Below are 57,115 nucleotides of genomic sequence, written 5' to 3'. Positions count from 1 at the left end.
TAAAAATAAGCTAAATGGTAAAATAAGCTAGGAAAATTAATCATGCTAAACAAACACTTGATTTGAATTTTTATTTTTATTTTTTTAAAGACGTGGAAGTGAGATTTTCATTTGTGTTTGTTGGTGTGTTTTGTTTTTTGTTTTTTGTTTTTTTTTTTTTTTGAGAATGTGTTTGTTGGTGTGTTAGTTTTTAAGAAAGTGAGAGAGAAAATACATTTTTATTTATATTTTATTTTTGGATTTTTGAATTTTTATTTAAAAGCTTACGTGGCATCTTTTAGATGTTTATTAAATTTAATTATTATTATTTTATTCGCCACGTAAGTTTTGTGAGTGTTAATGGTCTGTATTGTTTGCCACATGGTTAATTTTTGATAGCCAGTTAATAGCAGAGACCAAATTGACTATAAATTGAAAATATTTGGAATCAAATTGAATGTTACCAAAATGTAGGGAGTGTTTTCACTTAAATTTTTTTTTTTTGAATGTATACAGTTTAAAATTACTTTTTGCAAATATATAAAATCATTATTTAATAAATAATAATAAAGTATTAAATGCATTTTAATTTTTAAGCATTGGCTTGATAATTCGTGAAAAAAAAATCCAAACTTTAAGAGGCTGTTTGGTAGATTTGTTTAAACACATGTTTTCAGTTTTTAAATAACATTACACGTATTTTTACATATTTTTTTACCTACTCATATTTCCCCACATGTTTTCAAACAGAGAGATGCTACGTTTATAACATTTTTACAACAAATCATAGGTGGTTAGTTGTTATTGATTCAAATTTGAAACTAACACTAAAATTACTTTTTTACTCTAACAATAACAACCAGTAACAACTTGCCACTTAGGATTTGTTGTAAAAATGTTGTAGACATATCATTTCTCTTTCAAACAACAAAATACATGTACCAAACACTAGCATCTCCAACCGGTTTTGCCATCCTATCCTAATTTATCATCCCAAAAAACTACTTTATCAATTATACCATATCATTTTACAACACACCTAACATTCCAAAATTCTATTTTTTCCCCATTTTATTTAAATATTCTATTTTATTCATTTTTTTTACTATTTTTCTTTTTCTATTCCTTTTCCTCTCTTTCTCCCTCAACGTCTAGCATTGGTTTCAACACAGAACCATACACACACACATAGAAACCCATGATACACCGATCCACCTATCCAAACCCATCACCACACACACACACAAACACAGGTAATCACTCTTTTGAAACAAACTGTTTCATTCTTGAAAAACCACGACAAAAAAGATTAAGAATCAAGATTTATAAGTTTCATTTTCTCTCTGTTCTTCCTCAACTTTCTAGGAAACCAAACAGTTCACAAACAACAACAAAACCCAGAACCTTCTCTTATTTTCTTTCATCTTCACACCAAACAAAAACATAACACAATCCAAGAGTTTCAAACCCAAAAAAAGAAAAGAAAAAAGAAGACTAATCAAACATGCAAAAGAAACCCACTACCAATGCCTCGTCAGAATCACAATCAAAGCCATCGGAGCTCCGATTCAAACTCATTCAAACCCATTGGAGCCCTTACGCCGATCCAAACCCATCCCACCGACCCACTGTCATCAAAACCCACGATCTCCACTATTGTGAAAACCCACACCTCCAAAGAAATCCACCACCGATGCCTCGTCAGAATCATTATCGGAGCCATTGAAGCTCTGATTCAAACCCATTGGAGCCATCGAAGCCCTCACGTCGACCCATCTGATTCCACCGTTGAGGAAGCCACGGGGTCTTGGGTCTGAAGAGAGTAGAGAGCAGATGAGAAAGAGAGAAGGAAGAGAGAGAAAAGAAGAGAAATAATGAGAAAGGAGAGAGAAATTTCCGGGTTAAAAAGGGGAAAGAGAGTGTATTAAAAAATTATTATTATTTTATCCAATTCAACTACAGTACCATTTTACATTTAAGATGGTACTGTAGCACTATATCAAAAAAATTTAGACTTTTCCGAAGTTTAGCCATCCAGTTGCTAAGCTTTTTTTGGGCCTGAATGCCAAATGCCAAATGTACCTTACATTTGGCATATGGCAGGGCCACTGGTGATGCTCTCACAGTTGGGTGAGCTGAAGTTGAGTTTACACCATGAATCACGATGGAACTTGTCCAAATCGTAAATGCCAAAAACGGGGAGTAGGACGAGTACGAGAGAAGTAGAAGTAGAAGTAGAAGTAGGAGTGTGAAAGTGGTAGTGAACCACTCATTCAAAATGCCACGTGTTCCTCCAACGGCCAAGCCTTGCTCATTCATTCCCACTAATACAAAGTACAAACTAATAAGAAGATGATGTAAAAGTAAAACTAAAAAGAAAACAGGAGAAACTCTTACAACTTGTTATTATTGAGGCACCAAAACCAAATTGTTCATCCATCTAATCTTAAATCTACCTGTCAAAAAAAGAGAAGAGACTCTGTGCTCTGTTCCACTATGGTTGCTACAGCAACAACACAGCTCGGCTGTTGTGGAACAGAGCCTCTCAGTCTCAGTCTCAGTTTCAGGTGCACCTACTTTCCGGCCCGTTTTTCACTCCCAAACAGATGGACCAGGTCCAACCGGGTTTTCGCCGTCGCCACCGATCCCAAACCCTCCTCCACGTCACCACCAAGCTCCGTCAAATCGAAGTCCGTCAACGGAGCTTCCACGGTAATTTTTTACTCCTTCGATTTTTTGATTTTTAATTTATTTATTACTTAATAAGTTAATTAATGGAATGGCAGAGAATTGGAGAAGTATCAAAGGAGATAAAAAGAGTGAGGGCACAGATGGAAGAAAATGAAGAGTTAGCGATACTGATGAGAGGTCTTCGGGGTCAGAATCTAAGGGATTCACAGTTTGCTGCGGATGATGTTCAGCTTCGCCTTGTTGAGGTATATGATTGTATATATTGCTTCAATTCTATTTGTCTGTCTTATTTAAATCAAACGGTTTGCTCCTATTCTATTCTCAGACTCTTCAGACAGAGTATGTTTTTAATGTTTATGAAGAAATCGTAGCAGGCCTAAAATAGTGTACCAAGTAGGAACTGAAGTTGCGAACATGTATATATCACTGAATTGGATTGTAGTTAGAACTTACTTTGAAGCAATGAAAGCTTTATAATAATAATAATAGTAGGAGAAAGGAACAACACACCATTCATGGAGTCCGCGATCTTCCAATTTTTATTTGTGTATTTTTTTTTCCCCTAATAAAATGCTTGATATGTAAAAAAAGGTTGGACCGAGTGGACAAAACTCCCTCTTTTGCAAGGTGATTGGTAACCAACGTTCTTGCTTTTTGGTCGAATGCACCTGCCATTGCAACTTAACCTCTAAGCTGAAAGTTAGTTAGGAACTACAGGTATGAGATGCCTGCCTTTTGAGATTGCTTTTATGATGCCAAATACTCCTGAGTTCATCATGTTACATACAGATCTATTTGGTGCTAATCATTTGCCTTTGGGCCTTGGTTCAGGTGTAAAGGATCGAGATTGGAGTAGGTAGGGCTTAGGCTCAAACTTGAATTGTTAGAGATATATTAGCCCAATAGCATAGGCCTAACATGAACTAATTAAAATGAAAAAAAGAAAAAGAAAAACAATTTCTGGAAGTATATGAATGTGACCTTGTAAGATGGAATACAATTACTTATCACTGTTCCATATACAAATTGTATATATAATTTTAAGTCTTGCACATGATTAGTCAGCTTTTAGAGTGGATGGTGTTTCTAAAATGACCTGGGCAACATATAAAATGGTAACTGTTGGAGGCTACATTCTTTCGTGAGAGGTTAAGAAATGATAGTTTGATATCAATGGATGAGATCTTCTCGCGATCCATCATGTTTTCTTTTGCGAGGCCTTTAAACTGAAGCTTTCTAGTTGGTATGACTATTTGCCTCTCGTAATGTTCTTTTTGGTGCTTCCGTAGGTAGATGAAAGCAGTGAGTTTTTGCCGTTGGTGTATGACCCTGTTAGCATTTCAGCATATTGGGGAAAACGACCACGTGCTGTTGCAACACGTATTGTCCAGTTGCTATCTGTTGCTGGGGGTTTTCTTTCACGCCTTGCTTTGGATGTGATAAACAAGAAGGTCAAAGAGGTACATATTTGTTTCCCTTTTTACGTTTTTTGAGATGATGGTATTTTCACATATTCAATTAACTCATTAAACAATTTGTAGAACATCAGTTTGTTTTTCATGATTGGGAAAATATTTTCGAGTTCATGTACCATCTATAATCTCTATGATGTTTTATTTTTTCTTCATTTGAACCAACTTCCATTATGGTTTTTACTTTTTGTATATCTATATACTGAATTTGTTTCTTAGACCTAATGCAATGGTTTTTGAAAAGCCTTTGCTGTTATGGTTTTGTGAGTTTGTGCACTCTTGAAGGAAAGGAAGCCTGTTTAATACTGTATGTGTTGGGAATGACCATATATTCTTAAGAAAGGGATATGAATCCAAAACTATACATACAAGTATGGGTTGTGTGTGTGTGTGTGTGTTTGTGTGTACATATGTGGTGTTGTTGTTGTTGTTGTTTTAAAAAAAAAAAATTATATTTGTGAAGCTATCTATCTTTTAGTTGTCGAATGACTGCATTTTTTGTTGTTGTTCCTTGATCTCAAGATATGAAGAAACCAAACCTTTTTAGAAGGGAACTGCTCTCCCTCTCTCTCTCTTGTGCGTGTGTAGATATGGAATATTTACATTTTTGCAGATACCTTTTTTATTTATAGATGTGCTGTAAAGTTGGTGTCATCTGGACTGACTGCTTTCAGATGATAATTTAGTCTCTATCATATTCTTAGGTGACTGTGTCTAGGTAGACTGATATTGTGAGATGCTTGTGCTGACTTTTAAGTTGTTATTTTCATTTGTCTTTCAGCTTGCTATTCTGCTTCTTTATTTTTGCCAATTTGGATTTAGGAAAACCCTTTAACCCCTCACCCCCCTCCCTAATCCAAGTTACAAAAAAGAGACCAAATAAAAGAAAGAGGCATCAATGTTTGGATGTGTGGAATGCTATCTCTTTGTGCTTGATGTGTGCATTTGGAGGGATAGAAATGCTAGGACCTTTGTTGGAACTGAAGTTTCATTACTTAAACTGAGATGTTCTGAGATCACTCTTCAATTGGATGAGAGCCATAGTAGGTTTTAGTTTTACCTCTTCTTTTTTGGATTTCTTAGATCTTTGTTTTTTCTTGTGAATCTCATGTACTTCCCATGTAGTAGGGCTGCATCCTTTTATTTTTATTTTTTTTTCTTTTTAAATTCTTGTGATGGATGTAAGATCTTTCAGGTTTAAACTGCATTGATTAATGACAATAACTTTCACCTTGAAGCTCTTTTTCCTGCTATGGGATTCCTCCTTTAATTGATGTCATGCATTGCAAATTATAAGGCAGATATGCTTTCAAAAAACTTGCATGTAGTTGTAGTGTTCCTTAATTGGTCTTAATGTAGCTACAGGTTTGAAATGAGCCCTTTTTCATGTCCAATCTCTCTTTTTTTGGATAAGTTTGTTTATGTCCAATCTTTAAAAGCAAATTCTCATTTAATGTATGCTTTTTCTCTCTAATTGCTTTTCCATAATCAGAATGAAGTCGCTAGAGCAATCGAGTTAAGGGAAATTGTTACCTCTTTGGGTCCGGCATATATCAAACTTGGTCAAGCATTGAGCATTCGACCAGATATACTGTCACCTTCTGCAATGATTGAGCTGCAAAAACTTTGTGATAAGGTAAAGTGCTTGTGCTTTTTTATCTATTTATTATTATTAGTTTTCTTTTCCATTAGTGACATGATTGCATTTGATCAAATGTACTATCCCTATGCTGAGATATTCTAAAGACAAAAGTGGGGATTTTTTTTTTTTTTTTTTTGGATGACAAAGAACCTCTTCAAGTCAGAGCCACTTAGATTTCGTGTACCCACCCAATCGAGTAAATCTCAAATACACGACCCCGCCCACAAGAACCGTGTCCATAGGATATCCATAATATTCAGTTATGTTAGAATAAAGATGGGTACATTACAAGAATATTCAGTTGCATTATGTTGCCTAAATATATATTTATCTGCTAGAATTTACACATGTTTGACATAATTTCAGCTAATACCTTTGATCGGTCAATGAGGCTTTTTGACTGAAACAAATCGGGGGTAAGGCTGCCTACCATAACCTCACAAAAGTGGGAGCTTTATACACTGGATACAACCTTTGATCAGTCAGTGAGGCTTTTTTAAATGGGCAGTAAATTATGGGTGTAAAAACAACAAAAAACAATCTGGGCTTGTGGATTAAGATAATTTCCAGCACTGTTTGAATTGTGAGGTATGAGTCTTATTAGAAGATCTATAAAGGAAAGTGTCCAAGGTGGTTCACAAGCTTTGGATCATGGTGCTCTTAATAAATCAGGATGAGGCAAGCTTGTGGAGAAGGCCTGTCGACTTCATGTTTTACTTAGGCAGACATTGGGAAGGCTTGTCCTGTCCCTGTTGTCAGTTGCCGTTAATGCAATTGAATATGAACTTGAATATCCAGTTTTCATATTTTAAACTCTATAAATATTATATAAACCCCTCCCCCCCCCTCTCCCCTTTTCTTATTTTTTGGTAAGTGAAACTACAATACATAACATTACAGTCCCAATCTTGTAACATCTCCAATCCATCCTCAGATCTCCACTTGTCAAATGAGGAGAGATGCCACATAGCTTGATTTCTTCTTAATATTGTATGAATTTATATATATTAGGTACCCCTCTTCATAGCTGATATTCTGTTTAATGATACGTGAAGGTTCCTTCATTTCCAGATGATGTAGCTATGGCTCTTATTGAGGAGGAACTTGGTCAGCCATGGAATAATGTCTATTCTGAGCTATCATCTTCACCAATTGCTGCTGGTAGCCTCCCAGATAACCTTTTATATACTAGAATTCTAAAGTTCACTTAGTTCCAAAGTATTTATTCTTTATTCTGCAATGGCAGCATCTCTTGGACAGGTGTATAAGGGCCGTTTGAAGGAAAATGGGGATCTGGTGGCTGTCAAAGTGCAAAGGCCATTTGTTCTTGAGACGGTCACAGTCGATTTGTATGTCATACGGAACTTGGGTTTGGTTCTACGGAAGTTTCCACAGGTAGTGTAAACCAGATCTGATTTGTAGTCACTTATCTCTTTCTTAAGAACAATTCCCCTTTTTTGAAGGAGTAACTATAGTTAGCAATAATGGCTTATTATCCACACCCCATCCCTTGGCTTTCTGCTTATATTTTTCAGATCTCGGTAGATGTAGTTGGATTGGTTGATGAATGGGCTGCTCGTTTTTTCGAAGAGTTAGATTATGTTAATGAAGGGGAAAATGGAAAAATCTTTGCTGAAATGATGAAGAAGGACCTTCCTCAGGTTTTTCTAAAAACTCTGAATGTATACTTTATTATGTTTCAAGAAGTTTCTGTTGATTTTTGCTGTCAAGCTTAGTTAGAAACTTCTATTTTGTTTACATATCATGAAGTAATGCTAAAAGGTGTAAATTAGGCAATGAAGGGTCCGTTTGGATACAGTTGAAAACTGAAAGCTGAAAACTCTGTAGCTGAAAGGTGTAAATAGTACCGTGGGACCCATTTTTAATGAAAAAGTTGCTGAAAAGTGATGTTTGTGGGTCCCATGAACAGTGCATGGGTGCGTTCACACTGAAAAGTCAACAAAATCGGCTAAAAAAAAAAAAAAAAAAACTGAAAATGCAAAACGCAGGAAACGCAATCCAAACCGCACCGAAATAACTAAAACGGTCAAGTTAAAATAAAGCATGGGCAAGATGTTCTAAATTCGGTTAAGCTCTGTGTAGGACTAGTCTATTGACCATTGTCAAATGAGCATGCTGTTTAACAATAGCTGTCATGGTCCCATTGCAATGTTTAACAGTCAATATAGTGAATTTAGACTCAGGTGCCTTTTCTAGTATGACATTCTTCTGTAAAGGAATGAAGTTTTTGTCTCCAGGATAATGTCCCTCAACTGCCATTTTGCCATGTTTACATTTAACAATGATAGATATGCTTGAAGCGAAAGGGTCTGTTCCTTGGATTTACTTTCATGCCAATCTTGGGTATGAAAATGATATGGTTATTTTGGATATCAAACCTGCAATAACATGATGCAAATTCTTCAAATGAGCTGTGAGCCTGTGATGCCGGCTGACTGTGAAAACCTTGGCATGTGAAGTATATGTTTATTAATGCCCGGGAATAGGTCTAGACTAGATTTTCTGCTGACATAATTAATAATAGACTGCAATTAATCAGTTCCTTACTCTTATAACATCATGTATGTGCCTTTTCAAATTTGCAGTTCATGTACTCTGGTAAGTGACGATAGTATGTTATTTATCTATTGCTTTTTATTTTCTATTTCATCTTTTTGTTTGTATAAAAATCTCATTTGTTGGGAATTTTTATCTTAATCTGTGGGAGATTATGTCTAATACTACTTAAAAAGCTTTTGTGTTTCAGGTTGTTGTACCCAAAACCTACCAGAAATATACTTCAAGAAAGGTTCTTACCACAGGATGGGTAGAAGGAGAGAAGCTGTCACAAAGTAAAGAAAGTGATGTAGGAGAGCTGGTTAATGTTGGAGTCATATGCTACCTAAAGCAGGTATGCTTTTCTCTAGTTTTCACTCTGTTTTTCAGGATTCAATTTGGAACATGACTAACATACATCTCCTAAAATTTGATTCCTTTATTTTTTTAAACTTCTCTCTCTCTCTCTCTCTCTCTCGCTCTCTCGCTCTCTCTCTCTCTGTATATATATATATATATATATATATATATTTGGCAACAGTTTATTTTCTGAACCTAAACAATTAACTGTCTTTATTGGTTAATGTGTGATTGTTTGATGTGCTCTCTCACTTTTCACTTTGGGTTTTCAGGTAAGTGCTGATAGATGCCTAAATTAGGCCTTATTAAATTCAAGAAGAAATTCAAAACAATTCTTGTTTGCCCCTTTTTACTTGGTCTATTTTTAATCAATAAATTTATTTTATTAAATTTAAAATAAATAAATTGTTGTTTTCGGTGAAGTTGTTTAGGGTTTGATAAGTCAACCCTAACACATAAAATGTTATTTATATATAAAGTACATGATATTACTGTTTTGCCCCTATTACTCATAACACTCCCCCTCAAGCTAGAGAGTATGTATCATACAATCCTAGCTTGTTACATAATGAATCCAAACGAGTCTTACATAAAGCTTTGGTAAACATATTAGCAATCTGCACTCTTGTAGAAACATATGGAGTAGCAATTACACCATCTTCTACTTTCTCCTGAGTAATATGACAATTTACTTCAATATGCTTGGTTCGCTCATGGAACACAAGATTGGAGGCAATGTAAATTGCTGCTTGATTATCACAATGCATAGTCATAGGCAGCTTCACAACAAATCCTAATTCCTCAAGTAAATGCTTAATCCACATAAGCTCATATGATGTGTGTGCCATGGCTCTCTATACTCAGCCTTTGCACTAGACCTGGTAACAACAGTTTGTTTCTTACTTCTCCAAGTAATCAGATTTCCTCCCAGAAAAGTGCAATACCTAGTAGTGGATTTTCTATCTGACGGTGATCTAGCCTAATCAGCATCAGTGTAGGCTTCTACTCGTAACTGACCATTAGCTTTATACAAAAGACCACGGCCTGGATGTGCTTTAAGATACCTCACAATCCGAATATCTGCCTCCCAATGTGGAAGGCAAGGATCCTTCATAAACTGGCTCAAAACACTAACTACAAATGATATATCTGGGTGAGTAATTGTGAGATAATTTAGTTTACCAACTAGATGACGATTTCTCTCAGGATTAGATAACAGCTCCCCTTAATATTCATACGATTTGACATTAGGATCCATAGGAGTCTCCACTGGTTTAGATCCTAACAAGCCAGTTTCTTTCAAAATATCCAACACATACTTCATTTGTGATAAACTAATGCCTTCTTTAGATCGTTCTACCTCAATACCCAAGAAATAATGAAGTTTACCTAGATCCTTAGTTCGAAAGGAGTTTTGAAGGTATCTTTTCAAATCATCAATACCCTGCTTGTCATCTAGTGATTATAATATCATCAACATGTACTATCAAAAAAATCTTTCCTCTATCAAAGGTATGAGAAAACATAGAGTGATCAGAGTGGCAACGTCTCAATCCAAACTTTAACACTATTTTACTGAATTTACCAAACCAAGCTCTGGGAGATTGTTTAAGACCATAGACCATATACACCTCTTCCTTCAAATCACCATTCAAGAAGGCATTTTTAACATCTAACTAGAATAATGGCTAGCCCAAATTAGCAGCCAAGGAGATCAAAATCTGGACAGAAGAAATTTTAGCAATAGGTGAGAATGTCTTGGCATAGTCAACACCGTATGTCTGGGTATGCCCTTTGGCAACCAAGCGAGCCTTCAAACGCTCAATAGAACTATCAGGCAAATACTTCACAGTATACACCCAACGACAACCAATAGTAGTTTTCCCTAGAGGACGAGTAACTAAAGATCAAGTATCATTTTCAGACAGGGCAGACATTTCTACCTCCATAGCAGACTTCCAACCAGAGATGGACATAGCCTCCTGGACAGACTTAGGAACAACAATAGAATTCAAGGATGTGGTAAAGGCATGAAGAGATGAAGACAAGTGACCATAAGAGACAAACTGAGAGATAGGGTGAGAGGTACAAGAATGCTTACCATTGCGCAAAGCAATTGGAAGAGAGGTAGGATCAGGAGTCAGAACACCAGGCGGGGTAGAAGTCTCTGTTGGAGGTTTTTGCCAATAACAATATACCTGGAGTGGTTTCTGAGGAGATTCAATAGGAGACACAGGTGGTAGGAGAGAAATAGGATTGAGATTCATCAAATGTGACATCAGCACTAATGAAACGATGCTGAAGAGTAGGTGAGTAACATCGGTATCCCTTTTAAGTACAAGAATACTCAAGAAAAACACATTTAATGGATCTAGGATCAAGTTTGTCACTCCTTGGACCTAAGATATGAACATAGCGCACACAACCAAAGATCTTAGGAGGTAGATGAAACAAAGGTGCATCAGGAGAGAGCACAGTATAAGGGATCTGACCACCTAGAACAGTGGAAGGCATACTATTAATTAGGTGACAGGTAGTGAGAATAGCATCACTCCAATATGATTTGGGAACACGCATATGAAACTTTAAGGCACGAGTGATCTCTAACAAATGACGCATTTTGTGTTCAGCAATTTTGTTGTGGAGTATGGGGGCATGAAGATTGGTGAATTATACCATGATCATCAAAAAATTGAGAAAAAAATGTATGAAATATTCACGCATTATCTAACCGAAAAATACAAAGTGAAGCATTAAACTGAGTCTTTATTTCCATATCTTTCATAATACAAAAATAGGTGACTCTAGAATAATAATCAACAAAAAAGACAAAAATATCTAAATCCCAACAATGAGGGAGTGTTTATTGGACCCCAAATATCAGAATGAACTAAATGAAAAGGACTACTAACACGACTCTCACGCCTAGAGGCAAAAGGCACCCTATGGTGTTTATCCAACTAACATGCTTCACATTGTAAAGACTCAATTTGACGACACGACAGAACTAATGACTTCAAATTCTTGAGAGATGGATGACCAAGGCGACAATGATGCTGAAGAGGCGAGATAGACAAATGAGAAGCCACTAAACAGGAAGAACCACACCGATCCAGGCAAGGTTGTCAAAATCAGGATCCTACGTAGGATCGTGGGAGGTAGGTAGGATCGTGGATCGTAGGATCGAATCGTGGATCGTAAGATCCTACCTATTTTCAGATTTTAAGCAAAAATCCTATTGATAGTGACTTTGTATGTTATATAATCACTTAAAATATGAATCCATCCATTAAAAAAAAAAAAAATTGCATCATAAAATGTAATTTGCACGCACTACATTGTTCTTATGTTATTCTAACGAAACAAAATATATTTAACTTTTGACATAATGTATCTAAAAAGTTCAGTACATGTTTAATTAGCAACTAAGTACCAAAATATTATCTACACATATGGAAAATGTTTTCCAAATTCTAAGTTCCAAATCCAAAATAAGTTAGGCTAGTTAGCATATAAAAACTAGCTAACTACAAATTTACAATATGTAATTCAAAAAGAGAATTCTCAGTCTAAGGTAAATTAGCTAATTACAAATATGAAATCCAAAAGAGAATTCCCATTCTAAAGTTCTTCTAACCTAGTCACTATCATTGTCATATCTCATTTCATCATCTATATCCTTCCTAGTATCAACATCCATGGCGTAATCATCTAAATACTTAAGAAAGCTTGAAAGCAGCGATGGCTCACCATTGAGAGGGTTGAGAGGTGCTGGGTTATTGACAGGGGACTGTGGAGGCACGGGACAGAGCTGCTGCGTGCTGGAGCTTTTGACAGAGGATTGAGGAGGTGCGGGACTGAGGTGCTGGCACTGAATGTTTCTAAATGTTTCTAAATACTTAAGAAAGCTTGAAAGCAGCGATGGCTCATCATTGAGAGGGCTGAGAGGTGCTGGGTTTTTGATAGGGGACTGTGGAGGCGCGAACAGAGCTGCTGCGTGCTGGAGCTTAGTGTTTCTAAAATATTTAGGTTTTGTTTTTGAAAACCTAACTTAAGTAGTATAGGTTTTTTTGAGATTTTATTTTGAGAGAGGGGTAAATTTGGGACTTCAATTCATTGGGCTTATGGGTTTTGGACCTTTAGGTGGACCGGGGATTATTTTACTGGACTTACCCAAATGACCCAAATGAATCCCACTTAAAAAAAAAAAAAAAAAAAAAAGCCAAATGGTAGGATCGGTAGGATCCCATACGATCTTACGATCCTATACAATCCTACACGATCCTACAAACGATCCTAACATTTTTGCGATCCTGCTATGATTTTAATCTTTTTGGTGAGGTGGCGATTTTGACAACCTTGGATCCAGGTAATAAAGTCCACCGGCTTCATGCCCTCCACCAATAATCTTCCTTGTCTTGAGATCCTGAAAGATACAATGAGTGGATAAAAAAATGGTAGTACAATTCAAAATTTTAGTAAGCTTACTAATTGACAAAAGGTTAAAAGGAAATCAGGAATAAATAAGACAGAAGAGAGAGAAAGATTAGGACTAAGATTGGTAGTGCCCAAACCAAAAACTGTAGTGGCTGAGCTATTTGCCAATGTAACATTGGGAAGACTACTAGATCGCTCAAGGTCAGAGAGTAAACCTGAGGTACTTGTCATATGATCGGTAGCACCTAAGTCAATGACCTAAGGGTCCTGAGTGGCAAGACAAGCAGCGGAAGTACCTTGTTGAGCCAAAGTAGCTGTAGAATCAGACCTAACAAAGTTGGAATGCAGAGACAAGAGGCGATTGTACTCTTCCTCAAGAATAGAGACTACTCTGGATGTTGGTGGAAGTGACTCTGAAGGCGGTTTTTGAACTTGAAAGCTAGCTTGGTGAGCCAAGGGTTTACCATACAACTCCTAACAAAAGTCTACTGTAAGATTCTCACCATGACAATACGTGCACTTACGAAGACCACGTCCTCTACCATGACCCCCTTATTCACTACCATGGCCCCCTTGGTCATGACCTCCACAGCCTTGGCCCCCACGACCTCGACCTCCACGACCACCTCTATTACTCCCCATATAAGTGGTAAAGGTAGATTTATCACTAGAGGGTAATGCATTAGTATTGGAGGAAGAGAAAGGGGTAGTACTCGAATCAGATAATGTGGCCTGTCGAAGTCTACCAAAAACTTCACTCAATGAAGGGAGGTATGGACTAGCTAAAATTTGTAATTTAACTGGATTCAAACTTTTAGGCAACCAGAGAGGAAGCGAGCAACATGCATAGAATCTCGTTGTTTCTTCATAATTTTAACATCAGAGAAGATGGGCTGATAAATTTGAGTTCTTCACACACACCCTTAAATTTGTTATAATAGTCCTCCAAAGAAAAATCACTCAAACTCAAGGAGAAATAATTTTGATGAAGATCATAAATCCGCTTCAAATTCATAACACTAGAGTAAAGTTCCTTGGCTTGTTCCCAAACAAGTTTAGCAGTTGGTAAGAAAACCAAATTACAACTGATCTTAGACTCCTTGCTATTCCACAAACAACTCCTAATTTGTGCATCTTCGGCTCTCCAATCAGCAAATTTAGGGTCTATAGGTACAAGGGGTTCATTAATCACGTAATCAAACTTCTTTCTACCAAGAAGAAAGACTTCAACTGCTTGTGCCCATTGAGCATAATTACTTCCATTTAGACGAATGGAAGTAATTGATAACATATTAGGAGATAAGAAAGTAATTGATAACATATTAGGAGATAAGAAATAATTAGGGGGTTGAGCACTGTCTTTGGACTCCATAATAGCAATCTGAAGAACAAACTAACAGTAAATAAATATGCTGGACTAAATTAAAACAAACTCCAACCAGCAACCAATGTACTTCAACCAATTAGCAACTCCAACAGCAACTCATCTATCAAAGAATCAACACCAAACTATTCCAAAAACAAGGCAGCAACAAATCCATACCAACACCAAAAAAAAAGAAAAAAGAAGCCCAATCCACCACTAAACATCAATCAACAAAGTCTAGTCCAACAAATCAACCCAAGGTTGCCTGAACAGATAATCAGAGAACGTATTGAAGAAGAGAAGAAAATCAGACCATGGTTGAAAGTTGAAACCCACAGTTGAAAAACTCTGGCGGCGGCGCTAGGGTGCGGGAGTGACAGTGCGAGGACTAGTGAGTGGGCTAGGATGGGTTGTCGGAGGAGGGCAAGTAAAACCCTGCCTCTCTCGCAATCAGGTGACGTCGATCTAGTGTCATGAGACCCGAGAGAGGGTCACTGGCGCTGGACAACTTCTTTAGCCACTAAATCAAGATCGTTGGAGGTCTCTATTAGGGTCGTCGGAGCTAGCGAGGTGCTGTTATGGTTGTCGACGACAACAGTATCGGTGGGTGGTGGTCAGAGGATTAACGGCAATGGTGGGTTGGTGTCTCTGATACCATGTTGTTTATGGTGAAGGTGTTTAGGGTTTGATAAGTCAATCCTAACACATAAAATATTATTTATATATAAAGTACATGATATTACTATTTTGCCCCTATTACTCATAACATAAATAAATAAAACAAAAACTTGTTTATGTCAACATTGTGGAGTCTAACAACAGTAGGAAAAACGTTAATAAGTGAATTATAATAAAATGTTTGACAAATAAGGTTTATTAGGATTATGTGTAATATATGAGTGGTACTATTAGAAAACAAACATTTTTATTTCTGTTTTGTTTTACTTATAGTAGAGATTCCCTCTTCTATTCCTGATTGGTTTTACTATATCCTACTAGAAATTAATTCAATCACTGTGGCAAGCCACAAATTCTGAGGTGATAAATGGTTAGTTAGTGATTCTTGCTCTCCAAATAAATTGGGTGAATCTCTGCTATGGCCCCCCACCCCAAAACAAATGTTGATCATTCTAGGCAAGGTAATTAATTTTATTTTCTTTGCCTTAGAGGAATACTTATGGAAATGAAATTTCAACTCTCCAACACATGAAAGAAAACATACTTGAATCTAAATATGGTTATAATAAATAACATATTTAACATTTACTTGTATAAAAAAAAATGCTTTGAATATATTGGAGAATGCTCCCAATCCCTTAAATGACACTAGTATTTGTCTTGGTAGAACTAGGGAGTTAAAAGATGCCACTAAATCTAGTTTTCATATCATTTAAAGTTACAAAAAGACTAAAGCATATTTAGATAAATATATAATTATGATCTGATATATAATATGGATGAAATAGATAAAACATTACTCTAAAAAATATAACAAAAAGTAAAAATTCCTTGGAATTACATTAGCATTCCTATCACCATACTGTCTGGAATGTAATATCAACAAACGGTGTTAGGTTCTAGTCTTTCTAACAAGTTAAAGATGTTCATATTTCTTCTAGTAGAAATTATGTTAATTATTAAATTAAATGTTAGTTTATTGAAATGATGCAGGCGGCAAGACGTCTCTGTTAGTAGAAATTACATTAGCATTCCTATCACCATACTGCCCATTCATTTTTTTTTTTTTTTTAATTTTTATTTTAATAAAATTTGATAGTTACAATTGGGGAAGGGATTTGAACCCTTGTCGGCTCTGTTGGAAGCATCCGGAGGTGCTAGTTGAGTTACAAGGCTCGACTCCTTCCCTTATTGTTGGACTATAAGTGAGGTAATTATAAGGCATGTCTTAACGTAATGTATAGTTAGAGGTCCATATAAGGCTTGTCTTAACACATTGGGTGGGTAGAAGTTTATATAACGTGTTCTAATGTTTCAAAAGTCAATTGAAGTGGGGTCCATAGAAGCCCTATGTTGAGAATGCATTCATGTTTTCTGAAGGAAATTGAAAAGAAAGAAAAGGGATATGCATTTGATGATGTTTGATGCTCAAGAATCTATGGATGAACCTAGGTTGAATCATCTCTCTTGGGTATGATGTGCAAGAACCCTAGTGTGATTCTAGGTTGATTTTTTGCCCCCTTGTCTCAGTCTATTTCTCTGTCTTGTTTTCTATTTGTTGCATGCCGGCCTCATCTACTAAGAATTTTCAGCCCCAAACACTAATAGGCAAGCCAAAACACAGTCCTGAACTGTACACATGAACCAGTACCCAAAATCCATAGATTTTTTTAGTGACCACATGCTAAACATAAGAGCAATAATATCCCAACCCAAACACAACCCTATCCCGTCCACCCTGAATCAGCCCCCAAAATCACTAGATTTATTTTTTCATTGGAAGCTGAATATAAGATCCTGTGTCCTGAAAACACACTGAGGTTGTTCATAAGTGGCCGAAAATAATCAAGAGTCTAAAATTTTGGTGATGTTTAGTTGGTCATGTTGGTTTTTATGCAGATTGAAATGCTTTGTGCATTTTGGGTGCAATGATGTATAATTTTTTTCATTGAATCAATTAGGAAATTAATTTAGTTAAACCTGATATACACTTCTCTTGTTAACATGGTTGACGTTTAATGCAATTCTGTGCACCTTTGGTCAACAGAGTGAAAGTAGAATAAATTGGCAACTAGATGATTTGTTGTGTCCCTGTGTTTCAATTGGGGTTTGACAAGTTTGCACTTTACATCACTGGCACCCAGTCTCATGCATAATTAATGTATACTTATTTCCAGGATTTATTCATATATCATCAAAATCTGAATTTTCTTCTCCACAAATGCTTCTGATATTATATTTTGCACTTTATATATAACTTTTGCCCACTCATTGAAATGTATGTGTTGTGAATGAAAATAGAAATATACTTGCAATTGTTTTTTGCTCATATAATTGCATCTTATTATTGGTGAGAATTCCTAGTTCCTACTTGGGCGTCATTTTATTTTAAACATTAACTTGTTGCCTTTTTCATTATAGTTGCTGGATACTGGATTTTTCCATGCAGACCCTCATCCAGGAAATCTAATCCGCACTCCAGATGGAAAGCTAGCCATACTTGACTTTGGTAATAATAATCTTCAATTCGGGTATATGATTAAAGATCATCCTTTCACATGGTTAGAAGCATTATAAAGATCATCCTTTCATAATGCATATGTAGTGCTTTTACCATGATTTAGAAGATCTCTCTGTGACACATAATGGACAGTTTATTCTTCTTTTTGTTGTGAAGATCAATTTTTTTGAGCATCCTAAAGTATAATTTTTTGTAACAGGTCTAGTTACAAAATTAACTGACGATCAAAAATATGGAATGATTGAAGCAATTGCACACCTCATTCATCGAGATTATGGATCTATAGTCAAAGACTTTGTTAAACTTGGTTTCATCCCAGAGGGGGTTAATTTAGATCCCATCTTGCCTGTTTTGGCTAAAGTTTTTGATCAGGCACTTGAAGGTGGAGGAGCCAAAAATATCAACTTCCAGGAGCTGGCTTCAGATTTGGCACAAATAACTTTTGATTATCCATTTAGAATACCCCCTTATTTTGCTCTTATAATCAGGGCAATTGGGGTGCTGGAAGGCATAGCTTTAGTCGGAAATTCTGATTTTGCTATTGTAGATGAGGCATATCCATATATTGCACAGGTATAATACTCTCTAAGTCTCTTTAGAAATCTATTATCTTTTTATGAAGAAATATGTTGGTGCTCATAGCCCAGTTGCTAACACGCAGTGCCCTTTCGGTCTGTAAACATGACCTTAATGTACACTTCTAGAATAGATGAAATGATCCTTTCTTTTTCTTTTTCTTTTTTTTTCTTTTTTTGTTTTTTGGTTTTTGTTTTTGTTTATGCAATTAGCTGGAAATTGTTTAGGTTTATATAAATTGGCATAGTCAATCTAATAACCTAAGATGCATGGACACTTCATTTGGGGTGCCATACCCGTGTTGTATCTATGTCGTACCTATGTTATAATGGTGTCTTATTTGCCGTATCATGTTATAATTTTTTAAAAATTACTCGTGTCACCATATCGTACCCGTGTCTGTGTCTATACATCCTAGCTAATAGGTTGTGGATTTGAACCTTGCCATTAAGATTTGTTAAACTGGAGATACAAAACGTAATCTTTGATTGCTAAAATATATGCCACCTCATTGGTGCATGAACTTATTCCAAACAGTCCCTATGGGACGGATGTGGTTATATTTTTTTTATAATCATTCGAGGTTCATTTAATGTTGCCTTTCTTAGCGGATAGTGGACATTAGTATAGCTAATAAAATTCAATGATAAAACTTCTGTAATTGGTTGAGCTTGTTAGAAGTATAGAGTTAAATGATTAAATTTATAATTTCCTAATAGTTTAAACTTTTGGGACAATTGGTAATTTAACGGCACTTAATGAATATGACGCATGTCTTGGAAGTAGTTTTACACTAGTTGAGCTTAGGTGGGATTATATGGGCAATAATTCTAGCAGGTTATTCACAATTTGGCCATACTGATGTCTAATCTAATGTTGTTCTCTGAATGCTCTAAACATCTAGATTGGAGTTATTTATGTTCTTACTTCTAATTTTATTGTTAGAGGCTGCTGACTGATGAATCCCCACGGTTACGGAATGCTTTACGCTACACAATATATGGGAAATCTGGAGTTTTTGACGCTGAAAGATTCATTGATGTCATGCAAGCCTTTGAAAATTTCATTACTGCAGCAAAAAGTGGAGGTGGAGAGAGTCTGAATGGGGACATGGCTGAACTTGGCATATTGCAAAGCCAAACAGGATACATCATTCCTGGATTGTCATCCACTGTTTCTCAACCACAGCAGCCAATTCAAACAAGGGCAGCTTTAGCATTTCTGTTGTCTGATAAAGGGAATTTTTTTCGAGAATTTCTTTTGGATGAGGTACTTCTAGAACTCTGTAGTTATGAGACTGTAGTGTTGTTCGCTATGTTGTAGCATTTTATTAGCTGCATATCCCACTGATGTGTAAGGGCAATGATATGATAATAATAGTTATAGTAATCATTTATCTATTAAAAAAATTACTGCATATTTTTTTTTCCATCGAACTCATCTGAAATGATAATGATATTACCATTAGATCCAGTGGAGAAACAACAATATTGACCACAATTTTTGTTTTCCCAGTAACCCTAAAAATATGCTATCTTAGGTCATTATGCTCATGTTTTTCTTCTCTATTTACCTCTTTTCTCACTTGTATTGATTATGACAAGTAGACTTTTAAGATCAGCAAGACATGAAGGGAGCAATAATTATTTTCTTTCAAGCTATTTTACCCATTCTTGCTAACTTTCTTTTGTTTTTAATTTATAAACTTTCTTTTGTTTGTAATTTATATACGAAGTCTATCTATCATATCAGCAGATGTGACTCAGCATTTGCTTCATCTTTTTCATTTATTCAAATTTCTCACGTGTTAATAGTATCTATTTCTCAGTTTTGATATGCGATTTCATTAATTCTTTTCCCCCCATTAAAAAGCTTTTCTTAACTAGTGCTATGGCTTTGTGATGTTTTTTTCTCACAAGGGGCTGAGCCTAAGATAAGAATTAGTGACTTACTGTCTTACTAGTATGCATTGAACTTGATTGTATGGAAGGTATTTCAAATATGTAACTATTGTTATTTACATGGAAAGCAGATTGTAAAGGGCATTGATGCAGTTACGAGGGATCAGTTGGTACAAATATTGTCAGTTCTAGGAATTAGAAATGCTGTCCCAGTTTTTAGTTTGGTTCCTGCTTTTGGACCCTTTAAGCCAGCAGCACTTTTACCAACAATAAACGATGAAGACAAAGTTATATTGAATAATGTTCAAAAGGTCGTTGAGTTTCTGACTACAGGAAGTGCAATATCAAGAACATCAAATCAGGTATTAAGGGATTGTGCTTAACCATTAAATTTTAGACTATACACACAAACTCATCCTTAGGATCCTTTTCACAAATGTAGACGCTTTTCACTAACCTATTTCTTTCCCCATTGTTTCTTATGTGTATCAACACAGTGCAGATGTTCTTTCTTGATTGCCTGTCTCTGATTATTACTTTGTTGGTGTCAACAGGATGTGAACGTTGAACAGGTCATCCAAGAGCTTCTTCCAGTGTTGCCAGGCATATCCACCAAGGTGCTCCCGGAGGTGCTCAGTAGATTATCTTCCCGGGTATTAGCACGAATAGTCCGTGATACATTTTTGTAAATATTTTGCTCTAACTTAGCGGTTTAAGGCACCTAAATTGTGCATATTTTGATGAACAGGCACAAATGCACCAAGGTTATTGTAATACATTTATTTGCCAGTGTTGTGCCAACACTGAGATCCAAAATTATGCTTGTATATATTATACACAGCTTTTTTCTATTATACACCCTGTGTATAAACTCTACTGCATGTCAAATGTATAGTTGCGCTTCCTGTCAGATTGATTGGTGCGGTTTCTTCCAATCCGGAAAGTTGTATAAATTTTTAACACACAATACAAGCAGCTAAAACTGCAAACAAAGCTATTCAAACGGCGGAACTACTAAACTTGAACTACAAACAGCTTCAGACTACAAAGAATCATCACCAGAAATAAAACACCTCACTAAGTGACCCGCAATAGAAGTTTTAACTTACAACAATCGAATTGACTAGGACCACTTGCAAGAAGTTCATCAACAGCTGCTGCAAAAAGGTAGGCTTTAAAATAAAACAAGGATTCTCCAAAAGGTGCATAAAACTATTTTAAATAGAGTTCAAAATTCCTTCGTCGATAGAAAACGGACTCCTTACATCAAACAGTAACGATTTTACCATTATGAATCTTTGAATTTCTATCAATTTAGAAGTCATATATATTCTTTATTTCTTGTACCTTTTACCAAAATTTTCTAGATTGTACGATAGACGAGTCAATTATTGGACATATGACGCAAATATGTTCAATTTTTTTTTTTTTGGCTAAAAAATAATGTTAAATGAAATTGTTAATAGTTAGTGGAGAGTTTTAATTCAATATGACTAGTTTGAATCGTAATATTTAAACCCGGACCATCTTGATCGTTTGAACTGATAACGCAGTAAATTAGAACCTAAGCCAATTTGATTTTTTAATTGAATCATTCAAATAGTTGAATTGGTAAAATGCAGCAGGTTTTTTGCAATCTGTGCAACTCGAAAAAGTCGTTTTACCTAACTTTAGTTTTGTATGTTAGTAATTTGATCAGAATTGACCTATCCTGTAACCCATGACTCATGGATCATCCATATGGGTTATTTGAGAAGTAATTTAAATTTGAGTTCAAATTTAACCTATGACCCATGCAACCAAACTTATTTTTATCAAAATAAACCACCAATCACAGAACTTCATTTAATTAATTTTAATTTTCAACCAATCAAAATTAATTTCAATTAATCATGTGTGATCAATTCCACCCAAATGAACGCATGCAGACCGTCGAAACTTGATCTTGTGATAGTTTTTAATCCGACAGTCCGATTTGGAAACCGAACATATCGTTGTGATCATTAGAACTTCAAGATCATTTTTATGATATGCAATGAATGAGTTAATGAATGAAATGCAATCTTGATTGTTGGGTACTTAGAATGATTATTTTGGTTATCTCCCAAGGTTAAATTATGAGTGCAAAAGTGAGTGTTTACAGGGAGCATTTTCAGACATTTTTTAGGTTTTGGGGATACTTTGGTAATTTTTAGGTTTCGGTGGTATTTATGTTATTTTTTAGGTTTAGGGGAGGGGGTATTTTGGTAATTTTAGAGGTTTCATGGGTATTTTGGTCTTTTTAGGTGTTTTGGAGTATTTTAGAGTTGGCTAATTTGTAGAAATGATACTTGGGTTTAATTGAGTACCTAGTTAAAACCCAATTAACATTAGTGTAAATTGAGTTTAATTGGGTTAATACCCATTTAGCCCAATTAATAATTGGGTGAGTTTGGGTCTTATTTAAGTAGGTGGGTTTGAGTGGGTAAATGGGTTTGGAATGATTTTGTCACCCTATGTAATACCAACCTTTTGTGGGACTCAATGCGTGGAGATAGAGTAATTTTAGCACGAACAAAATTTCTCTCTAAACTAGTTTGGAGAAAAATCCTACAAACTCATCATATTTCTTTATATTAAGTGTAAATTTTAAAAATCTAACCCTTAGATTGCATATTCTTATTACATCCTTTATGTTTTCAAAATTTCAAAAATATCAAAAATCAATTGCTATGTAACCAATAAATGTTAAAATTTCAAGTTTTTGTGATCTAAAATTGGGTAGAAAAAAATAAGTTAATTGATCGAATAGTAAATAATATTCGATTTGAACAAGTATATTTATATTTAAAACAGTTTACTACTTTTATGTGATATTCGATTTGAACAAGCATATTTATATTTAAAACAGTTTACTACTTTTATGTGTTGTGGGAATATATACAAGTATATATATTTTTAAAACAATTTACTACTTTTATGTGTTATGGGTGGTGCGTGCACTTCACTGCCAACATTATAAGCTACTTTTGCTCTACAGGCCACCACCAAAGATGTCATCTCTTTACCGTTTTCAGTCTTTCCATCCGTGTGCTTGACATAGCACTAAGCCACTGGGGTGGGTGCCTCTCTCTCTCTCTCTCTCTCCCAAAATGTAAGGTTAAAGTAGTTAAAGTCTTCGTTCGTTGCACATTTTTGGTTATAATCTAACATAATAAATAATTTATTGAGAAATCAATCAATTTATCAATATATATATATATATATATATCTATATCTATATCTATATATTACTAAAAGCTGAAGCGTGGTATTTATTGCTGCTAAACTCCTGTTGCACCATCTCATCGCCACGTCATTCGCCACATAATTATTATTTATTATTTATTCCTAATTTTTTTACAAATATAAATATATATGTATATATATATATATATATATAAATAGATTATTGACTTTACATATTCATCTTTGTCGGTTTTAACATTTATATATATATATATATATATTTTTTATTTCCAATTTTCCTATAATTTTTTTTATATTCACTTATTTTTTAAATATTTACACTTTCTTTAACTTTTCTTCTTCTCTTACCTTTTCATCTCCCCACTACCCTCTAATTTAATATTACTATTCATCTTTCCCTTCATCTTCCTTTATTTGTCTTTTCTTATCCCTCTTTCTTATTATAAATTTGCCACTCTTTTCCATTCTTTGCATAGTTTTCTCTCACAGAAGGTTTCTCTCTCTCTCTCTCTCTCTCTCTCTCATAGTTTTGGTGGATTTTTATTTTTTATTGCATCTCCGCTTTAGGTTGATAAATTGTTGTGTTTTTAAGAACTCTAATTTAGGTTGATACGATTTAGTTTTGTGTGTTTAAGTTATTATTATTATTATTATTTTGCTCTTTGATTGTTAAATTTTATCTGATTACATTATAAAAAATTAAAGATAGTAGATAAAAATAAAATAGTATTCCATTATATAGCATAATTTGAATAATTTAGTGTTTATTGTTATATATTTTAATTTTTCCTATTTTTTTCTTCTCTTTTATTTTACTCAATATTGAAATTCAACCACATCCTCCTTATCATTAAATTATTTATATTTTCTCTCTTTTTGTTTTAAAAAATAAAAAAATGTAATTGTAGGGCCAGAGAATTTGTGACCCTGGCACCCTGGCCCACTTTACATTAGGGCCTAAGGCTCGAGTCGAGAAAAGATATTGCCAAGGACATGCAACAAAAGTCCAAATGACCTAGAGATAAAGCCGATGACGATGCTGTCCTTGGCATCCCAAGGCCTAAAAGGGAAGAATGACACGTTATCAAAAAGGCAGCCTCCAAAGCGCTCACAGAAAAAAAGGCGAGTAGAATGGGACTTGCACGGAGGTACAACGTGGGAGTGGTTCAAGGAGAAGAAGTCACCTCCGCATTGAATGCGCCAACAAACGTCCTAGCCACATTGATGGGAAAAGACCCCCGAATAGTGTGGCTTCGATTATTACAACTAGCAAAAAGTGGGGGGAGGCGGCTGATGGGACGGGCACTCAAGTAGTTACCTGCTTGATCGACAGATGGAAGATCAAGATCAATTGAGAAGGGCTATATAATGTAAAGATTCATGCGCTAGAAAGGGGGGGGGGGGAGAATGGTACCCAAAAAGTGAAAGGAATAATAAGAACATTAGGCTCAATGGACAAGGTCCATGGAAAAACTTAGTTCACCTCTGAGTGCCCACCACGAGCACCATGACTAACTACTGTTCGGTGACCAAGACCTAGCCTTTCAGCCCACTCTCTACAAATTTATTGTTTGGGCCTTTAATGTACGAACCCAATATCAGTTTGGGATCGTTACAAATTGAGTTCATATAATTGGCGCCGTCTGTGGGAAGGCTTGTGCGTTGGCACAGACGGAGGTAGGATCATGCCCCTGTCTAACAAGGGTCTGCGAAAGCCCCTCCATTATTTCCAGTAGCTCGTTGTTGTTGCCTTAGTATAAAGTTCCACTAGGGGCTACGCTTCGAAGCGTCAGTAGTACGGGCAGTTCTTGGGGCTTCCAACATCATGTCAACGCCCCACACCTTGGTCGAGGGGCTAATTCTCGAAACTTTAAAAAGAAGCTATAAGTTTTGGACATAACCAAGGTCTTGCATGGTCCTCAGACTCAAATCTATGGGGAAACCAACTACTATGAGAAAAGCTATAAGTTTTGGACAGAACCAAGGTCTTGTATGGTCCTCGGATTCAAACCTATAGGGAAACCAACTACTTTGAGAAAAATTATAAGTTTTGGACAGAACCAAGGTCTTGCATGGTCCTTGGACTCAAACCTATGGGGAAACCAACTACTATGAGAAAAGCTATAAGTTTTGGACAAAACCAAGGTTTTGTATGGTCCTTAGACTCAAACCTATGGGGAAACCAACTACTTTGAGATAAGTTATAAGTTTTGGACAGAACCAAGGTATTGCATGGTCTTCGGACTCAAACCTATGGGGAAACCAACTACTTAAAGAAAATCTAAGTTTTGGATAGAACCAAGGTATTGCCTGGTTCTCGGACTCAAACCTATGGGGAAACCAACTACTATGAGAAAAGCTATAAGTTTTGGATAGAACCAAGGTCTTATATGGTCCTCGGACTCAAACCTATGGGGAAACCAACTACTTTGAGAAAAGCTATAAGTTTTGGATAGAAATAAGGTCTTGCATGGTCCTCGGACTCAAACCTATGGGGAAACCAACTACTATGAGAAAAGCTATAAGTTTTGGACAGAACCAAAGCCTTGTATGGTCCTCGGACTCAAACCTATGGGGAAACCAAGTACTTTGAGAAAAACTATAAGTTTTGGACAGAACCAAGGTTTTGCATGGTCCTCGGACTCAAACCTATGGGGAAACCAACTACTATGAGAAAAGTTATAAGTTTTGGACAGAACTAAGGTCTTGTATGGTCCTCAGACTCAAACCTATGGAGAAACCAACTACTTTGAGAAAAGCTATAAGTTTTGGACAGAACCAAGGTCTTGCATGATCCTCGAACTCAAACCTATGAGGAAACTAACTACTATGAGAAAAGTTATAAGTTTTGGACAGAATCAAGGTCTTGTATGGTCCTCGGACTCAAACCTATGGGGAAACCAACTACTTTGAGAAATGCTCTAAGTTTTGGACAGAACCAAGGTATTGCATGGTCCTCGGACTCAAACCTATGGGGAAACCAACTACTTAAAGAAAATCTAAGTTTTTGACATAATCAAGGTATTGCATGATCCTCAGACTCAAACCTATGGGGAAACCAACTACTTAAAGAAAATCTAAGTTTTGGATAGAACCAACTACTTAAAGAAAATCTAAGTTTTGGATAGAACCAACTACTTAAAGAAAATCTAAGTTTTGGACAGAACCAAGGTATTGCATGGTCCTCGGACTCAAACCTATTGGGGCTATGAATATTGTCAGGAACGTGGCAAAGCATCCTAGTGCTTGGCGACCCTCTCGGATGGTTCATTTTAGGTTACCCATCCTCGGGTAATCACCCCATATGCAATACAGAGTATTCAGCGGTTATTTCGGTTAGTCTCATATGGCTAACCTACTTCAAGTCGGCATTATTGTGTCTGTCAGTTTTAATAAGTTCAAAGCGATAACTCTTTGTTAACAAGGGTTTCGGTCTAAGTATTGTTCAAAAGAAAAGGGTGCCAACACATCCGTTCACAAAATAATTACGGAAGAAATGAAAGAACACGTAAAATGAGATAAAGTCATCTTTTATTAGACAAAGAAGTGGTACAGCGTACAATAAGGGACTTAAACAAGCCTATACCGAAAGCTAACTACAGAAGCAAAAAGAAAAGCAAAAAGAAAAAGATACAGGGGAATGTTAAATCCTTTAAAATTCTGCTTTAGCAGCGACTAAGCATGCCAGGATGGTCCCAGTGATGGAAGAGAAGAAGAAGCGGAGGCAAAATTTGGCACCAGGGAAGGAAGGGAGGAAGAAGCGGGGACTCCAAATCCCCGTACCAGCTCTGACTCTCATCAGGCAGGTGTCATATTAGCAGCACTCGAGAGAGAGCGGATGGTACCGACGATGAGAAACCTTAGTTCTGTCGCACCAAAGATCTGATGCGACCTCCACTTGCTTCGGATTTTGGCTGAAGGAAGAAGGGGCTCCTTTCTCGCCTTACCAAGGGGAAGAAATGTCCTGAGTCTTTGTCTCCCTTACCCTGACCGGGCCATCTTGAGCCTCGGGGAAACCCAATGCTTCTGGAGAGGGTGTGGTCCCTTTGCCCTCATCCTAAATTTGACCATATCACTCCCTAGGGCTTAGTCACACTGGCAACGGGGACTATGGGCACAACTGGGAGGTTAGGGATTTGGAAGGCTTAAAGAGTCTACAAATAAAGAAAATGACCTCCCACTACGCGTCTTATATGGGGGGCGAGCTTGGTGGCATTTAATCTGTACAAATTTCCAAAGAAAAGCTACAAACGAGATAAATTCCACTTAACTCCCAACACCGTCTTCGACCGTTGGATTTGCGTCGCCTCGTAAAGGGAACTTATTAAAGACGCGCCTCGTGCACTGAAACGACAGGAACGCTGTGTGAGTAAAATTAAAGGAATGTCTCATAACCAGAAGCGTGTCCGAGGCAAATGAAGAGGCACCGACATTGATGAAGGACAAGGCTGGGCAAGCCGTGACATAGGCCCGACATCACCAAAACCCTCATCTTCGACCGAGATGTCGGACAGCAGGATTTTGAGGGGTTATTGTGGGGCCAGAGAATTTGTGACCCCGGCCCACTTTACATTAGGGCCCAAGGCCCGAGCCGAGAAAAGATATTGCCGAAGACATGCAATGAAAGTCCAAATGGCCTAGAGATAAAGCCAAGGACGATGCTGTCCTCGGTATCCCAATGCCTATAAGGGAAGAACGACACGTCATCAAAGGCAGCCTCCAAAGCGCTCCCAGAAAAAAAAGTCGAGTAGAATGGGACTCGCACGGAGGTACAGCGTGGGAGTGGTTCAAGGAAAAGACGTCACCTCCGCATTGAATACACCAACAAACGTCCTAGCCACATTGATGGGAAAATACCTCTGAATAGTGTGGCTTCGATTATTGCAACTAACAGAAAGTGGGGGGAGGCGGCTGATGGGATGGGCACTCGAATAGTTACCTGCTTGATCGACAGATAGAAGGTCAGGATCAACTGAGAAAGACTATATAATGTAAAGATTCATGTGCCAAAAACCGGGGGGGGGGGGGGGAGAATGGTACCCAAAAAGTGAAAGGAATAATAAGAACATTAAGCTCAATGGACAAGGTCCATGGACAAACTTAGTTCACCTCTGAGCGCCCACCACAAGCACCATGACTAACCACTGTCTGGTGACCAAGGCCTAGCCTTTTAGCCCATTCTTTACAAATTTATTGTTTGGACCTTTAACGTACGAACCCAGTATCAATTTGGAATCGTTACAAATTGAGTCCTTACAGTAATATTTTAGTTAAATTCAAATAAAAGAAAATTGTGCTCATCAAATTGTACTTATTTTTTTTAACATTTACACTTTCTCCAACCTTTCTCATTCTCTTTACCTTTTCATCTCCTCAAACATTCTACCTTGATATCACTCTTCCTCTTTTCTTTTATCTTCCTTTATTTTGTTTCTTTTTATTATCATCCTCTTAGTATAAATTTGTCATTCACTCTTCCATTCTTTACATAATTTTCTCTCATAAAAAAGTGGTTATTTCCCACTCTTTGTCCCTCAATTTTTTGGTGGATTTTATTTTTATTTTTCTTGCATCTTTATTTTAGCTTGATATAAAGTTTTGTATTTTTTAGAACTCTTTTGGTTTATGGGATTTAGTTTTATTTTATTTTTTTATTTTTTTTTATGACTTTGATTGTTAAATATTATTATATTGCATTATAAAGAATTAAAAATAGTATATAAGAATGTACTATTATTATATTACATAAAATTATTTGGATAAGATAGTGTTTATTGTTATGTATTTTATTTTTATTTTTTTCTCATATCATTTTATTTAACATTTAAATTCAGCCACATCCCCCATATATATCATATAATTATTTATATTTCCACTCCTTTTTTTATATATTTAATGTCATAGAATCATCATCAAAATTTGGAAAACAATAAGTTGCCAATGGAGAGAGAGAGAGAGAGAGAGAGAGAGATGGTATAGAAAAAAACCAATACATTGTAATAAAGAGTAGATAAAGAAAAAAACCAAATGTCAGTTAGTAATCATTGATTGGAAAATAAAAAGGTGGTTAACAGGAGTAAGAAATAAAATAGAGATGGCTATACAGTGGACATTGAAAACTTTATAGTGCAATAAAATCAACCATTACATTCACTTAATTAAATCAATAATCAATAATCAATAATTAAATATAATAATACAAAATTTAAACTTAAAACTAATCAAACTCTAACTAGAGAAATTATATTTCCTATCATAACTAAAAATGAGATGTTCTTCAGTAATTTAGAAATTATATTAGAAATGAAGTTGGAAAATTTTATAATCTCATTTTTTGACATTTCATTTAACGTCATATAAATATATATAATCATAATCTTCATACACCATGACTTTAAAAAATCTATTGAATAGTTCTTCATCTTATTTAATGTCTATGTTATGCAAATCATCAACCAATAAATTTATGATAATGATAAAAAAAAAATGTTATAGACAAGGTTATGAAAATATGATAAAAAAAAAAAAAAAAAAAAAAAAAAAAAAAAACTCTTTATAAAGTCTAGAGATTAAAATAGCGGGTCTGTGACTAGTATATATAAAAGCAGAAACCTTATGTGTGAGAGCATGAAGTTATGTCAAGTGACGCATTGTATGATATTTTTTACCTCATCTAAATTTTGCATTTATATCAAACTATTAATTAATGACATATGCATTTATTTCAATGCATTAATAAAATTTAAAGAATTTGTATACATTTATAATTTGAAATGCTTTGGATAGATACAGATGGATCTAAAAAGTCATGAGAAAAATAGGAATTTAGAAAACTTTTCAATTTTATGCATAAAACTAATTTCAATGCAAAATTACAAGAGTCAATTTCAATGAATATTGAGTAATATGATTATTTATCTCCACATTTGTCTAATATAAATCCTCATTTTCTTTGGACTAAAAAAATCAAATTTCCATAATTTTCTCACAATCTCTTTGGTTACCTTTCTAAGAGGTATGTTAACTTCCAAAATATTATGTTCGTCTTTAATATTTTGTTTAGATGATATGTATTCATTTTTACAACCAAAGCTTCTTTTGGTAGACAGAGACGTTGTTGCTCTGTTGCAAAGCCGAGAAGCCTCTGTCGTCACCGGCAAAGCAATAATGGGCGTGGTAAATGCTTGACGACAGAGCAATCATGGGCGTGGTAAATGCTATCTAATGACTATTCTTGGCCTTCACAAGTGATCTTTGAGAAGGTTGGGATGCCTCACCCATTTTTCCTAAATGTTGTCGCCTCACCAATCTGTAGAGCTTGGTAAGTTTTGGAGGGACCCCACATGATTCAATTGGATGCGTTGACGGTACTACTACTAATACTATGTTGATGTTGTGCTTGTTGGTTAAACTATTGGTTTTAGAGCTAGATCTAAACTTGGAATTGGTAGATCTAGGATGGGTTAGTTTGTTCAGCTTATGAAATGAAAATTGTGTTTGGTTGCTTTGTCTCCTTTACTTGGAAGCTTATCAGCTTGGTAGCATTGTCAGAAGCGTAGCCGAAAGGCGCTTCTCGGCTTGGTGGCATCATCGGTGGTGTAGCAGCAACTCGAGGAGGAAGCTTTGTAGGAGATCTGTATTTTTTATTTTTATTTTTAATTATGCAAGTGTAATAGAGTGTGATCCAGTGTAACAGGCTCTATTATCTTATTTGCAAATGTCTAAAAAAGTCTAATGTGTCACGTTATTATTGGATGGTGTAAATGTAGAATTTTACACTACATCCTTACCAAATTTGCACTCATTAAAAATATATACCTTTTCAACAAAAATTATCCAAAAGTCCATTAATTAACAACCAAGGCTATGTTTGGTTCAATAAATTGGGTAATATGATTATTTGTTTTCACATTTGTCCAATATAAATTCTCATTTCCTTTGGACTTAAAAATTAAGCTTTCAAAATTTCTCTCACAATATCTTTGGTTCACTTTTTGAAAGGTATGTGAATTTTCAAAGTATTATGTTCGTCTTAAATATTTTGTTTAGATTTTATGTATACATTTTTATTGATGTAGCATTGTAATGTATTCAAGCTGATTTTTTCATATTCTGTACCAATTGAGATTTTTGATTTTTTGTATGATGCATATACTTGGTAAGGATTTGTATTATTTTTGGTGTTTTGATTGGAGGTTAAATTGTGATATTTTTGTGTCACTATGGCATTATTTTTCCAATTACTATCATGAAATTCTAACAGTTTTTATAGCTAATTGATTAAGCTATCATTCTTTCAATTTTCACCCTATTATAATTACGATCTTAAAAAATAAAAAATTTCTTCAATTAAAATGTTAATGTGCCTTAATTTTAACTCTAATATCAATTTTGAAATTAAAGAAAAGCTACTTTCATTGACATAAAAATTGTAGGTGTTGATATAGTGGAGATGGAGACTTTAGTGGCATAAGCAATGAAGAAATTAATACTATAGAATCTATATATAAACATAAATCATACAAAAAGACACCTAGGAACCAACATGTTTGTAGGTGACAATGTGAACTATGATGTAGTGATATTTGTTAGTTGCATGAATTAGAAGAATTTCCTCCCCAAAGTATTTAGTTTGAATTTAGTTTTACTGGAAAACTTCAAATATTAACTATGACTAACAATAATAGAATGGGTCATAAATAATTTCTTACAAAATTTATCAAAATACATTGTGCATTGTGCGGGATATCAGCTAGTGTACAATAATGAATAAACTAAAGCCGGAGGAGTTGCACTTTGTAAGTAGAAGACTGAAGTTCAAGCTTGAAAAATGAAGTGAGATACTTTGTTTAAGAAATGTTTAATGAGATTTTTTGGGCTAAAATCAATTAAAACACAGTCAACAGCCTAAAGTTTAATTACACAAGCAAGAAACAACAAAAACAACCCAAAAGGGCTTGGAGCCTTGAATGAAATCCCATTGATCCTACAACGATCTTGTTTTGACACGAACAAAGTTTCTCTTCAAACTTCTCATATATTTCTTTTTTGGGTGTAAATTTTGAAAATCTAACCACTAAATTTCATATTCCTTATATTCTTAACATGCATATTAAATTTTGTTCAAATCAGATGTTATTTATAGTTCGATCAATAAAATTATTTTTTATACACAATTTTAAACTTGAAATTTTAACATTTGTTTGATGAAATAGCAAATAATCTTTGATTTTTTGAAATTTTGCAAACATGAAGTATATAATAATAACATGTAATCTGATGGTTAGATTTTCAATATTCACACTCAATATAAAAATATATGAGGAGTTTAAAGGGTTTATCTCCAAAAAAGTTTAGAGAGAAACTTTGTTATTTTGACACTAATGCTCATGCAATTTTGATCGTTTAGCCTACGATGTTGACATAAGGTGCAATATCCAATAAATATACATAACATCAAACACAAAGACCTTTTTTTTTTGTTGAGGGGTGGGTGGGTAGTACATCAAACATAAAGAAACCAAAGAACGAATTTTTGAATTATCCTTAGATTTCTTCATGATTTTATTGTTTCACCGCAGAGGACAATATCAGAAAAGGGGAAAGAGTAAGGCACCCCAATGATGCTTTGGTCCTTTTAAGTGATCTATTCTAGATGAATTAATCTTCTTCACACCTTATATCCTAAATCACAAACAGTAAACTGAAAGAGCATCATATTATAATTATTCCCTTTTTATCCCCCTGCATACATAATTGTCCTCACTCCTGAGTCCTGACTCCACCCACTTGTTACAAACCCCACGCCATGAAAGCAAAATAGCATGGGACTGAAAAAAATAACGAAAAGAGATGCTCACAGTGAATAGAATCCCACTAACAGTCAAAAAGTTGAGCATTCTCTAATCTCTACCCTTTTTGTTTCACCCATTTCATCTCACTAATGAGTGTTGAGGCAAAAAGCAAAAGAAAACAACACTTAGTGGAGGAGGCATGAAACATGATGGTACTCCTATATATTTTTCCAGCTATCTTTTCCCGACCTAAAAAAACCCACTACAACCCCACATCCCAAACAGGCCAGCCCACTCTCTTACATGCAAAGCAAGCTATAATCATTAGGAGATAACCCTCACACTAATTATTTACAATATCTATCCCTCTCATGCTGCTTCACCATTTCATTTGTTTGATCTGATGCCCTTCCAAAACTCATATAGCTTCGAGGCTGGTCATGGTATCAGTAAGTACTAGAAACGGCAGTGAAAAATATAACCTTGTTGTCTGTACTCCTGGCGGCGTCGGCGCAGAACAGGTGCTCTGCTTTAGTGTGCTCTTGCTATGTAGCATCAAGGAGTTTGGACAACAAAGGTGAAGAAAGCAACAATAACAATACAAAGAAGCAATCTCTTGCTGAAAAGGGAGATGGGGTCATGGAAGAGCTCCATAATCATGAATTACAACTTCAAAATGGGGGCAACTACAGTAGGAGTAGTGGGTCTAATGGGCCTCACATTGAACATCCTACTCTTAAGAGTAATCTCAAGAAAACAACAATAGTGGATGGTAATCAACTAAGGCTAGAAAAGAGGAAAGTTAGTTGGCCTGATGCTCATGGCAAAGATATTGCTCATGTCCATGAATTTGAACCAAGGTAAAACCATCCCCCACCAACTTTGCTTTCATGATGGGTTTTCAGTTTATTAGAAAAAATGTCAGTACACATATTTTCTTGAATAGTTCCAGTGGTGTTTTGTCATAGACTTAAATCGTTGGGAACTAATTCAAGAACTGCAAACCTTTTTCCCAAATGAAATATGTGACAAGAAGAGATCATGATGGCAAGCTTAGGAACCAAAACCCATCCATAGTTCGTCACAACTTTGTATTAGAATTTGGATTTTGGTTAATTACACCAACTCTGATATATTTCTCACTCTTTATCTGTTTGTAGTGTGTCAGAGGATGGGGAACTCGGGGGAGTAAGGAACTCTTGTGTTTGTGCTATTCAGTGAATCCGGATGACTAAAGGTACAATGCCCTGCTTCTCAATAACCTATATTCAAGTTTTAAAATTTTCTATAAACATCATGTGTATAAGTATATATGCCACTGAATTCAAACATGATGTATGAAATTTCATACTAGTATAATGTTCATATGTGGATGTTGAACCCATAATATATAAACAAATAAATAAATAAATAAAAAATGGGCAGTAATCTGCGCACAATACTTCCACTGACCCCATAATTTATGATTACATTATTTGAAAAATGATTCTTCTACTTACTTAGAAGGTATAGCTCTTGCTGAACCATTTAATTGAATTCTCAAAAGCTATCAAAGGAGAAAGTTATGGAGCATTGATGGGAACCATTTAGGTGTGCACAATAGCAAAGGAAAATAGTAAGTCTTAATTGTTCAAACAAATGTATCTGAACTTGAGGCATGAGGCAAAAGTACTAAAACATCATTTGAGAGACAAAACTACAGGCAGCACGGGTAAACAATTTTTGTAGTAATCATATATGTGCATCATGATATGATATATAATATGAATACACTGAATAACTTTCACACAAGGTCAAGCAGTCAAATTCATTTGTCCGATATAAAATCTTAATTGTTAAATACACACTCTTTCCACTTCAGCCTACCATAAGCTACATATACCTTAACTCAGACGTCTATTCTAAAAGATGTTTGGTAGAATTTTCATAAGCTCAATCTAGGAAACAAACCCAAATTGGAATTCTCTATAATCAGCAATCATACTACACAACTAAAAGGTGAGAATGCTTCTCAAATAGGAATGCAAGGCAAGAAGTCAAGCTACTTGTGAAAGGCAAATACATATATTTTCAGAAAGTCATCTAATCTGAAATTGTTAGACAGGTTTCATTTCTTCATATTGCTACCAAGTAAAATTATTCATGAATTACGTATTACCAAATTAACTGGCAAAAGGATAAGCATTGCATATGGTATTCAAGTACCTCCCAACACAATTCAGGGAATGAGATTTGAACAATTGTCCGTTTTGAAGTAGCAAGTTGTCATGAAAAGGACTGACATCTAAAAGAACAATCAATGTGAGGTGATCACAGAAAAACAGATTGACATAAATACACAAAAGACAAAAAGGTTAAATCCAGACGACAATTTATTTGCAAGCAACAGAAAACTCGTGTCATTTTCTAACATTTTCTTTGGTCCTGATTAAGATGTGCTGTCCTTACAATCTTGACATTGTTTTCTTCGCGACTAAAACTAACATTTGGTTTTTAAAATTTTGGGTTGTTTTTATTTGGACAGAGTTTGGCAACAAGCTTAGATGTAGTCTTAAAGATTACAAACTCACTTAATATATTTTTATTAGGTGTGAATTTTGACAGATTTACCATTAGATTATATTTCTTCTTATATTCTTTGTGCTTGCAAAATTTCTAGAAAATCAAAGATCAATAACTACGTCATCAATAAAATATTTAAATTTCAAGTTTTTGTAATTTAAAACTATGCATAAAAAATAATTTTATAAATTGAATAATAAATAATATCCGATAAGTACGATATTTAATGTGTGTTAAGAACATCCAATTCAACTATTAGAATTTCAAAATATGTAGTCATGTTAATTTTTTTAGTGGGAGTTAGGTTACAACCAAGTTTGTAGTCAAATTTTGTTTTTTGTTTTTTATTTTTTATTTATTATTTATTTTGAGCCTTAACTTTTCAAAATTTTCATTCTGAATTTTTATATTTGATTCTATTTTTATATTGACCATTTTACGTTTCAAAATTTCCATTTTAACTCTTCATAATTAATTCTGTTTTTGTTTGGCTCCTTATGTTTAAAAAATTTCATTTCACGAATGGCTGAAAGGCTAAAATGAATGGTCAAAATAAAAATTTTAAAACATAAAGGTCCAAAATGAAAATACTCAAAACTTTAAAGACAAAACTTTAATCTTTTGTTCATTCTAGGAAATAGATATACAATATGCCGGCTCTATATGTGAAGCAACTAATGCAACTGCCTAAGGCCCCAAGTAGAAAAAAGGTCCCCAAATTTTAACCAATAGGGTTTGTTTTTAATATTATATTATTATAATAGTATTAATTAAGTCCAAATATTAGCCAATAAATAAAATAATATTTTTTTATCAAATGAAAAACAAATAAAAAAAATGTTACGTCCACAACATTTTTCACAACACTTTTAGAATAAGTTATAAGTGGTAGGTTGTCCACAACATTTTTCACAACACTTTTAGAATAAGGCTACGTTTGGTTGAATGTAAAATATTTTCCGAGTGTAAAATATTTTCAGGTGTAAAATATTTTCAGGAAAGGAAAATATTTTCAAGTGTTTGGCTGCATTATGAAAATTGTTTTAGAAAATGTTTTCAAATGTTTGGTTGCATTCTGAAAATGCTATTTTCCTACTACTTTTTCACATTTTCTCATCCATTTTCTCAGCTACCAAACAAATTTTATAATAGAAAATTTCAATATATAACCTTAAAAAAACAAAAATCAAAACAACACCGTTCATTAAACTCCACAATTTGGTCAAACCGAGAGAGGGAGGAAGAGAGAGTGATCAAAAATTGAGGGAAAGGGAGAGATCGGTCATGGGTCATGGGCGACGAGATCGAGACGAGATCGATCATGGGTAATGACGAGATTGAGAGGGCAATGAGATCGGTCATAGGTAACGACGAGAGGGCGACGAGATTGAGACGAGATCAGTCATGGGTAACGATGACGCCGATGAGATCGGTTTTGGGTGGATCGGTCTTCGGTGGTGATGCGATCTTGGTGGGGTGCGATCAGTCTGGGGTGCGATCTTGGTGGTGGTGCGATCTAGATGGCAGCGCTGGTGCTGGGGTGTTGGCGGCGCCAGTGTTGGGGTGCGATTGGTTTTGGGTGGATCAGTAACTCTCTCTTCTCTCTCTCTCTCTCTCTATCTCTCTTTGTACATCTGAGACCCAGAAATGGTTTGTAGTGAAAATAGAAATGTAAACTAATTTCCGGGTCAAAGCCATAAAACACACGGTCAACTAAAATGCTTTTCCGGAAAATTTTATTTTCCATGCGCAACCAAACATGCAGTGAGGAGTAAAATCATTTCCTGAAATGGTTTTACACCAAAACAAACGCAGCCTAAGTCATAAGTGGTAGGTTGTTTAGGTATTATTGATAACAAAAAATTAATTCCAATGATGGGTTCAAATTAGAACCAGTAACAAATTAACACCTAGGATTTGTTATGAAAATATTATGAATGTAACACTTTAAAAAAAAAAATCACAATACCAAAAAAAAAAAAAAAAATCACAACATTTTTCACAAGTTGAGTTGACAAACTTTTACTAGTTTTTGTCTAAGTCTACCACTAACATCATTTTTTTACTTACCACTATAATCTGTCATATCAACAGGTGTGAAAAGTTTTATCAATTTTTTTGTCTATAGACTTTCAAAAAAAATCTACGTGATTCATGTTAATTAATAGTAATTTTGCATCTAAAACAAGATAATAGAATTTAAGTAATCATATTTAAATATATAAAATGCTTTAATTTCAGTTTTCGTCTTAGGCCCCCAAATACATTAAGCTACCCCTCACAATATCTCCATCTAAGCAAGGTGACTTTCCTTTTATAGAGTAGGATATATGATATATATATTCCCAAAATTTAAAAAACCGCCAAAAGTCTTGTAGCTGAATTGACACTTCCTCATACACAAAGTGCTTGGGAGTTTAGGGAGAAAGTGTTCGAGTTGCAGAGTTAGTAGCATGTTGTAATTATTTCTCAAAATTTTAAAAACCAAAAAAAAAAAAAAATTTCAGTTACACTTGTGCGCCTGTGCACATATACAAACAAAAAAAAGGGCAATTTAAATCCTACATTTTTATTACTCTAAAAGTTACTATGGCTTTTAAGTGGAGTTGTGCAATGCTTTTGTGAAAAAGACACTAACATACCGAAAAAAGCATTGTTTATTCAAATTGTATATCTTGCCATTTTATTTCCACACATTAGGATTTTATCAAAGCGGAAAAAACTCATCTAGAAACTATTAATGTTATCTCTCTCTCCTAGAGTTCCAAAAAAAAAAAAAAAAAAAAAAAAAAAGCACTATCATTGTCTTTAGAATAAATGGTGCTATTTTTGCGCATTGGTACGGAACATCTTGTTGCATCATCTAAATTTTCATCTTCCCTCCCCTCTAAGATTCTATTCATACAAATTTGACAAAACTATAGTGCATGAGGACTCGAAGTAGAAATGACGATCTAATTTGAATGGTTAGGTGGGTTCTAGTAGCTCAACTAGTAAAGTTTAAGTGATTAAAGAAGAAATTTGGGATTTGTACTATGTTTACCCTAAAAATCAATTTGTGTTTTCGTCTAATGATAAAAAGAAATCATTATAAGCGGATGTTATAGGTTAAAAATTTTATCGCATCTATTTAAAAATAATAAATTTTGAATGGGCTGGAATTTGGGATGAAAATTTTTAATTGGTAAAACTTAATTATTCTTTAACAAAATACTTGAGATTACAATTCTTATGAATATATCAATTCCAATGAAATGTGAAAATTCTTGCTCCTACCTCTTAGGTAGGAAATGTCAATTCTTGCATATCTTCTATATATGAAAATTGCTAATACTTAAATCCAACTTATCACATTTTCTTTTCACAAACTACATAGGGTAAATTTTAGAACAATAATATTTATTTTTCTTCCAAATAAGATGTTTAGTAATGTTCAATGATATTTTTATCACTAAAAAATATTCATAATTGTCAAATTATTAATTTTTTAGTTATTGAAATAATATGTATAAGATTATTTTAAATAATTATATTTTTTTCAATAATATGATATAAATTCAAATTTTAAGTATATCCAAACAACATAAATGTCATCTCTCAAAATTTTAATTCTTGTTAATTTAAACTCTCGAGAATTTATAATTCTAGTTTTGAAACTCCTAACAACCAAACGGGTCCTAACTCCAAAAACAAAATGGAGTCTCTAGAACCAAGCAAGCATGGGCAAAAGAGAATGGAGAATGCGATAACTAGAGTTTATCTGATTTAACTCACTTCCTTTTCTTCTCTAGTTTACCTTGAAGGTTCCATTTCTCATTTTCCATTGTTGTTTACTACTTACTAGCAGTACTCTTACTACATTTCAACTCACATAATTCTTTCTTTTTCTCTTTTCTTGCAGGTGGATCTCCTTGCATACTTTTCTTCTGAAACATAGTATAAGATTCAAATATTTATTCTTTTGCTTAGTCAAAGTAAAGTCGATTTGGATGTAGGAAGTCCAAAAGAAAAAGAAAATTCTTATCGACTAGTACAATGGAAATGAAAAGTTATTTTTTGTTCATCAAAATGCCTCCAAGCATATGAAGGCCCTAGCCTTTTTCTTTATACTTTTTTTTTTTTCTGTATATATTTTATTTTGTAAATACGAGTTTTGGAATATAAGAAAAACATTGAAATGACCCTAGTTAAGACTTGATGCTTCTAGGTGAATGAGAAGCAAGAATATAGGAAGAACGAGCTGATAAATAAATCTAGAGGTTAATCGTATAAGAATAAGGTGATTTAGGAGGACTGATTTGAAATGTTTTAGATGTACGCTCATGCATGCAAGGAAAATAAATAAAAACTGAGTTTTAGAATCTTGCTCAAGTTAGATAAAGGTTTGCTCGAGTGAGGGATATGCAAACTTTCCATTTGGACCTTGCTATGAGCGAGAGATAGGTGAGACTTTCTATCTAATTTTGAAAACTATTACTGGAGCTCAAGCTAGCAGAGTAGTTCGCCCAAGAGAGTTGCATTCTTTCTTGCTCCTCGAGCAAGGCAACGTTTTAGGGTATGATTTCAACTGAATTTGGCAAAAACCAAGCAAAATGAGTCTTGTTATCTCCCCTAACGGTTAGTAACAACCTTGACAACATTTTACAGTGCTTCTCAGTTCTCCCTACATAAATGACCTTTCAAAGGTTTATTTTTTTCATTGGGAACTCTTCATTGCTTACACATAATCATCCATATTCATCTATTTAAAGAGTTATGATAGATTTCGCAAATCTAGCACACCATACATAAAAATTAACTTCTAAGATTTGATTCCCACATGAAAATAAAATAAAATAAAACCAGAGGCTGATAAACCAAGGATAACAAGATGCACAAGCAATGATGCTTCCTTTGGAGAATCCAATTCCCTGCGTCCCCTAGAAAGGGAGAAAAATTGAAACGAATTGCTCCTTTTGTTACAAATAATAAGTAATATATATTGACAATAAAAATGATTAAAAACAAAACAAAAGTGAGAACAAATTGTACTTTAAACCCCATAATTTAGATGTGGCTTTAAATTAATCAACAAATACATTTAAAGTATAGACTTATCCACTAGTCTGTTTCACGCTGTGGGTTTATTGTTTATAGTTTGAATTGAATCGTTATTGCAAGTGTATCGTGTAATTTGGAACTTCACAGGGGGTTAAATTTGAAACCACCTATAGTTGGATTAAAATTTAATTTGTCAAATAAAATCTTTTTCCACAAATGAAACATCTTAATTACTATTTGTAATCATAACTAAGTCGGGCAGTATAAAATGAAAGTGAATCAAGTAATCTAAATGGTGAAAACATCCACCAATGGCAAGCAATTGTTGCAAGAATCACAATATTGTTTCTTTTTTCCACCCCCACCTCAAGGATCATCACTTCCATCGGGAAGCAAGGCCCTACTTTTTTCCCTTACAGTATCATGAATTTATGAATTAATGAAACACTATTTCCTATTTGTATCTGCTGAGTTCTTTTACTGATCTACATTTATCTTTTACATCTGGGTCTTACTCTCAACACTGTCTTGGCTTCATTGGTTATTATGACTTTTCCCTTTCTTTGATTTGTTCTTCTCTTGCATCTTCTTCTTCTTTGCTTCAGCAGTAATCCAACTGTACTCCAAGGGAATTGCAAATGGGTCTTGAATATTTTCTATCCTACTGCTAGAACTGGCGGTGGATGAGCTGGGGCGGTTATAAGGAGCTTTTATCCACTGAAACCAAGATGAACTCGAGGAGTGTGTCACTGCAGGGCTCTCTCGCCCTGAAGCAGGAGGGCTTGATGGGGGTGTCGCAAACTCATCCAAGGGCTGTAGTTCTTCAAACTTTGTAAAAGTAACCAGAACTTTGATAGTGGGAACCACCGGAATGGCAACCTGAATGTAAGTACAGGGAACTTTTTTAACACACACAAAAGAACAAGAAGATCAATATCTACAATAAAAAATAAAGGCTTCAAATCACATAATACTCCTATAAAAGCTACTTAGCCTGAACAACTCCTACTGTAATCTTCTATTGGATAAAAGTATTCCTTGTATTGCATTTAAAAACCCACAAGAACAAGAAGAAAACATGCAATGGCTTGATCAGTAGCAAAAATTCAGGGGTTAGGGGTTCTGCAATTCAAAGAACAATGGACCTCTTCATATGCACAAGGAGAAAGAAAATCTTGATCATAAAACAATAGTGAGTATTCATCATCAGAAAACAACAGAACACATTTTCCAAATATTCAAAAACAAAAATCCCAGACAAACTTGTATACTACTGGGGCTGAAACTATTCTTCAAACTTCAAATATTTCAATCCTATTAACATGCACAAAGTCTTTCGGTGAAGATCCACAGAGGTTATACAGATAGACCAGAAAACCTTTTTACTAATTCAGAAGTCATTTTTAATCTTACCAGCAGACAATTCCGGATAGTTGAGAAAATAAAGCCATTTTCTTTCAACCCCCAACCCCCCACCCCCCCCCCCCCTTCCCAGGGCGCAGCCGCAAAAGCCCTTTGGCTCTGCCTCAATTTGTAATAGGTGGACTTGATTAGTGTAAGACATTAGTAGATTTTGGCCTCCTTCCCTTCTCAAGTTTAGCTCCTTAAGAGAGTATGAATAAAGGAGTGAGAAGAAGGGCCTTTTCTGAATAGAAGTGTAAATCCAAGCTTCTCAACTGCATTATTTAAGTCCAGCACCGATATTTACCACTTGCAGAGGGTGGTCAACTATCCATTAATTAACCAAGTTTCTAAACATGCTGAGAGTTAAGTAAACATCCTATTTATTTATTTTTGTTAAGTAAACATCACTTCCTATTTATTAACTTAGTTCAACGCACATCTTGGATTTCTTTTACTGTGTTCCTCCACAAGGAGATTATAGTTCAAGACATTGCGGGGAAACAAGCACGAAGTTATAGACAAGAAGATAACTTTCCTCATTCTCAGTGACATACCAACAAGATCATCTATGCAACAATTGTCAAGCTATTTATACTAAAAATGTCAGAAAGAGAAGAGTCTTTCTGATAATAAGGGCAGAGTCCAACATTTGACACTGACCATAAAGAAACATTTCATAAGGAATGAGGTTAGGATTAATTTTACCCCCAATCCCACCCAGAAAATAATAAAAACAAAAACACAAGTTAGTATTACCATAAGACCAGCTATAATCTATAATGTGGAATTATTGGGCCATCGAGAAACAATATGTTCATAAAACTGGGCATTAAGAAATGAAAATGTTAAAATGGATGAGTGGGCATTCCAGAAAGGATAAAATAGTAAACAAAGTTTTTTTTTTTTTTTTTTTGAGAAACCTAGTAAACAAAGTTATTCTCTAAAGGTGGGGGTGGCCAGTGGCATCTATTGAGGAAAAGATGAGGGGCAGTTGCCTGACATGGTATGGCCATATGCAATGAAAATCAATAAATGTACTAGTAATAAAAGGCAATAGTTCAAGTTGAAAGGGATAAAGGAAGGCCTCAAGTAATTTGGGCAAAAACAGTGATAGAAGATATAATAAATGAGGTGACAGTGAGTACGGCCCTAGGATAAAATGGGAGAAATTGACACAAGCAGCATATCCCAGTTAGGTTAATTAATTGAGAAGCATTACATACCATAGCAAAGCACAATCCAGCCTGCATTGTTGTCTGTAACATACCAAAACTAGTAAGGTAGCCATCTCTACTCTTAAAGATGAAGAGAGATGGCAGCCTGAGAGTTGACCTAGTGTTCTTATTTTAGGGGACATTACACATCAATTTGTAAGATGGCACAAAAATTCAAGACATATGCATTTTCTCAGTTCCAAGCTTGCATGAGATGACTAGGCATAAGAGTTAACTCTCACTTCATAAAAGGGCACAAAGCATAAAAGAATTGACTCCAATTTCATGTAAAGTAATGTGCAACACAATAGTGGTAGTTGTTTCCAGAAGCAAATAGTTCAATTTTCCAGAATTCCATGTTTTTTAAGAGTAGTTCAGTCATTATAAAAGCTTCACTTCACATTGAAAATACTAGAACTGTAAGCAAAATAATTTCTCTCTCCTCACTTTCCCCTCATCTACTTCTGTGCTATTCTTTCTTTGAATTCTAATCTGCAATATTTTGCCAACAAATTTATTTTAATCATCAAATTAAAAGAAAAAAAAATTATATTAAAAGATAAGCACTTTGACAAGGTAGTTGCCAATTGAGCAATTATGCACTTCTTTAAATCTAAGTTACAAATTACATCACATAATAGCCTCCTAGCCAGATAGTCAGGAACTCACTAAAGGAGGTTCAGCTCATCCAACCATTTTTAAAGTGCCAGGACTCCACTAGTTAAGTCTAAGGCCAGCTAGGTTGATAGGTTTTCTATTTTGTATAACTGGTTTGTGCAGGTTCAGTTGTAAAAACTCAACCAGTACCCAACCCAACTGGGTTCAGGTCAACCAGAATCCCTCTCCTTAACCATTCATTTTGTGTGGATTCAGAAGGGTTGGTTGGCTTAGGTTGCATTTTCTCAGGTCTACAAATCACAAAATGAAATAAACACCAAATGGAAAATAACATAATTTAGTGTGAACTATGGTTGCCAAGGGCCCAAAATTTTAAATGAAAATCAATGTCCTATAAAAGAGAACAGATTAAATGTACAGAAAGGGCACACATCAAAAACAGGAAAGAAACAACTGAAATCAAAAGGCATTTTGGTACGGTAAACAAAATAAAGTTCGGTAAACAAAATAAAGTTTAAGCACAGGGGAAGATTTAACCTGCAACAGGTAAGGTCATTCAAATGAAGAACCGAAGTTTAAAAAATTAAAATTAAAAAATTCCCTGGAATTAAAGAAATATGATGCTTAATGGGAGAACCCGACCACAAAGGCCTGTACCCATTTGTTCCAACTTTTATTGCTGTGAAATTAGTATACCTACACAAGCCAAGGCAGTTCACTTTAAGCTTGGCTTGTTAGCTACCAAGATAGGAAACTGCTTGTAAAAGGGGAACTGATCACAACACTTCTCAATTCAATTCATCCAAGCAACACATCCTCTAAATTCAATAAGCAGTACCAGGTCCAAATCTGTGCCATTAAGAAATCCCCATCCATTGTCCTTTTCCACTACCCAAATTACCTAATATACTAAATACATTTCTTGTTTAAAAAAGCATGTTAAAGTAATATATATATATATATATATATACATAAACATTTTCCAACTCTTCAGCCACTTTCTCAACAAATTCCACCATCTATTAGTTTCAGATGAATGCCATTTTCCTTTTCCAGGTAGTATTCTCTCAATAATGTATCAATCAATAAACGATTGATAGGTCTGGGGCTATCAACAAAACAATGTCTCTATATCCTGAACTCTATTTTTCTTATTCCACTACTCAAGTAAAGGACCAGCATTTGGCCCAAAAACAGAAAAAGAAACAAGGAGGGACTAGTATGGCCATCAGGATAAAACATCATTAATCATGATCTCAAATGAGCATGATAATGAAGAATTTCAACTGGTGAGATCCAGGGAGTGCATTGTCTTAAATTAGATACTCCAATTTCAAAAACTTTATTCCAGACCATGATTAGAAACTTTAATACTTTATTCCAGACTGGCTTCACCATGAGTACACCCCCGGTGTACTTATCTCATTTCCTAAGAAGTTCATGACTTCATGCACATGAGATCACCAGCTACATAGGTCATGAAATTGTTTAGATTCATCCAGAAGGTTACCAAGACTAACCTTACAAAAAGCAATTTCCATCAGATCTGAAACATATAACCATCCCCATGCAACCCAGTTTTTCGAAAAAGATAATTTTTCCACAATAAATAATTAAAAAAAACTATCTAAATTTATACAAACACTTAAAAAAAGAAGAAGAAGAGGGGGGGGGGGGGGGGACTAGAGCATCTATGGAAAGTTAAATGAGATGTCAATTACATATATTTGAACAGAAACATACCTTGACTGGAAAGGTTCCCATCGGAAGTTTTGTTGTAAGCAGTTCCCTCAAACGACGAATTGCCTTAACCTTGTTTGCAAGAATGTCAAGCAATGGTAGCAACTCTTCAGTTTGTAGCGGAAAGCTTGGGGAAAGCCAGAGAATAGGCCTCAATCCTTTCTTATACTCATTTTCACGAACTCCATCCTTGTGGCGATTTCTGCTCTCAGAACTCATAGAAGTAGATGTCTTAGTACTTCCTCTCCGGTGCTCATCCCCCCTTATGACAATCTCCACGGAGTGTCTTCCTGGTTTGGCCTGATTTCTTGATGGAGAATCTCCTAGTAGATCACTCACCTTGTCATCTACGCAGAGAGAACTTCTAGGTGGAGCAATCTTCTTCTGAGCTTCATTTTTCGAATCCCGTTTCCTCCATCCAGCAAACCATCCTTTCTTTTCCTGCTTGGCCTCTCCATTTCTACAACCATCTCCATTCCTACAATCACTCAAATCTTCCACAGGGATCTCCCTGGTCTCATAACAACTATGGCGATGCCCAATAATCCCATCGCCATTCTCATTGGTTGATTCTGATGTATCCAACTTAAGCGCAGCTTCAAGTTGTCTCCTTTCATCCTCTGTCAAAATATCACCAAGCTCCTCACTGTCAGTTTCATTTTCATTGCAAGATGAGAAGAATTCATCGTCTGTCATGGCCCCTGGGACTCTCCTAGATTTGATGCTCACAACCACATTGTGCATATCATATACCTTAGCCTTCCATTGGCCCACCATTTCCATTTTCTCCTGTCGCCTCCATGTCAACTGTGGCAAAAGAACTGCCTGAGTCACATCAATCCCAGGCCTGAATATGTTAGTTTGAGACATTGCAGCCACTTCTTGTCGAATCTCTTCTTCTGTTGCTGGAGAACCAGCACCATCCAAAGCATTCATCACCTCCTTATCCTTGTGTGAAATCATGCAAAGCGAACCAGGAGGGACCTTTCCATCCTCTGACCCATCACCAAGGAAAATAATACTCTGATCTGACCGCTGAATCCTAAAACCATCAAACCCAGCTAAAGTCATGTCTGCCCTCAAATTCGCACCCCTCTTCCAAATTTTGTAAGTATCCGAAGGGGCAATCCTTGAAATGAAAGGAATCACAGAACTCTCAAAGTGGAATGTGATTTCCATATAGAAGTCCCTCATTCTTCGCATGGTCCCTATCAAGCGAGGCAACCTTCTACACCATTTTGCCCAGGCCAGTGGCTGGTAATGCCTAACTATAATCATGGCAATCCTTTCTTCTCTACTGCATATCGCTTCCTGTAGTGCACTCCACCCCTGCTCATTCTGCAAGCTCCAATCCGCCCCAGCAACCATAAGCATTTCGGTTGACGTCTCATCGCCAATCTTTACAGCCAAGTGAAGTGGGGTATCACGGTTTGGAACATCCCGCCGATCAATCACAGCAGTGATGGTATCAGCTTTCTCTTCCTCAGCCAACGAAGCTGCCTCAGTGCGAATCTCAGCTGGGTTACAAAGCCTCGGGAGACCCGCAAGTATCCTCTTGAGGCTTGCATAATCCTTCATGACAATGGCCTTATGCACAGGGCTATGAGCATATTTTGAAACATCAATACCCGCCATGCCTCAGGTGTAATATACCACCAACCCAGACTAATGTACACAATCCAATTTACAATTCAACCATCCAATACTAGAATTCAATTGGATGAAATTTCAGAGCAGTGAATTCAAACAAACGAAACAGACCCAGTTCACAATTAGTCACCAAAATGAGAAATTCCTTGCAGTTTTTGCAAGATATGAAAAACACCCAATTCAAATTATACCGAAATGGCACAAGAGAACAGCATATAAGACACAGTTGACACCTATATGAGAGACAGAAGAAAAGAATGGAAGGTGGGCCCAAAGCAAGGATCCAAGCGACCAAGAAATCTCACCTTATACTTCTTCTTCTTCTTCTTCTTCTAATTAACCTCCACCTCCTCTTTCTTCTTCTTCTTCCCTTCTTTTGCTTCTTTTGTAACCCTCCCCCAAAAGAGCTTTAGGCACTCTACCCCACCACCTGTCTCTCTTTCTCTCTCTCTCTCTCTCTCTCTCTCTGCAAGTTAAGAAAGAACAAAAGATTCTTGTGATCCAATCCAGATCAGACAAACCCAAGAACATGCATGTGGGTGTGTGAAACAAAACAAAATTCTAAAATTTAAACCATAAAATAATTAACAAAAAGAGTTGGAGGAATCTGATAAAGAAATGGAAAGAAAAGAAAAAAGAAGAACATAGAGAATCAAGAAAAGAATACAAGAAAGCAAGAAAACCCCACCATCCCCAAGCAAACCTTACAAAAACTGTTTCTATTGAAAAGGAATAATCACAAAAAGGGAATCAAAGTGAGGTGCTTGTATTGTATCCAAAAATTTTGTAAATAAATAATAAAAAAATATTTTTTTTTTCTCCTTTTGTTTTAAATAAAATGGTAGAAACAAAGACAAGAGAGAAAAATTGATGAGAGAATGAATGTACCTCTTGTTTGTTAGGCTTGTAGGGGAGGTAAAATGAATGAGGAGTCAGGAGTCAGGAGTCAGGAGGAGTGTGATTGATGAATGAAACAAAATAGAGTGTAGAAGAAATAGGAAGAGGATAGGTATCATTTTCTTTTTTATTCTTTTTATTATTATTATTATTATTATTACAACTTTTTGAACAACAAAGATAAGAACACAAAAGAAAGATGGAAATGTAAGAGTCAGAAAAAGAGAGAGAGGGTCCTAAATGGGAAGGCATCATGTGAGCCAGAAAAGAGGGAGCTTGCTTTCCTATTTCCTTTTCTTTTTTAAATTTATCTTTTTTATTAAAAAGTTATTATCATTTTTTAAAATTTAACTGTGTAATTAACACAAGAGACTCTTCTACTCTAATTTTGAACAAAATAAATATATTTTAATTAACTTCAAAAGTATTTGAGCTTTGCTCCAAATATTGCTGTGCATTAACACGTGACTAAAAATAAACCCATCTCATAATTCATTCAGGGTAAAGAAACACTAAACTTGATCTTTTTTTTTTTTTTTTTTGTCTTTGTTTTTCTTATAGTCTAAAATTACGGTTTTATTTATTTATTTATTTATTAAATTTAGAAGGAGATGCCTGAGGTTTAAAAAAGAAAAGAAAAAGAAATAGTATTATTACTGGTCCAGTAGGCTAGGGGGGTATACAGTCAGACAGACTGTCAGGGTAAGATCCGACCCGAAAGGCCTCTTAGGGTAGAATTGAATAGAGGTTTTAGATTCAAGATCTGATTGGCTATTGGCCTGCGTTTTGAATTGATATCATTAATTTTTTTTTTTTTTTTTAAGGAATTGATATCATTAATTTATATGATTACTATTATTTATATCTTGCCTGAAAGTGCTTGTGCTTAGCATATTAAATTGGAAGGGAAGGAATCTTGGGGGAAAAAGACAGGGCTTGGACTTGGACCTCTCTCTCTCTCTCTCTCTCTCTCTCTCTCTCTCACATCAATTGTTCTACTACTTCACTGTCATAATGATTAAAGAACTCTCTAAAAAAAAAAAATGATTAATGAAATATAACAAGTAATATGATAACTGGTTTGGGTACTTCTCTTGCTAAAAAAAGGAGTAACAGGCTAAAGATATCCGCATCAACTTATTTCTTTTTGTAAATTACTTAACAAAAATATTACATATCATTTTGCTAATAAACCTTGTTTTCCAACATCCACGGTTTTGCTTAAATAGAGATATCCTCATTATCCAATATTTTTATTTTTTAGTACGGATATCCTCATCCTCACCCCACTTTAAGTGTATAAAAAACAATTAGGCTTAAATATTCTGTTAGTTCCTGAAATTTAGCCCATGAACAATTTTGGATCATGGACTAAACTTTAAAAACTTTTTTTTTTTTTTTTTGGAGAATTAATAGTGTACTTTGACAAAAATTAATTAATTACTTATATTATGTATAAATTAAAGTATAATCAAATTTAAATCCTATTCCATTAAAATAAATTCTGGTAAAAAAAATCTAAATAAAATTTGTAATATTAAATTTTGTGACAAAAAAAAAATCACTTTTTTTTTTTTTTGTAACTGCTAGAGATAACTTATTTAGTAATTTTTTTCATAATTGTTTTTTTTAGAAAGTAGTTTTTTCATAAGTTGGTGTCAGGTTGTGATTAATGTCACCAACTTATAAAAAAAAATTATGAAAAAAAGAAGAAGGAAATTTACCTGGTGCCAATTGCAGATTAAATGCATGGATGATTCGATATTTCATTGATTTCAATCGCGTTTTCAAAACCGTTACAACCGTGTCCATGTATAGTATTTTTTTTTTATTGAATCCATGTATAGTAATTCATTTTTATTATGTTTAATTGATCAATGCGTTAAATATTTTTTTTTTAAGCATATCAATGCGACCAAAAACTGTTGCAGATTTTTTTAATTTTATTTTTATATAATTCGATAATTTTGGGAGAAGGGGATTTAAACATGTAAATCTCATTTGCCCAACACGAACAGTTTGTACTCGATTACTGAAAATGATTATGCTAATAGCTTTTTGTTATGGGGTGGTATGCTTAAATCTTAATAGTTATTGCCTTTTAGCATAACGGATCCAAGCTAGCATATCCATTATAGGCAGACTCGAGAGATAGCATGATGGCCACTACTTAATTTGACCATTTTTCATCATCTACTTTCTTTTCTTTTTTTCTTTTTTTCAGTCGTATTGAATATTTACTGTTATAGTGTCCAAAAATATCTAATCAGTCTGAAATGAATGATTCTTTACTCCCTTTTGAATTTGAACAGATTTCTGTTCACCTTTTTCGCAAGCCTTCAAATAAAATTATTCTTTCAATGCATTTTATGTATAATGAAGATGATATAATAACCATTACCTTTTTTTTTTTCATAAAATAATAATAATAATAATAACCATTACCTGCACCCCACGTTCCCAAACTTTAAGGGTGTGATTGGTGGGGGATTTTTGTTTTTGTTTTTAAAAAAATATAAAAATAATTTTCAAAATACTAAAAAAAAAAAAATTTGTCTAGGAGACCATATCTACTTTTGAGATTTTAAAAAAATATATATTTACAAAAAGTAACGTGTAAAATCTATAAATTACTTTTTTTGTAGATAATGATAAGGGAATAAAGCTTGTCATGTTTTTTTTTTTTTTAATGATAAGTTTCAAATTTGAAATGTGGGAATTCTTTTTGTGATAAAGATAAACTCCTTAATCTAAGAGATAAAAGAGTTTGGACAAATATGTATCTTGAAAACACCACTTAACCATTTTCAAAATCCTATTCTAAATCAGGAAAATAGGATACAATTTTTTGAAAACTATATTTAGAAAATATTAGGTTATGTTTGATAACATTTTTTGTTTTATATTTTCAAAAACTTTTTTTTGGGAATATAAAGAAAAAACAATTTTCTTATATTTTTGAAATAAAAAACATGTTTGGTTAGTTGAAATTAAAAAAATAGTTTTTTGAAGAAAAAAAATAGAAAATGCTAAAATATGTTGTTATTAGAATTTAAACTTTAATATTAACTCATTAAATGATACAAATTCATTAAATTAAATGTGTGTTTTCATTAACTTTTGAAAATTAATTGCTTGTTTTCAATTTCATTCACAAATTGAGTTTTGAAAACAATTTTTTTTTTTCTGTCCATTTTAGGTTGCCAAACGAGTTTTTAAGTCTCAAAAATATAAAATTGATTTTGGAAACATAAAATAATGGAAAAAAGCAGTTACTAAACATACCATTAGCCAAACAAAAAATTCAAGTGTGAAACCCTCCATTTCATAAATTGCAAAACAAAAAACTATATTTAAATACTCTTACCAAACAGGCCTTAATGTTTGGAGTTTTTTTTTTTACAAGAATGTTTGGAGTTGAGACAATAGCCATGACTCATTCTAGTCACCTTTTGTACACTTTTTTATTAATAAAAAGAATATCATAAGAGGATTTGTATTAACTTGTTCAAAAATTCATGTCTATTTCAACCTAAAAACATACTTTTATCGATTTCAGATAATCACTTTTCAAAAACACTTACATCATATTACCTGTAATATTAAAAAATAAATTTGCCTGTAAATAGAAATATTATATTATTTACAAAATTATTGTAGCAACAATCAAAATTTATACGAGTTCACATAACTTGATGTGGGTGATTTGAAAGGTTGGATGTACAAAATTTAACTATTATACTATTATACATATATAGTTGATGTTTTTTTTTTTTTTTTTTAGAGTTTTAACTTATAGCATCCGCTTTTGATGATAACTCTTTATTATTAAACCAAAACATCAATTGGCAATCGGTTTTTGGGGTAGGTAAGGATTGAAAAACAAATCTCTTATTCAACCATAAGAAACTTTATCAGTTGAACTAAATGGAACTCACATACATAATTGACGCGAGTGCTCTAATAACCACTAACTTTTTTTTTTTTAGGAAACAGTAATACTTATTAGAATACACACGAAAATAGTAATATTAGTATTATAAACCGGGTTTATAATACATTATTGGCTAAAATGCAAAAATGACCCTCTAAGTTTCACATTTTGTCATTTTAGTCTTTTAAATTTCACTTTTGTTATTTCAGTCCTCTAAATTTTAAATTTTATCAATTTCATCCTCCATTACCTTTCTGTTAGGTGCTGCCATTTTGGATGATTTTTTATTTTTTAATTTAATTTTACTAAAAAACGTTAATTACCCACCAACAAAAAAAAAAAAAAAAAAAACAACTAAGGGAAGTAGGGAACAACATCATGAAGGAGAATGCCCTTGGGACATCATCGGCACAATCCCAGCCACAACCCGACCCGACTCCAGATCCCCTTCCTCCGTCGCCTTTGCCCCTAGTGGTTAGAGCCCAAGTCCATTTCACCAACCAGGAACACAGAGGAATGTGATTTTTATTTTGTTTTGTTTCTTTGTTGTTGTTTTTTCTATTTTGTTTCGAAGATTTAGGATTTCTGGGTTCTGTTTTGTAGAGTTTGTGATCTTCTATTTGTAAGGGATGATTTTGTTGTTGGGATTTGCTTATAAGAAGGAGGAGGTGATGATCCTATATTGGCTCAGAAGAAGGCAACACAGAGTTTTTGATTGCACTTCACTCTTTTCGTTTCTCAAGAAACCCTTTGGGTTAACATAGATAGTTTCAGCTCAAATCATTATTCACCAAATGCCAAAGGGGCTTTTTTTCTTTTTCATCAATCAGTCTTTTGCCATTTGGGTTTTGTTCAACTAGTTTAGTATAGTACATTATATTATTACAGTTGCTTTGATTGAGTGGTTGCGGTGTCTGAGTGTAATTTTCTCGAGTTACTTTCAATGATCGAAGTGTTCATTGATGGGTGCTTGGTGAAAGTCCCAAAGGGCATGACAGTTCTTCAAGCTTGAGAAATCGCTGGTGTCAATATCCCTCGATTTTGTTACCACAGTCGCCTTTCCATTGCCAGAAATTGCCACATGTGCTTTGTCGTTCAAGCCTAGGATTGTGCCGGTGATGTACTTGGGGCATTTTCCTTCACACATTCCTTAGTTTTTTTTTTTCTTTAATTAACATTTTTTAGTAAAATTAAATTAAAAAAAGAATCCTCCAAAATGGTGTTGTTTTGGTTAATAAACGGTAGCACCTAACATAAAGGTAACGGAGGACGGAATTGACAAAATTTGAAACTTAGAAAACTGAAATGACAAAACTGAAACTTAGAGGACTAAAATGACAAAATGTGAAACTTAACACTCCGTTTGTTTCGAAATAAAATATTTGCAAATGTAAAATATTTTCATTTTACCGTGTTTGATTGTAAACATGAAAATACAGTGAAAATTATTTTTCAATTGTATGTTTCACTGTAAAATATTTTTCTTTTCATATTTCTCAAAACTCAACTGGTGCACAGACCTTCACCAAAAAAAAAATTGGTGCACAAACTTATGCAGTGTGCACAGACCTTCAACAAAAAAAAACTGGTGCACAAACTTGTGCAGTGTGTATAGACCTTCAACAAAGAAAAACCAGTGTAAAGACCACCACCACCCACCCCCCAAAGCTCCACATTGGAAGGAAAAATAGTCACCAAAACACCACCAATCATTCAAAAAACTGTCACCAACCAACAAACCACCACTGGCCACTCAAATGACAACCACCATCAACCAAAAATCCAGATCGGAAAAACCAAAAAAAAAAAAAAAAAGGATTGGAAAAACCAGCCAAAAGACAACCACCATCAACCAAGAAAAACCTCCACGAACTCAGATCGAAAACCCAAGAAACAAAGAACATATTCTGAAAATCTAAGCCCAGCGGAGGCAAGATCGAGTAGCCACCAAAAACTTAAGATCGTCATCAGATCCAAGGCAGTGCAAGAGAGAAGAGAAGAAGGATTTGTGCAGAAGAAATATGATGAGGTTGGTAGTGCCAATGATGGCAGTTGTGGTCGGTCAGTGGGTAGGCAATGGTGTGAGCCCAAGATGGGTGGAGATGAGAGGGTTGTGGCCTTGTGACTTGTGAGTGAGAGAGTTGAGAGATGGAGAGAGGAAGAACTGAGAAAGTTAAGAGAGCAGAAGCTGATAAAGTGTCAAGAGTGATAGAGAAGAAAGAAATTGTAAAATGTTTTACCGATTTTTTAAGTGTAAAATATTTTACAGTTTTTGCTTTTGATTTTTCCTTTGATTGAAAATATTTTATGTTTGACTAATTATTTTACTACAAAACAAACATGGTAAAATGTGAATATTTTACATCAAAACAAATAGAGATGGTTAATTTTGCATTTTAGCCTACATTATTTAACCAGAGTACAATTCCAAAATGACCTAACTTTTGTAGTTGTAGACAGAGATTATAAACAGCGGACACTAGATACACACAATCAATATAGGATAATCACTAACTTTGAATAAAAAATAATAATAAAACAAAAATTTTAATTTGAAAAAAAAAAAACTGAAAGGTTTTTTAATTAAGTTTGAAAAGTAGGAGTCCAAATCTTCTGTCCCACTTTTCCTGTCCCATTCTATACTCCACCAATAAAAACTTATCACGTGTTCACTTAATTAATTAAATACTACTATTAATTAATAACGGTAGTATTAATAAGTCAATAATGATAGTATTGTGACTTGTGAGTGAGAGAGTTGAGAGATGGAGAGAGGAAGAACTGAGAAAGTTAAGAGAGCAGAAGCTGATAAAGTGTCAAGAGTGATAGAGAAGAAAGAAATTGTAAAATGTTTTACCGATTTTTTAAGTGTAAAATATTTTACAGTTTTTGCTTTTGATTTTTCCTTTGATTGAAAATATTTTATGTTTGACTAATTATTTTACTACAAAACAAACATGGTAAAATGTGAATATTTTACATCAAAACAAATAGAGATGGTTAATTTTGCATTTTAGCCTACATTATTTAACCAGAGTACAATTCCAAAATGACCTAACTTTTGTAGTTGTAGACAGAGATTATAAACAGCGGACACTAGATACACACAATCAATATAGGATAATCACTAACTTTGAATAAAAAATAATAATAAAACAAAAATTTTAATTTGAAAAAAAAAAAACTGAAAGGTTTTTTAATTAAGTTTGAAAAGTAGGAGTCCAAATCTTCTGTCCCACTTTTCCTGTCCCATTCTATACTCCACCAATAAAAACTTATCACGTGTTCACTTAATTAATTAAATACTACTATTAATTAATAACGGTAGTATTAATAAGTCAATAATGATAGTATTTAATTAATTAGGTGAATACGTGGCATGTTTTTATTAGTGGAGTATAGAGTGGAGCAGAAAAAGTGAGACAGAAGATTTGAACTCGAAAAGTAGTGCTCTCCTAACACTATCACATGTGCAACTGTCATTAACTCCCACAGGTAAGGTATCGCGGAAAACATGACCTTTACAACTGTTTTTGAAAAAACCTTCGTAACTGTTTCTCATGCATCGCTATTTATTCCCTCTAAAAACAGTTGTACTATGTTTGCTTTCTCCTTTAGCCGGAGGCAAGGAAAAAAAAAGGGTTTTTTATTATTATTATTATTATATATATATATATATATTTTTTTTTTTTTAACAATATGTGGGAGGAAGATTCAAACAAAGTTCACCTCCATTACTGGTATTGATTTATAACAGGGATTCCCACCTTCACAACCATATAAATTATAAAGATCACAATAAAATAGAAAGATTTGGGCCACAAATAACAAATTGGGTTAAAGTTGATAATTTCAAATTATTTGCAATTCTTTTTATCTTGTGAGATATATCACCCCGTCATAAATTTTTTTATTAAATCTCTGTACCCTTTCTTACGCATGTGTTACTACGTAATATTCTAAAAAATTGTTCATTTCTTATGAGAGAAAGGAAGACTCCTTTAGTAGGAATGAAAATGTTTTTCTCCAAACTAATTTACAGAGAAACCTTTCAAACCTTTGTTATATCTTTTTATTATATATGAATTTTAAATATTTAACCGTTAGATTGTATATTTTTATTATTGATCGAATGGTAAATAACATATGATTTTAATAAAACTTGACATGTGTGTTAAGAAAATAAAGAACATGCAATCCAATAGTTAAATTTTTAACATTCACATTCAATAAAAAAAGAGATACATAAGGAGTTTGAAGGATTTTTATTCAAAGAAACCTTGTTCATTCTTCCAATATTCTATACAGATTAAAAAAAAAAAAAAATTCCAAAAATGAGTTTAATAACTACAAGGCATATACTTCTTTTCAATTTTTTTTTCTTTTTTTTAAGAAGACCAGGGCTCATACTTAATGGAGTCAAAATTGCAGAGAAATCGACCTCCAAATTAATGCAAAATAAAATGGAAGACCAGGGCTCATACTTAATGGAGTCAAAATTGCAGAGAAATCGACCTCCAAATTAATGCAAAATGAAATGTTTGCTTCCCTACAAACTTATACTACCCAATGGTTGTCATATCCATGTGAACAAATTTGATTTTCATAACACATACACTTAATCCTACCCATATACCTGCCCATACATCTGATGTGAAAAACATGTAAACAATCCACAAAATACAAGAGTATCTTTGATTTAGCCACTTCTAGAAAGCTCAGCTCATGATCTCTCGCAAATTAGAAATTAAATTGACAGCAAAAGGAAATTACTATAAGATTTTTTTAATTATAGGCACTAGAAACATTGAATATTTTTCATAATTTCATTTGATCTTTGGAAACAATAGGCAAT

At 34.3% G+C, this 57,115-nt stretch overlaps 2 protein-coding genes and 1 long non-coding RNA gene across 6 annotated transcripts; 2 read left to right on the top strand and 1 right to left on the bottom strand.

Moving 5' to 3' along the window:
* Window positions 1-2,331: 2,331 nt before the first annotated feature.
* Window positions 2,332-21,082, top strand: LOC115950767 (uncharacterized protein sll0005). The gene is made up of 13 exons (XM_031068006.1): window positions 2,332-2,691; window positions 2,766-2,915; window positions 3,960-4,130; window positions 5,635-5,778; window positions 6,840-6,945; window positions 7,031-7,179; window positions 7,320-7,445; window positions 8,552-8,695; window positions 17,603-17,690; window positions 17,902-18,275; window positions 19,224-19,547; window positions 20,311-20,541; window positions 20,734-21,082. Exons 1-13 carry the CDS (start codon window positions 2,476-2,478, stop codon window positions 20,866-20,868), a joined length of 2,358 nt encoding a protein of 785 aa, XP_030923866.1. The 5' UTR covers window positions 2,332-2,475; the 3' UTR covers window positions 20,869-21,082.
* Window positions 21,083-33,434: 12,352 nt separating this feature from the next.
* LOC115950850 lies at window positions 33,435-39,855 on the top strand. The gene is made up of 3 exons (XR_004083137.1): window positions 33,435-34,061; window positions 34,362-34,438; window positions 39,665-39,855. It is a non-coding gene; the product is annotated as an uncharacterized LOC115950850 (long non-coding RNA).
* Window positions 39,856-41,067: 1,212 nt separating this feature from the next.
* LOC115994321 (ankyrin repeat domain-containing protein 13C) lies at window positions 41,068-48,505 on the bottom strand. 4 transcript variants are annotated; one of them, XM_031118413.1, is made up of 4 exons: window positions 48,318-48,505; window positions 47,735-47,895; window positions 45,783-47,484; window positions 41,068-41,682 (listed from the first exon to the last, which is right to left on the bottom strand). In XM_031118413.1, the coding sequence occupies exons 3-4, from the start codon at window positions 47,412-47,414 to the stop codon at window positions 41,338-41,340; spliced, it is 1,977 nt and encodes a 658-aa protein (XP_030974273.1). In that variant the 5' UTR covers window positions 47,415-47,484; window positions 47,735-47,895; window positions 48,318-48,505; the 3' UTR covers window positions 41,068-41,337. The 4 variants fall into 4 exon arrangements, with proteins under 4 accessions (XP_030974273.1, XP_030974270.1, XP_030974272.1 ...); XM_031118410.1 differs by having other exon boundaries at window positions 45,783-47,895; XM_031118412.1 differs by having other exon boundaries at window positions 45,783-47,891.
* Window positions 48,506-57,115: the final 8,610 nt, after the last annotated feature.

This window comes from Quercus lobata, chromosome 6 (genome assembly GCF_001633185.2).
Source record: "Quercus lobata isolate SW786 chromosome 6, ValleyOak3.0 Primary Assembly, whole genome shotgun sequence".
NCBI lineage: Eukaryota > Viridiplantae > Streptophyta > Magnoliopsida > Fagales > Fagaceae > Quercus > Quercus lobata.
The sequence above is the reverse complement of the archived record's forward strand: the minus strand, read 5'-3'. Positions and strand labels throughout refer to the sequence as shown.

Coding starts and splice junctions, on each gene's coding strand:
- LOC115950767 (XM_031068006.1), top strand. CDS start 2,476: ATGGTTGCTACAGCAACAACACAGCTCGGCTGTTGTGGAACAGAGCCT. Junction 17,691..17,901: donor GCTAGCCATACTTGACTTTG/GTAATAATAATC, acceptor TTTTTGTAACAG/GTCTAGTTACAAAATTAACT. Junction 20,542..20,733: donor TATCAAGAACATCAAATCAG/GTATTAAGGGAT, acceptor TGGTGTCAACAG/GATGTGAACGTTGAACAGGT.
- LOC115994321 (XM_031118410.1), bottom strand. CDS start 47,414: ATGGCGGGTATTGATGTTTCAAAATATGCTCATAGCCCTGTGCATAAG. Junction 41,683..45,782: donor TGGGAACCTTTCCAGTCAAG/GTATGTTTCTGT, acceptor ACTTACATTCAG/GTTGCCATTCCGGTGGTTCC.